Here is a 72,089-nt window from a genome sequence, read left to right on the forward strand (position 1 = left end):
GCTACGACAGAGCCTGGATTCGAACCAGGATCTCTAGTGGCACAGCTAGCACTGCGATGCAGTGCCTTAGACCACTGTGCCACTCGGGAGTATGTATTCACCCCCTTTGCTATGAAGCCCCTAAATAAGATCTGGTGCAACCAATTACCTTCAGAAGTCACATAATTTGTTAAATAAAGTCCACCTGTGTGCAATCTAAGTGTCACATGATCCGTCACATGATCTCAGTATATATACACCTGTTCTGAAAGTCCCCAGAGTCTGCAACACCACTAAGCAAGGGGCACCACCAAGCAAGCGGCACCATGAAGACCAAGGAGCTCTCCAAACAGGTCAGGGACAAAGTTGTGGAGAAGTACAGATCAGGGTTGGGTTATAAAAAAATATCAGAAACTTTGAACATCCCACGGAGCACCATTAAATCCATTATTAAAAAATTGAAAGAATATGGCACTACAACAAACCTGCCAAGTTAGGGCCGCCCACCAAAACTCACGGACCAGGCAAGGAGGACATTAATCAGAGAGGCAACAAAGAGACAAAAGATAACCCTGAAGGAGCTGCAAAGCTCCACAGCGGAGATTGGAGTATCAGTCCATAGGACCACTTTAAGCCGTACACTCCACAGAGCTGGGCTTTACAGAAGAGTGGCCAGAAAAAAGCCATTGCTTAAAGAAAAAAATAAGCAAACACATTTGGTGTTTGCCAAAAGGCATGTGGGAGACTCCACAAACATATGGAAGAAGGTACTCTGGTCAGATGAGACTAAAATTGAGCTTTTTGGCCATCAAGGAAAACACTATGTCTGGCGCAAACTCAACACCTCTCATCACCCCGAGAACACCATCCCCACAGTGAAGCATGGTGGTGGCAGCATCATGCTGTGGGGATGTTTTTTATCGGCAGGGACTGGGAAACTGGTCAGAATTAAAGGAATGATGGATGGCACTAAATACAGGGAAATTCTTGAGGGAAACCTGTTTCAGTCTTCCAGAGATTTGAGACTGGGACGGAGGTTCACCTTCCAGCAGGACAATGACCCTAAGCATACTGCTAAAGCAACACTCGAGTGGTTTAAGGGGAAACATATAAATGTCTTGGAATGGCCTAGTCAAAGCCCAGACCTCAATCCAATTGATAATCTGTGGTATGACTTAAAGATTGCTGTACACTAGCGGTGTTGCTGTAATTCCAGCTTGTAAGGCAACAAAATAGGAAAAATGCCAAGGGGTGAATACTTCCGCAAGCCACTGTATGTTATGTAAGAAAAACTCAGTTATAAATCATTTTGTCTTGGTTTAAAACAAGTTGTCATCCAGTAGGCTTTGATGTAATTTCCAATATCCTCGCCCACGTGGAAATTCCTAGAGGAAAACCTGGTTCAGTCTGCTTTCCAACAGACACTGGGAGACAAATGCACCTTTCAGCAGGAAAATTACCTAAAACAAAAGGCCAAATATACACTGGAGTTGCTTACCAAGACGCCATTGAATGTTTCTGAGTGGCCTAGTTACAGTTTTGACTTAAATTGGCTTGACAATTTATGGTAAGACTTGAAAATGCCTATCTAGCAATGATCAACAACCAACTTGACAGAGCTTGAAGAATTTAAAAAATAATAATGTTGAAATATTGTACAATCCAGGTGTGCAAAGCTCTTAGAAACTTACCCAGAAAGACTCACAGCTGTAATCACTGCCAAAGGTGATTCTAACATGTGTTTAGGGCTGTTGCGGTGACCATATTACTGCCACACCGGTGGTCACAAATCATGAAGGCAGTAAAATTCCATGTTATCGTTTAGTCACGGTAATTAGGCTTCTCTAAGCTCTGATGCTGCTGATGGTCATTAGTAGCCTACCAAACTTGCTAACTGCCTGGTACTCAGCACTCTATTGTCCCTCTAATCCCTCTGACATCCATTTAAGTGTAATCGAAAATTGAATCAAACACTTCATGAGAGCCCATGAGCTCATGTTGCGCAACATTTCTATAGGCTATGCAATTGTGCGAGAAAACAGAGTGATGGCCTCTATTAAAAAGAGGAGGATCCCATCAGCTTTCTATAGGCTAGGCCTACTATATTTATTTCTCAACTTCCCTAATATTAAGCACATTGTTTATCTTTATAACAGGAGTATAGCCTACATGGCTGGCATGAAAATGAACGACGGGAAAAGCGTCCTCCCTGCCCCTGTTTCGAGACAGGTACATGATAATGGTCCATTCTAAATTAAAACAAATTTCAAACATATATTATTTAGTATATTTAAAGACAAGATTAAATCAAGAATAGTCTGATGGGTGACAATTTTAGTCTATCACTTGTAAATTATATATTTTCACTTGTGAATGATGAACAGCGTAAGGCAATAAACAAAGGCTTTTTTTTGCGACTTTTTCGAATCATAGTCGCACACCTCATGTACAGTAGCCTAGCCCATAGGCCTCTATGTTTTGATAAGGTTTGTATCACAACTAAAGTTGTCAAATAACTTCTTAAAATTAAACACATTAATCCGCTTTACAAGGGGTGTAGAACCTAACTGGCATAAATAAGCAGCACGTGAGTTTCAAGTTTGGGGAATATAATTTGCGGTCAAATAGTGTTTTCCGCAAATGGAACATTCACGCTTATAGGCTACTGCCGTGTGCACATTGCTGCGCTTATAATGTGAAGAAATAGCCTAATAGTTTATCAACATTTTAAGCTAAACGTTCTGATCTGTTGCATCAGCCACATTGCGTAAAAACGTTTTTTTGATGCTAGTCAAAACTGTCCCAGACTATGTTTGGAATATTTATTTCTCGCACAGAATAGGTCAACTTTTGTACTATGGGGGATAGTAGACATAGGCTAGTGCTTTTTCTGTTCTGGGATGCCACCGGGAAATTCTAGGCATTATCAAGTGCTTATCAAATTGTGAATGAGAGACTGATGAACCGCCTGCGCAAAAAACAAACCAGAGCTCATGCCTTTCAAGCGACTTTAACCAAATCATCATTAGAGTCACATCATGCAGCCTTACTATGTATTACAAATCAAAACATATAGCCCAACGTTTGTAGAACAACTAAAGTTACATTAATAACTCTAAAGTAAGCATATAGGAGTACCTATTTCTTTGTTAACCGCTCAACACAGAATATATCCTTTCTATTTAATTCAGCTTTGTTCAATTGTATTCTTCATACTATAAAATAATATACAATAATTCCACGGAATTCTAGTGTAGCCCAAAGCTATTTGGCATAGCCAGATCAGGACCTAACATAAAGACAACTCAGAGTATGCTATTCTGTTTTTCTGAAATAGACTACATTTTCTTCTTGTCATGTTTCTTTAGACCTGTCTAAAATAAATAATGGATTTATTGTGAAGGTGTAGGCTATATTACATGGATTTATTAGACTTTTTAAAATATAGATGTTTCAAAGGTCTGCATCAGTGGCTTTTAGGCTATGTGTGGAAGCCAGGAGATGCTAAATGTGTTTATGTTAATTAACGGTCAATTACTGTGAGACTGACAATCACCGGCTGAGAAAATGTTGTGACCGCCACAGCCCTACATGTGTTTAATACTTATTTAATCAATATATGTTAGTGTTTGATTTTCCATAAATAAAATAAAAATGTTAGAAATGTTCTTCCACTTTGACATTGACATTTTACATTTTAGTCATTTAGCAGACGCTCTTATCCAGAGCGACTTACAGTTAGCGAGTTCATACATCCTTTTTTTATTTCTTTTATTTCTTTATTTTTCTCCATATTTTTTTATTCATTTTTCACTTTCTTGTTTGTCTACTTATTTTTTAATTTTTTTATACTGGCCCCCCGTGGGAATCGAACCCACAACCCTGGCGTTGCAAACGCCATGCTCTACCATCCATGTAATATAGCCTACCCTGCCGGCCATTCCCTCCCCTACCCTGGACGACACTGGGCCAATTGTGCGCCGCCCCATGGGTCTCCCGGTCACGGCCGGCTATGACAGAGCCTGGATTCGAACCAGGATCTCTAATGGCAAACTAGCACTGTGATGCAGTGCCTTAGACCACTGCGCCACTCAGGAGAGATAGGGTGCAGGCCAGGCATCAGAATTTACTGAGTTAAATGAGGCCTCTCCTCCAGGTTACACTAGTGTCCTGCAAAGGCGGAGGTGTTGCTAAATTTTTTTACAGCTTTTCATCTTTTGAGTTTCAAGTCATAAAATCTATGCAGCCTACCCAAGCACTTTTTATAGATACTGTTTACAGGCCTCCTGGGCCATATTCAGCATTCCTCACTGAGTTCCCGGAATTCCTATCAGGCCTTGTAGTCATGGCAGATAATATTCACATTTTTGGTGACTTCAATATTCACATGGAGAAGTCCACAGACCCACTCCAAAAGGCTTTCAGAGCCATCATCGACTTTTGTCAAACATGTCTCCGGACCTATGCATTATCACAGTCATACCCTGGATCTAGTTCTGTCCCGTGGAATAAATATTGTGGATCTAAATGTTTTTCCTCATAATCCTGGACTATCGGACCACCATTTTATTAAGTTTGCAATCGCAACAGACCCCAAACAAAGATTATCAAAAGCCACGCTATAAATTCTCGGACAACCCAAAGATTCCTAGAGGCCCTTCCAGACTCCCTCAACCTACCCAAGGATGTCGCAGTACAAAAATCAGTTAACCACCTAACCGAGGATCTAAATTTAACCTTGCGTAATACCCTAGATGCAGTCCCACCGCTAAAAACAAAAAACAATTGTCACAAGAAATTAGCTCCCTGATATACAGAAAATACCTGAGCCCTGAAGCAAGCTCCCAGAAAATTGGAACGGAAATGGCGCTCCACCAAACTGGAAGTCTTCCGACTAGCTTGGAAAGACAGAACCGTGCAATATCGATGAGCCCTCACTGCTGCTCGATCAACCTACTTTTCCAACCTGATTGAGGAGAATAAAACAATTTAAAAAACATGTTTTATACTGTCGCAAAGCTAACTAAAAAGCAGCATTCCCCAAGAGAGGATGGCCTTCACTTCAGCAGTGATGAATTCATTAACTTCTTCGACAAAAAGATCATGATCTTTAGAAAGCAAATTATGGACTCCTCTTTGAATCTGCATATTTCTCCAAAACTCAGTTGTCTTGAGTCTGCATAGAACTGCCAGGACCTAAGATCAATGGAGACACTCAAGTTTTTTAATCCTGTATCTCTCGAAACGTTCACAAAAATAGTCATGGCCTCTAAACCTTCCAGCTGCCTACTAGACCCTATTCCAATTATTTGTCTTCAGGAAGCAACTCTTCCTGAAGACAAATAATGTATAAGAAACGCTCCAGTCTGGTTTTAGACCCCATCATAGTACTAAGACTACACTCGTGAAGGTGGTAAAGTACCTTTTAATGACGTCAGACCAAGGCTCTGCATCTGTCCTCGTGCTCCTAGACCTTAGCTCTTTCTTTGACATCATCGATCACCACATTCTTTTGGAGAGATTGGAAACCCTAATTGGTCTACACGGACAAGTTCTTGCCTGGTTTAGATTTTATCTGTTGGAAAGATATCATTTTGTCTCTGTGGATGGTTTGTCCTCTGACAAATCAATTGTACGTTTCGATGTTCCTCAAGGTTCCGTTTTAGGAACACTAATGTTTTCACTATATATTCCTCCCGAGTGGCGCAGTGGTCTAAGGCACTGCATCGCAGTGCTAGCTGTGCCACTAGAGATCCTGGTTCGAATCCAGGCTCTGTCGTAGCTGGCCGCGACCGGGAGACAAGGGCGGCGCACAATTGGCCCAGGGTAGGGGAGGGAATGGCCGGCAGGGATGTAACTCAGTTGGTAGAGCATGGCGTTTGCAATGCCAGGGTCGTGGGTTCGATTCCCACAGGGGGCCAGTATATAAAAAATTAAAATGTATGCACTCACTAACTGTAATTCTGGATAAGAGTGTCTGCTAAATGACTAAAATGTAATATTCTACCTCTTGGTGATGTCCTTCGGAAACACAATGTCAACTTTCACTGCTATGCAGACGACACACAGATGTACATTTCGATTAAACATGGTGAAGCCCCAAAATTGCCTACCCTGGAAGCCTATGTTTCAGACATAAGGAAGTGGATGGTGACAACGTTTTTACTTTTAAACTCAGACAAAACAGAGATGCTAGTTCTAGGTCCCAAGAAACAAAGAGATCTGCTGTTTGATCTGAGAATGAATATTGATGGTTGTAAAGTCATCTCAAATAAAACTGTGAAGGACCTCGGCGTTACTCTGGACCCTGATCTCTCTTTTAACAAACATATCAACAATATTTCAGGATATTCTTTGGGTCACAAAATGATGCAGAAAAGCTCATCCATGCTTTTGTCACTTCTAGATTAGACTACTGCAATGCTCTAATCTCCAGCTACCCGGATAAAGCACTAAATGTACTTCAGTTAGTGCTAAATAAGGCTGCTAGAATCTTGACTAGAACCCAAAAAATAGATCATATTACTCCAGTGCTAGCCACTGGCTTCCTGTTAAGGATAGGGCTGATTTCAAGGTTTTACTGCTAACTTACAAAGCATTACATGGACTTGCGCCTACCTATCTCTTCTTTTTGGTCCTGCCGTACATCCCTACACGTACGCTACGGTCACAGGACGCAGGCCTCCTTATTGTACCTAGAATTTCTAAGCAAACAGCTGGAGGCAGGGCTTTCTCCTATAGAGACGCAGACTCGGTCTCGACATTTAAGTCTTTACTGAAGACTCATCTCTTCAGTGGGTCCTATGATTGAATGTAGTCTGGCTCAGGGGTGCGAAGGGGAACGGCAAGGCACTGGAGTGACGAATCGCCCTTGCTGTCTCTGCCTGGCCGGCTCCCCTCTCTCTACTGGGATTCTCTGCCTCTGACCCTATTACGGGAGCTGAGTCACTGGCTTACTAGTGCTCTTTCATGCCATCCCTAGGAGGGGTGCGTTACTTGAGTGGGTTGAGTCACTGACGTGATCTTCCTGTCCGGTTTTGCGACCCCTCTGGCTCGTGCGGTGGAGGAGATCTTCGTGGGCTATACTCAGCCTTGTCTCAGGGTAGTAAGTTGGTGGTCTGTTGATATCCCTCTAGTGGTGTGGGGGCTGTGCTTTGGCAAAGTGGGTGGGGTTATGTCCTGCCTGGTTGGACCTGTCCGGTTGGCCATGTCCGGGGGTATCGTCGGACGGGGCCACAGTGTCCCCGACCCCCCCTGTCTGAGCCTCCAGTATCTATGCTGCAATAGTCTATGTGCTGGGGGGCTAGGGTCAGTCTGTCCTATGTGGTGAAATTCTCCTGTCTTATCTGGTTTTTCTTTATTTTTTACAATTTTCTACATTGTAGAATAATACTGAAGACATCAAAACTATGAAATAACACATGGAATCATGTAGTAACCAAAAAAAGTGTTAAACAAATCAAAATATTGCCTTGATGACAGCTTTGCACATTCTCTCAACCAGCTTCATGACGTAGTCACCTGGAATGCATTTCAATTAACAGGTGTGCCTTCTTAAAAGTTAATTTGTGGAATTTCTTTCCTTCTTAATGTGTTTGAGCCAATCAGTTGTGTTGTGACAAGGTATACAGAAGATAGCCCTATTTGGTAAAAGACCAAGTCCATATTATGGCAAGAACAGCTCAAATAAGCAAAGAGAAACAACAGTCAGTCAATATGGAAATTTCAAGAACTTTGAAAGTTTCTTCAAGTGCAGTCGCAAAAACCATCAAGCGCTATGATGAAACTGGCTCTCTTTATTCAAATTAGTTTTTTCCCTGCTAAGAACTTTCCTTGTTTTAAAGTTTGTTTCTTAAATCCTTTGTTGTTGTAATTAATTATTTACATTCATGTTTTTTTCATCATATTTTAAATAACTTGTAGAAAATACACTTTATGACACTGTTCTGAAGCATTATGACCATCCTTTGTCACTTTACTTGGACTAAGAAAATCCACTTTATGACACTGTCAAGAAGCATTATGACCATCATAATCATATAAGCCAGATAGGCCTATCACGTACATTCCCTTATTTCAGTCATCAGTCAAAAAGAGTGTGTCTTGTCCTGCTCCTGAAACCTGCTCCTGCATTCATCCCAGTCATCAGCAACAGAGCATTGGGGTATGTGCATGTCTGACATCAATGTGTGCGCAATTACAATGAAAATGTAATATGGTCATTTTCACACAAAAAAATATAACATAAACATACTGTTGACATGTAGGCTATGGTGTAATGGAATGTTTTGCCTTGTTTGTGTGGAAGGTTTTGTGGGCTTTGACACTTATGTAGGTGTCATAACCAGCCATAATATAACGCAATATATGTCACAATAGGTATAAATATACAGTGCATTCGGAAAGTTCAGACCCCTTGACCTTTTCCACATTTTGTTACGTTACAGCCTTATTCTAAAATGGATTAAAAAATATATATCCTCATCAATCTACACACAATACCCCATAATGACAAAGCAAAAACAGTTAAAATAAATACATATGTTTGCAAATGTATAAAAAAAACACCAACTGAAATATCACATTTACATAAGTATTCAGACCCATTACTCAGTACTTTGTTGAAGTACTTTTGGCAGCGATTACAGTCTCAAGTCTTCTTGGGTATAACGCTACAAGCTTAGCACACCTGTATTTGGGGAGTTTCTCCCATTCTTCTCTGCAGATCCTCTCAAGCTTTAACAGGTTGGATGGGGAGCGTCGCTACACAGCTATTTTCAGTTCTCTCCAGAGATGTTCGATCGGGTTCAAGTCAGGGCTCTGGCTGGGCCACTCAAGGACATTTAGAAACTTGTCCCGAAGCCACTCTTGTTTTGTCTTGGCTGTTGGAAGGTAAGCCTTCGCCCCAGTCTGAGGTTCTGAGCGCTCTGGAGCAAGTTTTCATCAAGGATCTCTTTGTACTTTGCTCCGTTCATCTTTCCCTCAATCAAATCAAATCAAATCAAATGTTATTGGCCACATGCGCCAAATACAACAGGTGCAGACATTACAGTGAAATGCTTACTTACAGCCCTTAACCAACAGTGCATTTATTTTTAACAAAAAAGTAAAAATAAAACAACAACAAAAAAAGTGTTGAGAAAAAAAGAGCAGAAGTAAAATAAAATAACAGTAGGGAGGCTATATATACAGGGGGGTACCGGTGCAGAGTCAATGTGCGGGGGCACCGGCTAGTTGAGGTAGTTGAAGTAATATGTACATGTGGGCAGAGTTAAAGTGACTATGCATAAATAATTAACAGAGTAGCAGCAGCGTAAAAGGATGGGGTGGGGGGGCAGTGCAAATAGTCCGGGTAGCCATGGTTAGCTGTTCAGGAGTCTTATGGCTTGGGGGTAGAAGCTGTTGAGAAGTCTTTTGGACCTAGACTTGGCACTCCGGTACCGCTTGCCATGCGGTAGCAGAGAGAACAGTCTATGACTAGGGTGGCTGGAGTCTTTGACAATTTTGAGGGCTTTCCTCTGACACCGCCTGGTATAGAGGTCCTGGATGGCAGGAAGCTTGGCCCCAGTGATGTACTGGGCCGTACGCACTACCCTCTGTAGTGCCTTGCGGTCGGAGGCCAAGCAGTTGCCATACCAGGCGGTGATGCAACCAGTCAGGATGCTCTCGATGGTGCAGCTGTAGATTTTTTTTGAGGATCTGAGGACCCATGCCAAATCTTTTCAGTCTCCTGAGGGGGAATAGGCTTTGTCGTGCCCTCTTCACGACTGTCTTGGTGTGTTTGGACCATGATAGTTCGTTGGTGATGTGGACACCAAGGAACTTGAAGCTCTCAACCTGTTCCACTACAGCCCCGTCGATGAGAATGGGGGGCGTGCTCAGTCCTCTTTTTTTTTCCTGTAGTCCACAATCATCTCCTTTGTCTTGGTCACGTTGAGGGAGAGGTTGTTGTCCTGGCACCACACGGCCAGGTCTCTGACCTCCTCCCTATAGGCTGTCTCATCGTTTTCGGTGATCAGGCCTACCACTGTTGTGTCGTCGGCAAACTTAATGATGGTGTTGGAGTCGTGCCTGGCCATGCAGTCATGGGTGAACAGGGAGTACAGGAGGGGACTGAGCACGCACCCCTGAGGGGCCCCCGTGTTGAGGATCAGTGGGGCAGATGTGTTGTTACCTACCCTTACCACTTGGGGGCGGCCTGTCAGGAAGTCCAGGATCCAGTTGCAGAGGGAGGTGTTTAGTCCCAGGATCCTTAGCTTAGTGATGAGCTTTGAGGGCACTATGGTGTTGAATGCTGAGCTGTAGTCAATGAATAGCATTCTCACGTAGGTGTTCCTCTTGTCCAGGTGGGAAAGGGCAGTGTGGAGTGCAATAGAGATTGCATCATCTGACTAGTCTCCCAGTCCCTGCCCCTGAAAAACATCCCCACAGCATGATGCTTCCACCACCATGCTTCACCGTAGGGATGGTGCCAGGTTTCCTCCAGTCGTGACGCTTGGCATTCAGGCCAAAGAGTTCAATCTTGGTTTCATCAGATCAGAGAATCTTGTTTCTCATGGTCTCAGAGTCCTTTAGGTGCCTTTTGGCAAACTCCAAGCGGGCTGTCATGTGCCTTTTACTGAGGAGTGGCTTCTGTCTGGCCACTCTACCATAAAGGCCTGATTGGTGGAGTGCTGCAGAGATGGTTCTCCTTCTGGAAGGTTCTCCCATCTCCACAGAGGAGCTCTGGAGTTCTGTCAGAGTGACCATCGGGTTCTTGGTCACCTCCCTGACCAAGGCCCTTCTCCCCCGATTGCTCAGGTTTGGCCGGGCGGCCAGCTCTAGGAAGAGTCTTGGTGGTTCCAAACTTCTTCCATTTAAGAATGATGGAGGCCACTGTGTTCTTGGGGACCTTCAATGCTGCAGAACCTTTTTGGTACCCTTCTCCAGATCTGTGCATCGACGCAATCCTGTCTCGGAGCTCTACGGACAACTCCTTTGACCTCATGGCTTGGTTTTTGCTCTGACATGCACTGTCAACTGTGGGACCTTATATAGACAGGTGTGTGCCTTTCCAAATCATGTCCAATCAATTTAATTCACCACAGGTGGACTCCAATCAAGTTGTAGAAACATCTCAAGGATGATCAATGGAAACAGGATGCACCTGAGCTCAATTTCGAGTCTCATAGCAAAGGGTCTGAATACTTATGTAAATAAGGTATTTCTGTTTTTTATTTTTAATACATTTGCAAAGAATTTTAAAAGCCTATTTTCTCTTTGGCATTATGGGGTATTGTGTGTAGATTGATGAGGAGAAATATTAATTTAATACATTTTAGAATAAGGCTGTAACGTAACAAAATGTGAAAAAAGGGAAGGGGTCTGAATACTTTCCGAATGCACTGTATGTCTCATGACAGTGTTATGACCATATTATAGCAGGTTATGACAAGTTATGTCATCTGTATTGACATATTATGACATGGTTATGAACGTGTCATAATGTGTTATGACACTGGGTGTCAAGTGTTATGGGTGAAACTAACCCAGTAATGAATTAGCTCTTCAATTAAAATCATAACCATTGAAATATTTTACATTATCATATTTGACAATAGGTTATAATTATTATAATAATCCAATCATGGCTTTTCATCAGATCTGTGCCTTTATACGTTTAGATATTTCTTTGCTGCAAGTCTGTATTTCTGGCCTATTTCATGACATCCAAATGCAATCATAGTTACTGTATGTGGAGTCTCAATCACTGAAAAGGATCTAACCGAACTACCGCCTGGGAGGCATGTGCTTCCGCGTATGATGCGTGTTGCTACCGAACCGAAACAAGAAAAAGTGTTAATAAAGTCAATACAATGAATGACGTTACTGGGTATAAACACATCACATCATCATCACACAATTCACTGGCGACACAATCTGTTTAGAAGAGGTTCAGAGATCAGAGCTTATCTCCCCTGATACCATAATGTGCATGCGCACACGCAAATTCTACAGAGCGGATGTCTTCACCGAGGATTTTCGTTTGCGGGATAGGTTGACCGCAGTATCAGACTACAGAGTGCGCACCTAGGGGCCTGGTTTATAAAATATACAGTGGGGAGAACAAGTATTTGATACACTGCCGATTTTGCAGGTTTTCCTACTTACAAAGCATGTAGAGGTCTGTAATTTTTATCATAGGTACACTTCAACTGTGAGAGACGGAATCTAAAACAAAAATCCAGAAAATCACATTGTATAATTTTTAAGTAATTAATTTGCATTTTATTGCATGACATAAGTATTTGATACATCAGAAAAGCAGAACTTAATATTTGGTACAGAAACCTTTGTTTGCAATTACAGAGATCATACGTTTCCTGTAGGTCTTGACCAGGTTTGCACACACTGCAGCAGGGATTTTGGCCCACTCCTCCATACAGACCTTCTCCAGATCCTTCAGGTTTCAGGGCTGTCGCTGGGCAATACGGACTTTCAGCTCCCTCCAAATATTTTCTATTGGGTTCAGGTCTGGAGACTGGCTAGGCCACTCCAGGACCTTGAGATGCTTCTTACGGAGCCACTCCTTAGTTGCCCTGGCTGTGTGTTTCGGGTCGTTGTCATGCTGGAAGACCCAGCCACGACCCATCTTCAATGCTCTTACTGAGGGAAGGAGGTTGTTGGCCAAGATCTCGCGATACATGGCCCCATCCATCCTCCTCTCAATACGGTGCAGTCGTCCTGTCCCCTTTGCAGAAAAGCATCCCCAAAGAATGATGTTTCCACCTCCATGCTTCACGGTTGGGATGGTGTTCTTGGGGTTGTACTCATCCTTCTTCTTCCTCCAAACACGGCAAGTGGAGTTTAGACCAAAAAGCTCTATTTTTGTCTCATCAGACCACATGACCTTCTCCCATTCCTCCTCTGGATCATCCAGATGGTCAGTGGCAAACTTCAGACAGGCCTGGACATGCGCTGGCTTGAGCAGGGGGACCTTGCGTGCGCTGCAGGATTTCAATCCATAACGGCGTAGTGTGTTACTAATGGTTTTCTTTGAGACTGTGGTCCCAGCTCTCTTCAGGTCATTGACCAGGTCCTGCCGTGTAGTTCTGGGCTGATCCCTCACCTTCCTCATGATCATTGATGCCCCACAAGGTGAGATCTTGCATGGAGCCCCAGACCGAGGGTGATTGACCGTCATCTTGAACTTCTTCCATTTTCTAATAATTGCGCCAGCAGTTGTTGCCTTCTCACCAAGCTGCTTGCCTATTGTCCTGTAGACCATCCCAGCCTTGTGCAGGTCTACAATTGTATCCCTGATGTCCTTACACAGCTCTCTGGTCTTGGCCATTGTGGAGAGGTTGGAGTCTGTTTGATTGAGTGTGTGGACAGGTGTCTTTTATACAGGTAACGAGTTCAAACAGGTGCAGTTAATACAGGTAATGAGTGGAGAACAGGAGGGCTTCTTAAAAGAAAAACTAACAGGTCTGTGAGAGCCGGAATTCTTACTGGTTGGTAGGTGATCAAATACTTATGTCATGCAATAAAATGCAAATTAATTACTTAAAAATCATAAAATGTGATTTTCTAGATTTTTGTTTTAGATTCCGCCTCTCACAGTTGAAGTGTACCTATGATAAAATTACAGACCTCTACATGCTTTGTAAGTTGGAAAACCTGCAAAATCGGCAGTCTATCAAATACTTGTTCTCCCCACTGTATATATATTATTTTATGCACAGATTTGACTGTACTGTAGGCCCACGTTGAAATCCAGCCAACGTTGCTTGAATTTGGCCTGAAAATGTGCAATTAATTTAGATGTTTCATAAGAATGTTTGATTAAGGCTATAGAAAAAAGGAAGTATGCAAGAACAAGAGGATTTTGTAACATAGAATGTTGTAACAAAGAATAATGGTAAGGATCATTTTCCAAACATCGTCCTCAAATAAGGTTTTAGGTAGGCTATAAATCTTAGTTTTTGTTAATATTATTATTTGTGTAGGCCTACTTGACTTACATTTTACTGCATTGTTAGGAGCCAGTAACATAAGCATTTCGCTGCACCTGCTATAACATCTGCTAAACTGTGAACGCGACTAATACACTTTTATTTGATTTAGGTATAAACCAGTTCCAAGTGGCATTGTTTATCCTCTATACAAGCACACAGTACAGGTAGGCTAACTGCCAAAATAATGGAAACACTTGACTAAATGAGGGTTCTGGCGGCTCGGTTATGGTGGTTGGGTGCATTTACTTGGCATGGTTTAGGTTCACACAACCCCTTAGAGGGCAAGGTAAACGCTATTAAATACACAGCCATTCTGAGCTGTCAACTTCAGCCTACTGTATGGTGAATCTTTCTATCCTGATGGGAGTGGATGACAATACCCCCATCCACAGGGCCCGAGTGGTCACTGAATGGTTTGAATGATGAGCATGAACACGATGTAAACCATATGCCATGGCCATCTACGTCACCAGATCTCAACCCAATTGACCACGTATGGGAGATTCTGGAGCAGCGCCTGAGACAATGTTTTCCACCACCATCAACAAAACACCAAATTATGGCATTTCTCTTGGAAGAATGGTGTTGCATCCTTTCAATAGAGTTCCAGATACTTGTAGAATTTATGCCAATGCGCATTGAAGCTGTTCTGGAGGCACGTGGTGGCCCAACCACCTATTAAGACAATTTATGTTGGTGTTTCCATTATTTTTGGCAGTTAGCTGAATGGTGGTTTTATTACCATGAAATAATTATATAATTATAGCCTACTGAAATTAAAGGGGTCTGGGCCATTTACCATTCATGTTTTCATCAAGTAAATAGGCTATGCATTTTTACCATGTTATTAATTATTATAGACCCCTTTCCGCACCATTTTTGGCTGTGGGTGACTTCATCGTCTGGGACATGGATTGGTGGAACGGACCATATCACGCCCACGTGACCCCTCTTTCTTGGAATGTTCCTGGAAAGACGAGCGCTCCGTTAACAAGGAAAACTAGGAAAGGAAACATTGTAAAAAGAAAAAAACTCAGTGCCCAGACACTACACTGGTACAGAGTGCACACTGATAGACTGACAGGTCGTGCATTTAGAGGGCAACTCGTGACATATTGTGGATTGTTTGTTGAATATATTCCTGAAAATATCATAGATCATGCAGGATACAAAACAAGTACTCCAGATCTTTCGTTGCGCTGTGTCGCTCAAGACTTCAGTTTGAATTGCTGAGGACATGAGCTGTTTAACCAGTGCAGGTAAAATGAATGATCAGTTGCAGCAGCCAAATATATATGTTCTGCTTTATTTAATGTATGTTGTCCAAGACAGGAGAAGCCTAATTGTCATGCGGTTTATATGCCAAAAAGTGGTTTATGCGCCAAGAAGACGTGAGTTGAGAGATTCGGCATCATGTTTTGTTCGCAGCATTTAGCCAATGAATATTTTTTTTATACAATCACATCACACTTTACTCAACATAATCGTAAGTAGTAGGCTACTGAATTTCATTGCATGTTCTATATTGTCTATCGACGATGAAGACTGTGTTTGTCTATAGGATGTATCAAGACAACCGTTCCGCAAACTAGACCACTTTCATGTAGAATGGTGAAACATTGAAATAAACTGTGAAAAACGTGAAATATTCCTAATTAGTGTCATTTGGTTCTAGGAGTTAGGCTGCAGAAGATCTTCTGAATAGGCTATTTCAAGGGTTAGACCTCTGGGGATTCCAAGTACGCACTCAGGCTCGTTAAGGTGAGAAATAGCCCACTTTCAAATAGGCCTAGATGTGAGCATATACAACTTTAGTCTAAGACATACTGTATTTTCCAGTAAGATTTGTCCAACGACCATAATATTAGAACGCATAGGCTATTCAACACAGCAAATTATTCAAATAATGTAGTGATGCTAACACAGGTTAATATATAGGGCTAGGCGTCACAGTGTCTGGCTTTTGGAAATTCTTTATATCATTTTTATAGAACTGATTAGGCCCCTATCCATTTTTATGTGTGACATTTAGTTGATTTGTGTATCTGTTTGCGTTATTTTTAAGACTTTGGATGGGTTACACACAGCTGCGTGTCTGAAATAGTGGACAGTGACTCCTACCAGACCTCGGGTCGACAACAGATTGAGAACCATCGGATGCCCAAATCCTCCGGTGTACCATCGCCTTCAGGCCCAATGATTATTCCGACCAGTGCCCCCAACAAATCCCTCAATGCAGTCCGGCTAAAGGACACCGAGCTGGAACCACGTCGAATTGAGTCAAGAGATAATGCCTCACGGTTGCAAAGAGCCATGTCTCACCTTCAGGAGTCAGGTTAGCATATTTTCGTTATTGCAGGCCTACATTTCGATTTATGGACTATTTCAGTCAGCTGTCTGTGGACTTTGAACACATTTTCTGTCTCATTAGAATATTCAGACAACAACCATATTGCATTAGGCCTACAACCGATTTAAATGTCATGTTTATATTTTTTTCCCAGAATGTATATCTGACATGAATGTAGCCTAACATTTAAATTCAGATGACATTATGTAAAGAATGTTTGACAGCCTAAACGTATTGCATCTAATATTACCATCTGCATGTCCCTCTCCCTCTTGCTCATGCTCCCCTCTGTGTGTTTTGCAGGCTGGTACTGGGGCCCCATGACAGCTGCTCAGGCTAAGCAGGTTCTGATTGATGCTCCAGAGGGGACTTTCCTTTTGCGGGACAGCTCCTACCAGGGCTACCTCCTCACCCTGTCTGTGAAGACCAGCCTTGGCCCCACACACCTCCGCATAGAGCATGCCACTGGCATGTTTGGCTTCGACTCTGTAATTGTGGCACGGCCACGACTGCGGCAGTTTGAGGGTGCTGTAGATCTGGTGCAGCACTATGCCCTGACTTACAAGCATCTGGCAAGTCAAAAGGATGGACTCAGGGCTCAAAATGACACAGGGGGGGGTAACCCTTTGGCCCCTACAGAGAAAACTCTGCAGCTCAAGCTCACCCGGCCCCTCCATAAAGTCTCCCCTAGTCTCCAGCACCTTTGCCGCATCACTATTAACCAACATTCTCGCTGTCACCAAGACTTACCCTTGCCTAGGCGGCTACAGGACTTTTTGCTGGAATACCCTTTTGTGCTGTAGGAAATGTTAATCAGATTTTTTGATACTCCTGAATTAGACAATTTCGATCAATGTCCTAATATAGTGCTGAAAATGGGCTTTCCTTTTCCCCCCACCTCGTCAGCTGTATACACGCTGGTTCCTAGATTACAATTTAGCAGATTTCTCTACAGATATCAGAGGCAAAATGTACCTACTTGGGGTATATTATTATTTCCTGAAATATCACCATCTTAGGTTAGTTAAACTAAATCAACAATTGAGAGTACTGAAATGGAATGCTGAAAAAAAGAACATACAAAAGAAAATGCCAAAGGGGAATAGATAAGAGGTTTGTTATTGTTATATAAACAGTATTGAAGAAAGATTATTGCATTAGAAATGGACCACATTAATTAAAAACACAATACACTATTTCAGCCAATTCCCCTCATACCATGGCTGTTATTGTGGAGGATTTTTAATGAATATCAATCATGAAGATTTCCAGATTTCCTTGCTGCAAAGGTGGCTGATCTGAGTGTCCTATCCATTCCCATTTTTTCTGAATCCTGAAGTGTAACTTGGTTATTATCAAGGCTGTGTAGTTTCAGCTGATCTCACTAACTTTTCGTTTTTTTGAAGACTGTCATTGTGCTAAATCAATATCAGGTCTAAATTAGGTTTCCTTATAGATCTTTGATATGCTGAAATAACCATCTCTTGAACTGAGGAATAACACAATAACAAACAGCAAAATGCTGCTTGTGAAGCTTCCTCATATTCTCCAACACTGCCTTATTTATAAATGAGAGTGCGCTTTCTATCATGGTTTATTTGCGACCATTTTGCAGAGCCATTTCGATATGACATTGATCTGTTTTCATCTGTGACAGTAGCCAAATTAACTCCATTAATATTGTTGTTATTTTTTATGATGATCACTGGTCTATGTCTCAAGGTCGGGGGAATTGGCCAATTGAAACAATGTAAGAATGTAATGTGAGAGAGTGTTGCATGTTTTCAATTTTTTTGTGGTTATACTTTGGTTAAGTTGTTTTACAGGGAGCATTAAAATCTTGTGTTGGTTAAAAAAAATCACTGTCTCTGTTTGTTGATCATTTTGGACTTGAGGGAATATGATTAAATATATAATTGTTGTTTTTAATCATTAGACTGAATACGTTCCAGAACATTTTAGTTACTATAAGCCTCGCATGGGAGGCTACAATAAACCAAATAAACCTAGAAGATATGCAAAATGAATGGACCATTATTTGTGTTTCCATGAAATGTTCTGCTTTTTAAATGTGAAAATCAAGTATAAGCCTCATCTATTTATTTTGCCACAGAGCAATTTCATTTTTGTAGATAAGCCATTTTGTCGTAGAAATTTGATATTTTATAACTGCCTATTTTATAGCTGTCCCCGTATCTGCCTCTTGAGAATGATTGAGAATAGCAAAGGTGCATTTTAACAGTATTTTGATTAATCCCTTGACCTGGTTTGCTCAGCTTCAGCTCACCGCTCTTTCAAAGAAAGGAAAGACAGGGGAAAATGCAGTGCTCTTTGAGGAAACCATAGAAACTACAAACAATAGTGTGTGTGCATGGGGGGGGATTCTGCAATTGTAAGCCCTCTTTTACCTTCCCAGAATGATTAAGCCTGTTTCTGTTTGACCCCATGTTCACCCACAGACTCTTTGTGAAGGTTCTCTGGTGTTTCCTTTCATTTCAACGTGGACATTCATTGAATATTGTACAAAAACAATCTCCCCACTCCCAGCTTACGTCATTACAGAGAGATACTGCAAGTGTGCACAGAGAAGGTTGGGGCTTATGCTGTAGTAATATGATATCTCACTAATGCAGAGGTGTGTGTGTGTGTCTGAGTGTGTCTGTGTGTCTGTTTTTGTTGAGCCCATTGAATGACTCACCATTCCTGGAATGAAGATTCCCGAAGGCTGCTGCGCCCACAACTCACCCCCAGCTGATTCTCACTCAAAGAGAGCTGAAGAGAGAGAGAGCTGAAGAGAGACAGACAGACAATGAAAGAGAGGGCGCGGGATAAGATCATTTTGAACAATCACTTTTTCATGCCATTTTTCATAACAGTTTGCCATATTCATTCATGGCTTCTGTTTTTGTCTCATCAAACATCTTTATTACAGTTATTTTTTATCATTGTTACACATTCTTACTTCCCAGTAAGGGACTTCCTTAGAGGACCCTGACCTTGAACATATAGTGAGGGAAAAAAGTATTTGATCCCCTGCTGATTTTGTACGTTTGCCCACTGACAAAGAAATGATCAGTCTATAATTTTAATGGTAGGTTTATTTGAACAGTGAGAGACAGAATAACAACAAAACAATCCAGAAAAACGCATGTGAAAAATTTTATAAAATGATTTGCATTTTAATGAGGGAAATAAGTATTTGACCCCCTCTCAATCAAAAAGATTTCTGGCTCCCAGGTGTCTTTTATACAGGTAACGAGCTGATATTAGGAGCACACTCTTAAAGGGAGTGCTCCTAATCTCAGTTTGTTACCTGTATAAAAGACACCTGTCCACAGAAGCAATCAATCAATCAGATTCCAAACTCTCCACCATGGCCAAGACCAAAGAGCTCTCCAAGGATGTCAGGGACAAGATTGTAGACCTACACAAGGCTGGAATGGGCTACAAGACCATCGCCAAGCAGCTTGGTGAGAAGGTGACAACAGCTGGTGCGATTATTCGCAAATGGAAGAAACACAAAAGAACTGTCAATCTCCCTCGGCCTGGGGCTCCATGCAAGATCTCACCTCGTGGAGTTGCAATGATCATGAGAACGGTGAGGAATCAGCACAGAACTACACGGGAGGATCTTGTCGATGATCTCAAGGCAGCTGGGACCATAGTCACCAAGAAAACAATTGGTAACACACTACGCTGTGAAGGACTGAAATCCTGCAGCGCCCGCAAGGTCCCCCTGCTCAAGAAAGCACATATACAGGCCCGTCTGAAGTTTGCCAATGAACATCTGAATGATTCAGAGGAAAACTAGGTGAAAGTGTTGTGGTCAGATGAGACCAAAATCGAGCTCTTTGGCATCAACTCAACTCGCCGTGTTTGTAGGAGGAGGAATGCTGCCTATGACCCCAAGAACACCATCCCCACCGTCAAACATGGAGGTGGAAACATTATGCTTTGGGGGTGTTTTTCTGCTAAGGGGACAGGACAACTTCACCGCATCAAAGGGACGATGGACTGGGCCATGTACCGTCAAGTCTTGGGTGAGAACCTCCTTCCCTCAGCCAGGGCATTGAAAATGGGTCGTGGATGGGTATTCCAGCATGAATACCCATCCTGTGGACAGGTGTCTTTTATACAGGTAACAAGCTGAGATTAGGAGCACTCCCTTTAAGAGTGTGCTCCTAATCTCAGCTCGTTACCTGTATAAACTGTCACGATCGTCTAGAACAGATGATGAGGACCAAGGCGCAGCGTTGAAGGCGAACATATTTATTATATTAATGATCACACGATCAAAACAACAAAACGATGACGTGACAGTCAATGGTAAACACAAACCAAATACGAACAAGAAACCACAAATAATGAATGCCTAACGGCTACCTAAGTATGACTCCCAATCAGAGACAACGAGCTACAGCCGTCTCTGATTGGGAGCCACCCTGGCCAACATAGATATACAACAACTAGAACATAAACAAATGAAAACTCACACCCTGGCTCAACATACTAGAGTCCCCAGAGCCAGGGCGTGACAGTACCCCCCTAAAGGCGCGGACTCCGACCGCGCCAACCAAATACCACAGGGGAGGGACCGGGTGGGCACTCCGCCTTGGCGGCGGATCCGGCTCCGGGCATGATCCCCACTCGCTCTCCAACCCCCCAAGGTACCCCTGGTCCGGTCTGGCCCCGCTGGCCGGAGCTGGACTGCACACTGGTGGAGCGGATTGCTCTAGCTCCGGCGTGAAGCATCTGACCGGTGCCGGACCAGCCACCGGTGGAACAGGCACGGGCCGTGCCGGACTGACGACGCACACCACTGGCTTGGTGTGGAGAGCAGGAGCGGGCAGAGCCGGGCTGTCGAAGCGCACCCCTGACTTGGTGCGGGGAGCAGGAACGGGCCGAGCCGGGCTGACGAAGCGCACCACTGACTTGGTGCGGGGAGCAGGAACGGGCCGAGCCGGGCTGACGAAGCGCACCACTGACTTGGTGCGGGGAGCAGGAACGGGCCGAGCCGGGCTGACGAAGCGCACCACTGACTTGGTGCGGGGAGCAGGAACGGGCCGAGCCGGGCTTATGAAGCGCACCACTGACTTGGTGCGGGGAGCAGGAACGGGCCGGACCGTACTGGGGACACACACCACTGGTACTACGCAGGGATCTGGAATGGGCCGGACCGGACTGGTAACACACCCCAGTACCTCTCGCCGTGCCTCTACACCTTCCACCCCCTCTTCGACCAGTGGCCCCCGTAACCTGGCGGCCTCCTCTGCCAATCCGCTGGGCCGCTCTGCCGCGGTCTCCTGCTGGCCCGTCGTCCACGGCGTTAGCCCCCCCCTAAAAAATTTCTGGGCGTCTCTCCTACCCGTGGACCAGGTCTCCATGTCCCTCGCCAGCCTTTCGCCCTTCTGCCACAATGTCAAGCCCTTCTCTTCCTCACTCGGCTTGACCCAGTCGAGGAGGCGAAGGAGATCTGCTAGGGATCTCCCTGGCGATGGCTCCTGGACACGCTGCTTGGTCAAATCTTGGTGGTTTCTTCTGTCACGATCGTCGGGGAGAGATGATGAGGACCAAGGCGCAGCGTTGAAGGCGAACATATTTATTATATTAATGATCACACGATCAAAACAACAAAACGATGACGTGACAGTCAATGGTAAACACAAACCAAATACGAACAAGAAACCACAAATAATGAATGCCTAACGGCTACCTAAGTATGACTCCCAATCAGAGACAACGAGCTACAGCCGTCTCTGATTGGGAGCCACCCTGGCCAACATAGATATACAACAACTAGAACATAAACAAATGAAAACTCACACCCTGGCTCAACATACTAGAATCCCCAGAGCCAGGGCGTGACATAAACGACACCTGGGAGCCAGAAATCTTTCTTATTGAGAGGGGGTCAAATACTTATTTCTCTCATTAAAAAGCAAATCAATTTATAACATTTTTCACATGCGTTTTTCTGGATTGTTTTGTTGTTATTCTGTCTCTCACTGTTCAAAAAAACCTACCATTAAAATTATAGACTGATCATGTCTTTGTCAGTGGGCAAACGTACAAAATCAGCAGGGGATCAAATACTTTTTTCCCTCACTGTAATGTACTGTTCTGTAAATTATTGAAATAGTATGATTCATGAAAATACATTTCATTACATTTTTATTATAGATTGAATAAACACCAATATAACATTTTCTTCAGAGTTCATCCTCTTACTCCGGTGAAGAAGTGGTCTTTAGAACTGCCCAAATAATCACATTATTCTAGTTTCAAATCACGCACAAACAGCAGAGCAACAAGTCGATGTACAGTAAATGTCCATGCCCTGAATTAATTTAGGTTTACCTAGACCCACAAGTAAAAATATGATTTCATCTCCCCAGGACCAACATGAGTGGAGGTCTCACATTAGGACAAACTTGCTCAGTGCCAAATATGATTGCTTTTTACTTTCTCCATCCTCTCAAAATGCTTCATAAACAGGTGTAGACTAACAGGCCCTTCCCAACAATGCAGATAGAAACCTTTAGAAAAATAAATAAATAACACAAGGAATAAATACACAATGAGTAACGATAACTTGGCTATATACACGGGGTACCAGTACCGAGTTGATGTGCAGGGGTATGAGGTAGATACTGTATGTACATATAGGTAGGGATAAAGTGACAGGTAACAGGATAGATAATAAACAGTAGCAGCAGTGTATGTGATGAGTCAAAAGAGTTAGTGCAGAAAGGGTCAATGCAGATAGTCCACATAACTATTTGGTTAATCATTTCACTATTTAGCAGTCTTATGGCTTGGGGGTAGAAGCTGTTCAGGGTCATGTTGGTTCCAGACTCTGTGCATCGGTACCGCTTCCCGTGCAGTAGCAGAGAAAACAGTCTATGATTTGGTGGCTGGAGTCTGACAAGTTTTAGGGCCTTCCTCTGACACCGCCTGGTATAGAGGTCCTGGATGGCAGGGAGCTCATCCGCAGTGATGTACTGGGCCGTACGCACTACCGTCTGTAGTACCTTGTGGTCGGATGCCAAGCAGTTGCCATACCAAGCGGTGACGCAGCCAGTCAAGATGCTTTCAATTGTGCAGCTGTATAACTTTTTGAGGATCTGAGGGCCCATGTCGAATCTTTTCAGCCTCCTGAGGGGGAAGAGCCCCATATAGCTCAGTTGGTAGAGCATGGCGTTTGCAACGCCAGGGTTGTGGGTTTGATTCCCACGGGGGGCCAGTATGAAACATGTATGCATTCACTAACTGTAAGTCGCTCTGGATAAGAGCGTCTGCTAAATGACTAAAATGTGAATGTAAAATGTACGAGGCGTTGTCGTTCCTTCTTCACGACGGTGTTGGTGTGTGTGGACCATGATAATTCCTTAGTGATGTGGACACAGAGGAACTTGAAGCTCTTGAACCGCTTCACTATAGCCCTGTCGATGTGGATAGGGGCATGCATGGCCATCCGTTTCTTGTAGTCCATGATCAGTTTGAAAATGTCAGTGAAGACGCTGGTCAGCGCATGTTCTGAGTACGCGTCCTGGTAATCCATCTGGCACTGCGGCTTTGTAAACGTTAACCTGTTTACTGACATCGGCTACGGAGAGCGAGATCACACAGTTGTCCGGAACATCTGGTGCTCTCATGCATGGTTCAGTGTTGCTTGCCTCGAAGCAAGCAAGCATGGAAGGCATTTAGCTTGTCTGGTAGGCTTGCGTCACTGAGCAGCTCACAGCTGGGTTTCCCTTTCTAATCTGTAGTAGTTTGCAAGCCCTGCCACATCTGACGAGCGTCAGAGCCAGCGTAGTAGGATTCGATCTTAGTCCTGTATCAACGTTTGGACTGTTTGATTGCTCGTCGGAGGTCGTAGCGGGATTTCTTATAAGCGTCGGAATTTAATTTAAATTAGTGTCCTGCTCCTTGAAAGCGGCAGATCTAGCCTTTAGCTCAATGCAGATGTTGCCTGTAATCCATGGCTTTTGGTTGGGATACAGTGCAATCGGAAAGTATTCAGACCCCTTGACTTTTTCCAACTTTTGTTACGATACAGCCTTATTCTAAAATGGATTTAAAAAAAACACATATCCTCATCAATCTGCACACAATACCCCATAATGACAAAGCAAAAACAGTTTTTATTTTTATTTTAGCAAATGTATTTTTTTTTAAAGGAACTGAAATATTACATTTACATAAGTATTCAGACCCTTTACTTTGTTGAAGCACCTTTGGCAGCAATTACAGCCTTGAGTCTTCTTGGGTATGACGCTACAAGCTTGGCACACCTGTATTTGGGGAGTTTCTCCCATTCTTCTCTGCAGATCCTCTCAAGCTCTGTCAGGTTGGATGGGGAGCATCGCTGCACAGCTATTTTCAGGTCTCTCCAGAGATGTTCGATCAGGTTCAAGTTCGGGCTCTGGCTGGGCCACTCAAGGACATTCAGAGACTTGTGCCGAAGCCACTCCTGCGTTGTCTTGGCTGTGTGCTTACGGTCGTCCTGAGCGCTCTGTAGCAGGTTTTCATCAAGGATCTCTCTGTACTTTGTTCCGTTCATTTTTCCCTCGATCCTGACTAGTCTGGCCACTCTACCATAAAGGCCTGATTGGTGGAGTGCTGCAGAGATGGTTGTCCTTCTGGAAGGTTCTCCCATCTCCACAGAGGAACACTGGAGCTCTGTCAGAATGACCATCGGGTTTTTGGTTAACTCCCTGACCAAGGCCCTTCTCCCCCGATTGCTCAGTTTGGCCAGGCAGCAGCTCTAGGAAGAGTCTTGGTGGTTCCAAACTTCTTCCATTTAAGAATGATGGGGCCACTGTGTTCTTGAGGACCTTCAATGCTGCAGACATTATTTGGTACCCTTCCCCAGATCTGTGCCTCGACGCAATCCTGTCTCGGAGCTCTATGGACAATTCCTTCCACCTCATGGCTTGGTTTTTGCTCTGACATGCACTGTCAGCTGTGGAACCTTATATAGACAGGTGTGTGCCTTTCCAAATCATGTCCAGTCAATTGAATTTACCACAGGTGGACTCGAATCAAGTTGTAGAAACATCTCAAGGATGATCAATGGAAACAGGATGCACCTGAGATCAATTTCAAGTCTCATAGCAAAGGGTCTGAATACTTATATAAATAAAGTATTTCAGTTTTTTATTTTTAATACAGTTGTAAAAAAATCTAAAAACAGGTTTTTGCTTCGTCATTATGGGGTATTGTGTGTAGATTGATGATGATTTTTATTTATTTAATCAATTTTAGAATAAGGCTGTAACGTAACAAAATGTGGAAAAAGTCAAGGGGTCTGAATACTTTCCGAATGCACTGTATATACGTACGGTCACTGTGGGGACAACGTCGTCGATGCACTTATTAATGAAGCTTGTGACTGATGTGGTAAACTCCTCAATATTATCGGGTGAATCCCAGAACATATTCTAGTCTGTCCTAGCGAAACAGTCCTGTAGCTTTCTCCATCCCCAACCAAGAACACATCTTTTTCCTAACGTTCACCATAAGCCACCATGGTCTACCTACTCTATGGCTCACACTATACATGTTTGTTTTCCCCCAATTTTGACAAAGCATTGTCCATTATCCGCCATGTGTATTCTCTCATTGTGTCTGCCTGTATTTATTGGTATTAATTACCAAACAGGCATCACATGATCCAACTGTCATGTATCTCCATCCCTCTTTCCCCATTTGCAATATCATTTCCTCATTTTCTCTGAACTGGCTGCCTATGAAACAGACAGAGAGACATCTGTTTTCATGAGCTTGTTCTCTGTTTTCTAGGGCCTAGTGAGGGGAGGGGACTGGTGGTGCAGAGCCGGAGGGAGGGAGGGTGGGAGAGGGATGCGCAAAGGCAGCTGCTCTCTGAAAAAATTGAACTGCAATTCCGGCAGTCTTTTTTCCTGGAAGGAGGAAAAAGCTGTGAAATTCCACTCTCTCACTGCTCCCACCACCTCTTCCAGCCCCCTTCCCCCATACATTCCTAGCCCAGGCCCTCATACATGCATACGTAAACAACTCCAACTCTGCCACCAAATGCTAAACAAGGCACACAAAGGCATTTCCACCGCAATATGCCCAGTGAAAATAAATCAATATTGTTGCATTTGATTGGGCTCTGGAGTTTTTCTTGATCCTATTGATCCTAGCCAGAAAAAAAACTCTGGGCCATAGTCGATAGATGTTCAATTCCACCCTTACAACTAAATCTTAACCCACCATACAACTATCCCCCAAAAATGTAAACTAAACAATACATACTGGGTATACAAAATAGTATACTTTATGTGGCTATGACAGTACTTAAATGCTGTACAGTATGAGTTTTGCGACACCTACCGACACATCAGGTGCATAGCTATCACTCATCCTCCGTCTGTTCCAGAGACGTTTCATTGGCTGCTTCCCTCCGTTGCTCATTGCTTGCATTCGTGGGTTGGTTTGTCAATCAAAGTGCTATTTTGTTTTCTTCCTGGTTAGCTGCACAGTGACAGAGGAGCAACAACATTCGGTGAGTGTTCATTTCAACTACTTTTCTAATCAAGGTAAATTGGACACATAATTTAGAGCTAGCAATGTGGTTATCCGCAGTGATACTCTTCTAAGACACTTGCAATTATTAAGCCAAAGATCAAAATAACTTGAGCTGCGCCAGCCAAAAGCTGTGCTGCGACACCCAGGTAGCTAGAGCTGCTCGATTCAGCAAGCTAAACGCACGATGCATGACATTGTTTGCATAACAACTTTAACGAACCAAGAAATATAGAGAATAGGCTAGCTATCATCGGATTAGTAGTAGTGGCTAGTAGGTAGAAAGCCATCATACAACCCAGTGTCGTGACTCGTGGTGGTGGCCAGCAGCAGCAGCTTTTTTGCTTGTTCACGTGTGTCGCGCTGCGCAGATTCGCTCAATTCTTCTTATCTGAATATTTAAATTATTTGTTTGAGTGTTAGTTCGTTAAATCAGAGCCCAACCTGAGCGGCATTTTACCCAAGTCCACCCATATGGACATTGTGTGGCTCACTTGACTATAGAATTGTAGGGAATATCCAAATCGAGTACCACAGTATGAGTCATAATACCCATAAAACCTAGCGGTCAAACAAGGAAACGGTTCCAATCTTTATTTCCACCATTCATTTTCCCATAGGGGATTTTAAAAGTAGTTAAAATAAGGGCTGTGTTTCGTGTAGGCTTACCCTGGCATGATGTTTCAATAACCGTGTAAGTCTCTCTAGGTCAAGGAGACTTATCAATATTTTCACCTGTATTTACCCCCCAAAATGAAAGGCTAATTAGCTTCTAATGTGGCTATCATAAAGAACTACAAATGCCATGATGATCTGGACGAGACTGCCGAATCGAGGCAAAGGTAAGAATCTCTGGATTAACTATCTAATGTTAGCTAAATTTAGTAATGAATAAATTGGCTAAATTCCTTTTTAAATGGGCAATTCTGTAAACTGTCTTGTGCAAGTTTGAAATTGACACTACCTGTTAGCAAAGGTGTCAGCTAGAGATGACGTGCAGGAGCTTGCAGGGATTTGTAGACTTGCATGATGTCTACTTTGATGCTAATTAACATTTTCAAATCTAAGAGTAAATAGAGCTGAATATATTGATAAAAGTCACCTTGTCCAAGAGAGATTTACATGGTTATCAAAGCGTCACGCCAGGGTAAGCCTACACGAAACACAGCCCTTTTTTAAAAGTGTTTCTAATTCCCTATGGGAAAAATGAATGGTGGAAAAACGATTGGAACCATTTCCCTGTTTGACCGCTAGGTTTTATGGGTATTATGACACCTCCACTGAAGGGAACTATGTGACTTCTATTATTGGCCATATAAATCTCACAGAAAAGTTGTGATATAGCCTGGGATCGAACCTGGGTCTGTAGTGACGCCTCTAGCACTGCAATGCAGTGCCTTAGACCGCTGCACCACTCGGTCATCTATCTATAGATAAATGCCAACTGAAAGCTACTGGCCCAAATGAAAAGTATACTGTCCCGAATGAAAATAATACTGGCTCGGAAAAGCGGATGATTCGCGCATAATTTCTATTTTATCTTTAATCTGCGGTCATAGCCTATAAAGGAGTAGTTCACTATTTTACAACTTGAAGTTAGATGGTTCCTCACCCTGTGGGCCAAGAGAAACTGTAATCAATCCATGGTTCAGTTTTCTTTAAACAGCAACTACAAACTTCAGCTAACATTAGCCACCACAAGCTAACAATCAATGGAAGTGATGGGGGCATGTGAGCATGTTAAAGATGCCCTCAGATTAAAGATAAAATTGAAATTATGCGCGCATCATCCGCTTTCCTGGGCCAGTATTATTTTCATTCAGGCCAGTAGCTTTCAGTCGGCACTCCTTTTAAAGCTGCAATATGTCTTTTTAGGCGACCAACCCACTTTACATAGAAATGTGAGATATCGATCTGTCATTCTCATCGAAAGCTAGTCTAAGAAGCGGTATATCTGTTCTCTGTGCGCTATTTCTATGCTTCCCATTCTTAAGTTTCATTTTTGCGTCTTTTACTTTCGATTTTGTACACCAGCTTCAAACAGCTGAAAATATAATATTGGTTATGGAAAATATATTTCACAGTGGTTTAGATGGTACAATGATTCTTTATACTATACTTGCTTGTTTTGCCACACAAACTGATATTAGGCAACTATTAGAATTTTAGCAAAATAAAACATTTGTGCAATATCAAAAAGGGTGTTATTGTTTGCGATTTAGTCAGCAGTCTATAGTTGTAGGGCCCTATAAAATCTGTTTTATATTTTGCTCAATTCTGTTTCCTGGGTTTGTTTTTCCAGGTTGCTGTGTTTTCCTTGTTTTTTCAGGTTTTCACTATCAAAATCACAATTTTTTAATAGAAAAAACAAGACATTTGTTTTTATAAGTCCACAACAATGCTTTAACCACATCAGGAAACCATTTTTGAGGTCTGGGAACAATAAATATATAAAAAAGTTTCTTTGCGGATGTAGTTGCCCTTTAATTCAGCACCTAGCAAGAGACAGTTGTTTGGCTAGCTGTGTTTTTGTACTGTACAGTGTAGGCTACATGTGATGGCAGAAGTTGTAAAACGAATGTCCCGCGATTGATACAAATCATCATGATATCGTTCTGCCAGGTATGCCTACTTTGCAGTCAACATTTAATTGGGAAGGTTTTTTGGGAAAGCCTTTAGAAATGTTCATTCAAACAGGGCATGATGACTGAATTGAGCATTGCAAAGATTCAACCAAGACTTCGGACCAAACTTTTTGAATACCTAGTTTGCATACGTATTGTTGCCTAAGCATTTCCTGGTAAATATAAGTTGAAACATCTTTCCTACCTACCATACACCACTCTCGTTCTTCAGTCTGTCGGCTTGGCCCCTAAGACCCTCATGAACTTCTACAGATGCACCATTGAGAGCATCCTGTAGGGCTGTATCACCGCCTTGGGCGGTAACTGCACCGTCCGCAAACGCAGGGTTCTCCAGTGCCCAACACATCACCGGGGGCACACTGCCTGCCCTCCATGACATTTACAGCACCCGGTGTCACAGGAAGGCCAAGAAGATCATCAAGGACCTCAGCCACCCGAGCTACGGCCTGTTCACCCCGCTACCATCAAGAAGGCGGAGCTGAGAGACTGAAAAACAGCTTTTACCTCCAGGCCATCAGACTGTGGAACGGTCACCACTAGCCTTAGTCACTATTCTAGCCGGCTACCACCCGATACTCTACCCTGCACCTTAGAGACTACTGCCCTATTTACATAGTCATTGAACACTGGTCACTTGAAAAATGTTTGCATAGTGTTTTACCAACTTTATATGTATATACTGTATTCTATATAGCTACTGCTGTACACACCTTTTCTATTCATATATATACATTATATGTATATATATTTATATTCCGCTCTCTGACATTGCTCGTTCTGATATTTCTTAATTTTCTGGATTATGTGTGTATTGTTTGTTTCTTTTTATTTCTAGATATTACTGCACTGTTGGGGTGAGAAACACAAGCATTTTGCTGCACCTGCTATAACATCTGTGTACCTGTGGTCCTCTGTAGCTCAGCTGGTAGAGCACGGCGCTTGTAACGCCAAGGTAGTGGGTTCGATCCCCGGGACCACCCATACACAAAAAAAAATATGTATGCACGCATGACTGTAAGTCGCTTTGGATAAAAGCGTCTGCTAAATGGCATATTATATTATTATATTATTATTATTACCTGACCAATAAACTTTGATTTGATTTGAGCTGCTCCATGTGACAACCATTTGAGAGCTGCGCGCTCTTGCTACCCGTAAGATTATTCAGCTCAAACTAGGTTGTGTGTGGGCGCGTGTGATTTATAATCTACATAACAAACTAACAGCTTCAGGAATTCGTCTGTTTTTTCATCAATTATATACAGTAGCCTAGATTGAAAAAGAGCATTATTACAATATTTTTTACACTTGCCCAAGCGGGCCACTGACGTGGATGATTGACTGGCCCGGAGGGTTTCCAAAACATCCCCGGGCCAGCGGGCAGCCCTGTATGTTCGAATCAAATCAAATTGTATTTGCCACATGCGTCAGTGAAATGCTTACTTACAAGCCCTTAACCAACAATGCCGTTTTTATATATAAGTGTTAAGTAAAAAATAGATAAATAAAAATAATTAAAGAGCAGCAGTAAAATAAAATAACAGTAGGTAGGCTATACACAGGGGGTACCGGTACAGAGTCAATGTGCGGGGGCACAGGTTAGTTGAGGTAATATGTACATGTGGGTAGAGTTAAAGTGACTATCCACAGATAATAAACAGAGAGTAGCAGCAGCGTAAAAGAGGGGGTGGGGTGAGGGGGACAATGCAAATAGTCCGGGTAGCCATGATTAGCTGTTTAGGAGTCTTATGGCTTGGGGGTAGAAGATGTTAAGAAGCCTTTTGGACCTAGACTTGGCGCTCCGGTACCGCTTGCCGTGCGGTAGCAGAGAGAACAGTCTATGACTAGGGTGGCTGGTGTCTTAGACACATTTTAGGGCCTTCCTCTAACACCGCCTGGTATAGAGGTCCTGGATGGCAGGAAGCTTGGCCACAGTGATGTACTGGGCCGTATGCACTACCTTCTGTAGTGCCTTGCGGTCGGAGGCCATACCAGGCGGTGATGCAACCAGTCAGGATGCTCTCGATGGTGCAGCTGTATAACTTTTTGAGGATCTGAGGACCCATGCCAAATCTTTTCACTCCTGAGGGGGTAGGCTTTGTCGTGCCCTCTTCACGACTGTCTTGGTGTGTTTGGACCATGATAGTTTGTTGGTGATGTAGACACCAAGGAACTTGAAGCTCTCAAACTGTTTTAACTGCAACCCCGTCGATGAGAATGGGGGCATGCTCAGTCCTCTTTTTTCCCCCTGTAGTCCACAATCATCTCCTGTGTCTTGATCACGTTGAGAGAGAGGTTGTTATCCTGGCACCACACGGCCAGGTCTCTGACCTCCCTATAGGCTGTCTCATCGTTGTTGGTGATCAGGCCTAACACTGTTGTGTCGTCAGAAAACTTAATGATGGTGTTGGAGTCGTACCTGGCCATGCAGTCATGGGTGAACAGGGAGTAATAATAATAATAATAATAATATGCCATTTAGCAGATGCTTTTATCCAAAGCGACTTACAGTCATGCGTGCATACATTTTTGTGTATGGGTGGTCCCGGGGATCGAACCCACTACCTTGGCGTTACAAGCGCCGTGCTCTACCAGCTGAGCTACAGAGGACCACAGTACAGGAGGGGACTGCGCCACACCCCTGAGGGGCCCCCGTGTTGAGGATCAGCGTGGCAGATGTGTTGTTACCTACCCTTACCACCTGGGGGCGGCCCATCAGAAAGTCCAGGATCCAGTTGCAGAGGGAGGTGTTTAGTCCCAGGGTCCTTAGCTTAGTGATGAGCTTTGTGGGGTTGGTGTTCCTCTTGTCCAGGTGGGAAAGGGCAGTGTGGAGTGCAATAGAGATTGCATCATCTGTGGTTATTTTGGGGCGGTATGCAAATTGGAGTGGGTCTTGTGTTTCTGGGATAATGGTGTTGATGTGAGCCATGACCAGCCTTTGAAAGCACTTCATGGCTACAGACGTGAGTGCTACGGGTCGGTAGTCATTTAGGCAGGTTATCTTCGTGTTCTTGGGCACAGGGACTATGGTGGTCTGCTTGAAACATGTTGGTATTACAGACTCAGTCAGGGACATGTTGAAAATGTCAGTGAAGACACTTGCCAGTTGGTCAGCGGATGCTCGGAGTACACGTCCTGGTAATTCGTTTGGCCCTGCGGCCTTGTGAATGATGACCTGCTTAAAAGTTGTACTCACATCGGCTACGGAGAGCGTGATCACATAGTAATCTGGAACAGCTGATGCTCTCATACATGCTTCAGTGTTGCTTGCCTCGAAGCGAGCATAGAAGTGATTTAGGTTGTCTGGTAGGATCGTGTCACTGGGCAGCTCGCGGCTGTGCTTCCCTTTGTAGTCTGTAATAGTTTTCAAGCCCTGTCACATCCGACGAGCTTCGGAGCCGGTGTTGTACAATTCAATCTTAGTCCTGTATTGCCTCTTTGCCTGTTAGATGGTTCGATAGAGGGCATAGCGGGCTTTCTTATAAGCGTCCGGGTTAGAGTCCCTCTTCTTGAAAGCGGCAGCTCTACGCTTTAGCTCAGGGCGAATGTTGCCTGTAATCCATGGCTTCTGGTTGGGGTATGTACGTACGGTCACTGTGGGGAAGATGTCATCGATGCACTTATTGATGAAGCCAGTGACTGATGTGGTGTACTCCTCAATGCCATCGGAAGAATCCCGGAACATATTCCAGTCTGTGCTAGCAAAACAGTCCTGTAGTTTAGCATCTGCGTCATCTGACCACTTCCTTATTAACCGAGTCACTGGTGCTTCCTGCTTTAGTTTTCTGCTTGTAAGTAGGAATCAGGAGGATAGAATTATGGTCAGATTTGTCAAATGGTGGGCGAGGGAGAGCTTTGTACGCGTCTCTGTGTGTGGAGTAAAGGTGGTCTAGAGTTTTTTTCCTCTGGTTGCACATTTCATATGCGAGTAGAAATTAGGTAGAATGGATTTAAGTTTCCCTGCATTAAAGTCCCCGGCCACTAGGAGCGCTGCCTCTGGATGAGCGTTTTCCTGTTTGCTTATGGCCTTATGCAGCTCATTGAGTGCAGTCTTAGTGCCAGAATCAGTTTATGGTGGTAAATACAGTGGGGAAAAAAAGTATTTAGTCAGCCACCAATTGTGCAAGTTCTCCCACTTAAAAAGATGAGAGAGGCCTGTAATTTTCATCATAGGTACACGTCAACTATGACAGACAAAATGAGAAAAAAAAATCCAGAAAATCACATTGTAGGATTATTAATGAATTTATTTGCAAATTATGGTGGAAAATAAGTATTTGGTCAATAACAAAAGTTTCTTAATACTTTGTTATATCCCCTTTGTTGGCAATGACACAGGTCAAACGTTTTCTGTAAGTCTTCACAAGGTTTTCACACACTGTTAATGGCATTTTGGCCCATTCCTCCATGCAGATCTCCTCTAGAGCAGTGATGTTTTGGGGCTGTCGCTGGGCAACACGGACTTTCAACTCCCTCCAAAGATTTTCTATGGGGTTGAGATCTGGAGACTGGCTAGGCCACTCCAGGACCTTGAAATGCTTCTTACGAAGCCACTCCTTCGTTGCCCGGGCGGTGTGTTTGGGATCATTGTCATGCTGAAAGACCCAGCCACGTTTCATCTTCAATGCCCTTGCTGATGGAAGGAGGTTTTCACTCAAAATCTCACGATACATGGCCCCATTCATTCTTTCCTTTACACGGATCAGTCGTCCTGGTCCCTTTGCAGAAAAACAGCCCCAAAGCATGATGTTTCCACCCCCATGCTTCACAGTAGGTATGGTGTTCTTTGGATGCAACTCAGCATTCTTTGTCCTCCAAACACGACTGAGTTGAGTTTTTATCAAAAAGTTATATTTTGGTTTCATCTGACCATATGACATTCTCCCAATCCTCTTCTGGATCATCCAAATGCACTCTAGCAAACTTCAGACGGGCCTGGACATGTACTGGCTTAAGCAGGGGGGACACGTCTGCACTGCAGGATTTGAGTCCCTGGCGGCGTAGTGTGTTACTGATGGTAGGCTTTATTACTTTGGTACCAGCTCTCTGCAGGTCATTCACTAAGTCCCCCGTGTGGTTCTGGGATATTTGCTCACTGTTCTTGTGATCATTTTGACCCCACGGGGTGAGATCTTGCGTGGAGCCCCAGATCGAGGGAGATTATCAGTGGTCTTGTATGTCTTCCATTTCCTAATAATTGCTCCCACAGTTGATTTCTTCAAACCAAGCTGCTTACCTATTGCAGATTCAGTCTTCCCAGCCTGGTGCAGGTCTACAATTTTGTCTCTGGTGTCCTTTGACAGCTCTTTGGTCTTGGCCATAGTGGAGTTTGGAGTGTGACTGTTTGAGGTTGTGGACAGGTGTCTTTTATACTGATAACAAGTTCAAACAGGTGCCATTAATACAGGGAACGAGTGGAGGACAGAGGAGCCTCTTAAAGAAGAAGTTACAGGTCTTTGAGAGCCAGAAATCTTGCTTGTTTGTTGGTGACCAAATACTTATTTTCCACCATAATTTGCAAATAAATTCATTAAAAATCCTACAATGTGATTTTCTGGATTTTCTTTTCTCAATTTCTCTGTCATAGTTGACGTGTACCTATGATGAAAATTACAGGCCTCTCTCATCTTTTTAAGTGGGAGAACTTGCACAATTGGTGGCTGACTAAATACTTTTTTTCCCCACTGTAGACAGCCATGAAAAATATAGATTAAAACTCTTTTGGTAAATAGTGTGGTCTACAGCTTGTCTTGAGATACTCTACCTCAGGCGAGCAAAACCTTGAGACTTGATTTCGTACACCAGCTATTGTTTACAAATATACACAGACTGCCACCCCTTGTCTTACCGATGTCAGCCGTTCTATCCTGCCGATATAGCGTTTATCCCGCCAGCTGTATGTTATCCATGTCGTCGTTCAGCCACGACTCGGTGAAACATAAGATATTACAGTTTTTTATGTCCCATTGGTAGGATATCCGTGATCGTAGGTCGTCTATTTTGTCTATAATTTTTATGGTAGGTTTATTTGAACAGTGAGAGACAGAATAACAGCAAAACAATCCAGAAAAACGCATGTCAAAAATGTTATAAATTGATTTGCATTTTAATGAGGGAAATAAGTATTTGACCCCCTCTCAATCAGAAAGATTTCTGGCTCCCAGGTGTCTTTTATACAGGTAATGAGCTGAGATTAGGAGCACACTCTTAAAGGGAGTGCTCCAATATCAGCTTGTTACCTGTATAAAAGACACCTGTCCACAGAAGCAATCAATCAATCAGATTCCAAACTCTCCACCATGGCCAAGACCAAAGAGCTCTCCAAGGATGTCAGGGACAAGATTGTAGACCTACACAAGGCTGGAATGGGCTACAAGAGCATCGCCAAGCAGCTTGGTGAGAAGGTGACAACAGTTGGTGCGATTATTCGCAAATGGAAGAAACACAAAAGAACTGTCAATCTCCCTCGGACTGGGGCTCCATGCAAGATCTCACCTCGTGGAGTTGCAATGATCATGAGAACGGTGAGGAATCAGCCCAGAACTACACGGGAGGATCTTGTCAATGATCTCAAGGCAGCTGGGACCATAGTCACCAAGAAAACAATTGGTAACACACTACGCTGTGAAGGACTGAAATCCTGCAGCGCCCGCAAGGTCCCCCTGCTCAAGAAAGCACATATACATGCCCGTCTGAAGTTTGCCAATGAACATCTGAATGATTCAGAGGAGAACTGGGTGAAAGTGTTGTGGTCAGATGAGACCAAAATGGAGCTCTTTGGCATCAACTCAACTCGCCGTGTTTGGAAGAGGAGGAATGCTGCCTGTGACCCCAAGAACACCATCCCCATCGTCAAACATGGATGTGGAAACATTATGCTTTCGGGGTGTTTTTCTGCTAAGGGGACAGGACAACTTCACCGCATCAAAGGGACGATGGACGGGGCCATGTACCGTCAAATCTTGGGTGAGAACCTCCTTCCCTCAGCCAGGGCATTGAAAATGGGTCGTGGATGGGTATTCCAGCATGACAATGACCCAAAACACACGGCCAAGGCAACAAAGGAGTGGCTCAAGAAGAAGTACATTAAGGTCCTGGAGTGGCCTAGCCAATCTCCAGACCTTAATCCCATAGAAAATCTGTGGGGGGAGCTGAAGGTTTGAGTTGCCAAATGTCATTCTCGAAACCTTAATGACTTGGAGAAGATCTGCAAAGAGGAGTGGGACAAAATCTCTCCTGAGATGTGTACAAACCTGGTGGCCAACTACAAGAAACGTCTGACCTCTGTGATTGCCAACAAGGGTTTTGCCACCAAGTACTAAGACATGTTTTGCAGAGGGGTCAAATACTTATTTCCCTCATTAAAATGCAAATCAATTTATAACATTTGTGACATGCGTTTTTCTGGATTTGTTTGTTGTTATTCTGTCTCTCACTGTTCAAATAAACCTACCATTAAAATTATAGACTGATCATTTCTTTGTCAGTGGGCAAATGTACAAAATCAGCAGGGGATCAAATACTTTTTTCCCTCACTGTAAATGCCTAACCAGCATGTGAATTTTTGGTCTTTTGCCTCCCTTAGGCATATTTCACACTGATTAGTGAAGGAGGAGAGACCATGTGGAAGTCACATGAACAACAAGGATGAGGCAAAAACAACTGGGAGGAAACTTGTTGAGGAGAGGACTGCTGCCGCCCAACTTCTCCCTCCGATTGGGGATTTGCTGCTTGACAGCCTAGCATCCCCTGTCCCACCCGCCACCCAAACATATGCAATGAACAGCACTACTCAGCCCCCTGCCATCATAGACGGGGATGTCGCAGTCAGCTCCGTGTTGGTACCATTCTTCCTCATTACCTTCATCGGGATAGCTGCAGCTGTGGTGAGTGGCTAACAGGGACATCACATGTTGGCCTACAGTGATACAGTTAAGAATTTCTACTTTGACGAGCTACGGCTTTAGATTATTACTTTTTTGAACCACCTTTTTTTTATTGCAGGTGATGTATGTGCGCAGGAAGAGAAGGTAACTTGCTTTTATTAATTGCTTTTATTCTCTTCCTTATTGCTCTCAGCAGGTGTATGGTTACTTCTTAAATTGGCCAACTCCTTTTGAACAATACACAGAAATCCTGCAATAATGTCCAAAAAGTGTATTTTTACATTGGTCACCATGTCACGGTATACTCCTTTCCTATTGTGTGTTTCAGAATTGACAGGCTCCGGCACCAGTTGCTTCCAGTCTATACCTATGACCCCTCAGAAGAATTACATGAAGTTGAACAGGAAATGCTGTGGAAAGAGGAAGATACTAAGGTATGATTTCACCCTCGTCTTTGTCTATGAATCAATTGATAAGCTGCAGTAAGAACCCTCCCTATGTGGCACTTTTATCCCATACATACGACTAATAAAACCTACAACTTTTACAAACACTAGATGGCGACATTGGCCACGCAAAAAATAGGTCTTTTTATGTAACGTCGTCACAGATGAAAGAAGGAGACGGATGTCTCACAGGATGTATACATCTGAAGTATCCATTTAGAACTTCTACTCACCACCACATATGGTGATGAGAGGAAGTCCAGTGGCGGGAGGTGTGAGAAGATGGAGCTAGATAGAATTTGGCCGACATAGTGCAAATGTTCTCATCGATGAAACATTCGATATCAATACAGTTGTCTGTTCCCAAAATTACAATATTTTATGAACAGTTTTGTAGACTTGACCCTTTGCCAATGTTTCAAGAACTTGCATTGTTTAGAAGGAGTGCAAAGGCAAATTGAGATATTGCACATTCACACTTCACAGAGAAGGCATTCACTACATGCTAAAACGCGCCAATAGGATCTCGCTAGCCCGTGCTTGACTCTGTCCACCCACCTCCTTGCTTGTTCTACATTTACATTATAGTCATTTAGCAGGCGCTCTTATCCAGAGCGACTTACAGTTAGTGCATACATTATTTAAATAAATACAAATTCATACTGGCCCCCCGTGGCGTTGCAAACGCCATGCTCTACCAACTGAGCTACATCCCTGCCGGCCATTCCCTCCCCTACCCTGGATGACGCTGGGCCAATTGTGCGCCGCCACATGGGTCTCCCGGTCGCGGCCGGCTATGACAGAGCCTGGATATGAACCAGGATCTCTAGTGGCACAGCACAGCCTTAGACCACTGCGCCACTCGGGAGGTCTGCCCACTATGCTTCATTTGCTCCTATTGGAAATGACGGTAATGAGATATCTTGGGTTAGTTGCCAGTATCTTTGATGTAGTAGTATCAAATGGAGCAGCTTGTGGCTCATCTTTGTAAAAAAATAAAGATCAGGCAAGAAAGTGGAGCTGTAGGATAATCTTTGCTCCCTTTTAGGAAGATTTTATGAATGACGATATTAACGAATGTAGACATTTATTTGAGAACTTGGTCAAATATAAAGGTAGGTTTATTTTGCGGAGATCCGGTACAACTAAGTACCCTCGCTTATATGTGAATTAGAGTTCGGAGCAGTCTGACCGCACGTTGGATGCCTTTCTATCTGATTCTCCCAGAGAATTGTCACCTGACGTGCTATCGCTTTACATTTGAGCGCGGTATAAATTGCGTGTCGTCCACGTAGGGGAAAACTCTCAGAGTTGGATCTGTTGGCGCTTGAGCTGTCGTTTCCGACATGGGTGTAAGTCAATTAAGCGTTAGGCACACTTTGTGGGTCACTTAAGATATTTGCACAAGGTGTTGACTTCAAATGCATGCCATATACAACAGTAATGAGGAAGATCCGACTGTCTGAGTTTATCTCAAATCTAGTATGTCTTCAGGTGGTGAAGGGTTGGGCACGGTCCTACCAGCAGCAACGTCCCCTGTTGATGAAAGATGCCCATGCATGAGTGTGTTGGAGCAGGACATCGATCTGTGCCATTCTACAGATCAGTGGAGTTAACCCTTGAGATGCCAGATTTCTCAATCATTCAACGCAAAGGGGTTTTAAGAAAGCATGATACTTGAGAACAGCCTGTCATGCCTTCGCATCATCATCTTTGTCATTACCATCATCATCATCCATCCATCAGTCATCAACATCTCTGTTGGAGCATTTACTTTGTACAGCGTCAACCTCTAAGCTAAGGGGTGGTTGGTTATTATGTGAACCTCTGATGCCCTGCCCGTGTTCCCGAAAGCTGCGCCATACACTAAACCACGACACGTTGGCTAACTACTGGTGGACATTATTTATTTGAGATTATTTATTTGTTTTTAAAAACTGTGTTTGTGTGTATGATGATGTGGGTGTTACTGAAACATTTGCCTTAATGTCTATTGTTGCTGTTTTAAGTAGTACTATACCAGTGAGATTAGCAAAGCCTTGACCTTGGGTGGGATGCTTCCCATTGTACTACTAGTTTTAGTGGTGTAAAATTAGGTTACTATGTCCCTCACTATTCAATGTCATAAGTTACACAGATGTGCAGTGAATCAATTTGAGTCCTTAAGTTACTTTATTTTTCCTGTTTGTTGCACTGTGGTAATGAATACCATTATCAAAGCAACCAAACTAATTCCTCCTCCTCGTCATCATCCAGATATGTGATGATGAAACGGTGGTGAAAAGAGAAAGCAAGATTAATTCCTGTTCTTTCTCTATTTTGTTTCACTTAAGTTGAGTTTCAAACATTACATTCAGAAAGAGGATGTGCAGAGAGAGAACCCTCTGGCTGTATCGGGGATGTCACATGATGGCCAATGAATGTAGCTAGTCAATCAGCCTCCCCTACCCTACCCCACCCACTCCTCTCCACTATTTAGCTGTGACTACTGCCCTAAACATGTCCTGTTGGGAAGACAGGGCAACAGGATGATTGTTCTTCTAGCAGAAGAATCCATTTAGAAGAATGTCATAGGCCTGACTGTATGCAGTACTCAGGAAATCTCATGTCTTTAAAGGAATGAGTGAACAGTGATTCATCCTTGAATAATGTGCTCTAGTCTAAGTTACCCACCTTTCCTCCTTGCATTTGTGAATGTCATATATTCAGGATGCAAGATGAAGGCTCCCATTGAAATCAATAATCTTATCAGCGCATGTATATGTATGTAGGAATCCACTCTAAGAATGTAAACAGGGAAATATATATCATGTATTTCAATATATTTGAATGTGAAATTGAGAATTTTGACTTGAATAATGGACCTTTCCCTGAATGCTAACTGCTACGTGTTACGCTCCACTATTTATGATTCCCATGCACATTAAACATATAATAATGCATTTGATTGAAATGCAGAGTTTGTTCTGAAAAGAAAATACAGGATAGACTACTGATGAAAATACAAACTTTAAATGTAATTTTGATATCACTGTTATCAAGGGTTTGCACACTATTGTTCAAGACTGTGATTATTTTTGTTGCTTTTCAATTGAAGCGCTGATTTCACTGTCCATGAAGTAAACTTGTATGTATGTATGTATGTTAGTGAGAATATGGACTTTTTATAGATGGTCTGGATGTAAAGCAAAAATAAAATGGAAAGAGGAGTTAATAAATGTGTGTATTTATTGATCCTTTCTGGATACAAGTTGTTGCAATAAAAATATAGACATTGTACATTTAAAGACAGTGTACATTAAAAAGAATGATCCCTTCTCATTAACTTGAATGAATTACATAACATGGATGATGTTGGTACATAAGGGCATTGTACATAGTCAAAATAGTTGCAGCTGTGAATGGATATTTAATTACCGGAGTTCCACATGAACATGATACATCCCAAATGGCACCCTATTAACTATATAGTGCACTACTTTTGGCGAAGACTGTGGTCAAAAGTAGTGCACTATAAAGGGAATAGGGTGGCATTAGGAACACATACATGGAAAAGCACCCGGTGCCAAAGCCGCACCGAGGCCTACAACGGAATAACCTGGAGAGAACACCCACAGTCTTTGTCACTAAACACACGACAATCTGAATCAAGCAAACATTTCAGTGCACCAGAAGTAGGATTTATTAAAAAGATAAAACACACCGGCTAATCTACCACAGTCAGCGAACACAATTTGCAAAGCTGACAGATCTCCATGACTTTACACATCATGTGACCTGTCTCTGTACGCTCACTTTAAAAACAAAGAGGAGCAGAGGGGTGTGTGTGTGAGCACACCTTCACTAGTAGCTAGGCTAGGCAGTCGTTTTTAAAATACCAAATAACAGTCAGATTAAAAAAGACAAAAAATACACAGACTATGTAATACAAACATTTCTCGCACACATGCCAGAGTTTACATTGTACATTTGAAACCAGTTGAAGAATGCAATATGGGAAAGTTTAAAGTAAGCTGTAGTCAAGTGAGGTATGAGATTTTGGGCCTTGTCAGGCCCGTTGCAGTTTTCCGGGTTTTTATAACTGAGATTGTAGCAGCTTATAGGTTTGAGGAGAGGCCCAGTAACTGGACTGTGATCAAGAGATACCTGACACTGAGAAACACAAATAAAACAACATTGTTTTTCTGGAGTAGACAGCAGACACTGACTGTATCCTCAAAGAAAGAACAGAATATTTCAACATCCTGTACAAAGTGATGACGACACACAAAAGGCCTTGTAAAGCAGTGAGAGGGGAAATGGAATGATCAGCTATTATACAGAACCATTGGATAAAACAGTGCCACAACAGTAACAATCCAGCTCCTAGTTTGGCCAACCAGTTTGTTACACAGTTCACCTAGAACTGACCAAGTGGCCACAGGTCGCAACAAATACTGTACACTGGAGGACCACATTAAGAGGAACAGCAGATGCCACAGAGTTCAATAAAAGCTTCCTGGAGTGATGAGAGAATGTAGCTCCCCAATCAATTAATCCCTACACATCCTTAAGCCATTACGACATTATTATGATGAGTTTTCGTAGACGTCAAAGCAGCACAATTACTCAGGTATTTGAGGCATGTTATGACCCAGAGGAACACGATAAAACACAATCAGTCTGATCAAATCTTTGATTAGTAACAGTACACTTTAGTTTACACAAACCTTTTCCAGTGGAGCCCCAAAGAGGCTATAGGAAGACAAGCACAAGCCACATCAGAGGCTAGTTAGGGACAGCTTATTTTGGATGGGAGGGAGGAGGAACAATTCTGCACAATCAAAGGAGTAACAGGGAGAGGTCTACTACAGAGTTTATACATGGATAAAATGTCTATAATAATATATTTAATGCTCATACTGTATTTTCTCCATATCAGCTTCTCCGCTGGTAAATAGATGTAAGGGATAGATTAACCACTTCACACTTAAAAACAGCAAGTAGAAGCAAAATTCACCTTTTGTCCAATAGAAAACAAGTGTATATGCCCCACCAGCTCAAGATACTGGTGTTAGGGAAAAAATGAGTAACACTAAGCCGAGAGAATGTCCTATACACTCTTTTGAAAGAAGCGTATCCAAAAACTCATCATCAGTATACAATACTTGCAATACCACGACATACACATAGAGAAACGGTTGTCTGTCACCTGTACTGTTATTCTTTGATATATATGCTTGTTAAGAAACATCCATTGGTTTTCCAGTGCAGTTGCTTATAGAGGTTGGATGAACGGTATTGTTGACCCTCCTTTAGCTAGAAGGCAAGAAAGTGGACCGTAGAAAAGAGGTTGGGGTGGCACCGGTATTGGAGATTCAGTCTAGCTCTGGTTGACAGGAAGTCAGTATGTTGACTGAGGTAGCATGGGTTGCAAGTTTACTAGTCTTTCTCATCCTCCTCCTCTTCAGATGATTCCTGGGCTGCTTGTTCCTCCTTTTCCTGAAAAGACACCAAACACAGACAACCCATCTTTCTACTGGTTCACACCAAAAACATAACACACTAAGAAAAGGGGATCTGATCAAATATAAGTCACCAGAAGTGTATCAATCTTTCAACTACAATAACTGCCTTGCAATATAAACAACTATCTATTGGGAGTCTTTAGGATTTGGGAGGGACTTGTACAGTGGCCTTGCTAGAGAAAAATCTGAGTATTGAAGTGGAAGTAGGAGTGTGCATATTGACCACATCTCACTGATAAACAAAACCAGCGTGAAAGTCCCTAGAGCCCCCAGGGGAGGACTTGGTCATCTGTAGTGACTCATCTGAGTGGTGAGTCACTCACAGTGAGGCATCCTTCGCTCCCTCCCACCTTAGCTCCCCTCTACCTCAAACTCCCACCAACTCCTCCCACTCTGGCGCAGGAGAGTTCATTCATAAAAAGAGAGGCCAGTTAGGTGGGTAACTATGGGTCATTCCCCGCTGTGACTAATGCAACACAGGCTTTTGGGAGTAGGCTACACTAACCACTCGCTCTTATTTTATTTATTTAAGGCATGAGTATGCTTACAGTGGAGGCAAAGTTCGGTTGGTTTGTGCTGGATTAAACTGTACAGTTTTTTTATGATTCTGCAACAATTCCTTTATCCTAGACCATTTTTTGAAGAATGGAGTGAAATATGTGATTTATGAAATTGTAGTGAAGTCCATTAAAAAATGTAATAGACATGTATTTTCAACTATACCTAGTCGGTGTCAAAGACTCACTCAAGACAACATTTTAAGTACAAGTTTTATTCTCAATGAATTCAACATGCACTTGTGCAGAAAACAATAGTAATAAAAAAAACTAAAAGGTTGGATGTGTAAATATGTAGAAAATACTATGTACATCATACAAAGCAGATACAATACAATATAAATGAAGTAAAGATGAAGGACCAGCTGATCTGTGTTTCAGATCAGTAACAGTGGTTCACTTCAGTGCAATATCGGCTCAATAACAGCAAGACAGTTTCTTTCATTTTAAAAAATGGCCGATAAAGTTTAGAACTTGACAGCTCCTCAATAGCTCTACAATATAGCATAAATAGTGATATGTCTCTCAGTCCAGTGCAGGCTTGCCAAGAGTTCCTTGAGCTCTTTCTGCTGGCTCTCAATCAGGCCCGGGAGATATACAGACTTAAAACATTTGTATAGATCTGGCCTCAAATGTAACCATAGCTTCCAGCATACGGCTTGCATGCAAACTATTCCCTAGCCTCCCTCTCGCCTGCTCAATCTTTTCACCCTGTTGTAAATACAATGAAAGCATTTTGACGACGGAAAGACAGTGCTCATAAGGGTCCTCAGAGTCTGAGGTCTCCTCTTGGGTTTGTTCTCCCTTAAAGATAAATAAATAGAAAGACATGAGTCATCATGAAAGTATAGTTACCTACAGTTAGGTACAGCTAAAGGTTATTGTTTACAACAAATTCAATACCACAAAACACCTAATGAACACATTCCCCTTAATGCAAAGCACAACTACTTCAAAACAAGCAAAACTATATTATTCAACAATCATTGCTTACCTCGTCCCAGCTGTCTTCAGAATCGCTTGAAGACGAGTCCCAAAGGTCAGGTTTTAGACCAAAATTAGCCAATTCCTCATTCAGAGCTATCAGTGCCATCTGGAATGTTTGTTGTTTCAAAGAGGACGCGACAGACTCCAGGTGTAGTTGACTTCACACCTGGTAGCTGGTTGTTGCAAACAGAAAAGGTTTAGTTGAATGTTTAATTTGCACACAATGGTTGCCATGGTTTTTGTTGATGGTGGAAGATCAGTGGAAGATAAGCAGAAGCCACTGGAAACCCTCCCACAACTTTATTCAACCAATCACAGGGGGTGGTGGAGTTGAAGTTCGCCTGGGACGATGAGTTTGATTGTTCGTTTACGTCCTTTTGTTTCTACGAACTAGCCAAATTTCTCTGTAAACATGTTAACTTAAGACCTTCATAATTTCTGACAGCAGTGAGCATGTGGAGGGGAACCAAACAGTGACGACTTAAGAGTGACTCAGAGTCAAGGGACGTGAATGAAGGAGGCATTAGTTAAAGATAATATTAACACCTATGATAATAAGAGCTACTCTTACCTCTTTCTTAGGTCTTCCCCTGCGTTTCATCCCTGCAGTTGAGGCTGCTGGTGCCTTCTGTAGAAATAGAGGGAAGAAAAACAAAGAATTGATCTAACTGCACAGAAACCTGCTAATCTACTCTCACTAGAGGGCACTAATACTCATATTAGGAAGCAGATGGTTTTAGGGCATTGGGTTCATTGGCTATTATCTCGGAATCTGACAGGAACTGCACACAGGGCACTCCAGTTCGCTGGCCACCTGGTCTGGGGCTCAGAGACAGCTGGTGAAATTGGGCAAGAAGAGAGGAGCCCAATTCAGATCTATCCTTGCACACAGGGTTGGGTAGGTTAGTTTCTAAATGTAATCTGTTAGTTACTAGTTACCTGTCCATCATTGTAATCAGTAATGTAAACCCATACTTTCAGTTACTTTTAGATTACTTTCACCTTAAGAAGCATTAGAAGAAGACAAAAAGGATCCATCAAATGCATTTGGTGTGTCATCATAGTGGTCTCTGACTTGTGGTCAGACTCGCTCAGGTGGGAAAAATGTAAACCTTTTTTCAATGCTGAATTGAATGTCATTGAGAAAACAGAAAGGTGATATAATGTATTTTTTTGCAAACATCCTTTCTGAATTGAAAAGTAATCCAATAATTAATGTAGTTTTTCAAAAGCATCTGTAATCTGAATACAATATTTTACAGTGGGGGAAAAAAGTATTTAGTCAGCCACCAATTGTGCAAGTTCTCCCACTTAAAAGGATGAGAGAGGCCTGTAATTTTCATCATAGGTACACGTCAACTATGACAGACAAAATGAGAAAAATAAATCCAGAATATCACATTGTAGGATTTTTTATGAATTTATTTGCAAATTATGGTGGAAAATAAGTATTTGGTCAATAACAAAAGTTTCTCAATACTTTGTTATATACCCTTTGTTGGCAATGACACAGGTCAAATGTTTTCTGTAAGTCTTCACAAGGTTTTCACACACTGTTGCTGGTATTTTTGGCCCATTCCCCCATGCAGATCTCCTCTAGAGCAGTGATGTTTTGGGGCTGTCGCTGGGCAACACAGACTTTCAACTCCCTCCAAAGATTTTCTATGGGGGTTGAGATCTGGAGACTGGCTAGGCCACTCCAGGACCTTGAAATGCTTCTTACGAAGCCACTCCTTCGTTGCCGGGCGGTGTGTTTGGGATCATTGTCATGCTGAAAGACCCAGCCACGTTTCATCTTCAATGCCCTTGCTGATGGAAGGAGGTTTTCACTCAAAATCTCACGATACATGGCCCCATTCATTCTTTCCTTTACACGGATCAGTCGTCCTGGTCCCTTTGCAGAAAAACAGCCCCAAAGCATGATGTCTCCACCCCCATGCTTCACAGTAGGTATGGTGTTCTTTGGATGCAACTCAGCATTCTTTGTCCTCCAAACACGACGAGTTGAGTTTTTACCAAAAAGTTATATTTTGGTTTCATCTGACCATATGACATTCTCCCAATCCTCTTCTGGATCATCCAAATGCACTCTAGCAAACTTCAGACGGGCCTGGACATGTACTGGCTTAAGCAGGGGGACACGTCTGGCACTGCAGGATTTGAGTCCCTGGCGGCGTAGTGTGTTACTGATGGTAGGCTTTGTTACTTTCGTCCCAGCTCTCTGCAGGTCATTCACTAGGTCCCCCCGTGTGGTTCTGGGATTTTTGCTCACCGTTATAATAATAATAATAATATGCCATTTAGCAGACGCTTTTATCCAAAGCGACTTACAGTCATGCGTGCATAATTTTTTTTTGTGTATGGGTGGTCCCGGGGATCGAACCCACTACCTTGACGTTACAAGCGCCGTGCTCTACCAGCTGAGCTACAGAGGACCGTTCTTGTGATCATTTTGACCCCACGGGGTGAGATCTTGCGTGGAGCCCCAGATCGAGGGAGATTATCAGTGGTCTTGTATGTCTTCCATTTCCTAATAATTGCTCCCACAGTTGATTTCTTCAAACCAAGCTGCTTACCTATTGCAGATTCAGTCTTCCCAGCCTGGTGCAGGTCTACAATTTTGTTTCTGGTGTCCTTTGACAGCTCTTTGGTCTTGGCCATAGTGGAGTTTGGAGTGTGACTGTTTGAGGTTGTGGACAGGTGTCTTTTATACTGATAACAACTTCAAACAGGTGCCATTAATACAGGTAACGAGTGGAGGACAGAGGAGCCTCTTAAAGAAGAAGTTACAGGTCTGTGAGAGCCAAAAATCTTGCTTGTTTGTAGGTGACCAAATACTCATTTTCCACCATAATTTGCAAATAAATTCATTAAAAATCCTACAATGTGATTTTCTGGATTTTCTTTTCTCAATTTGTCTGTCATAGTTGACGTGTACCTATGATGAAAATTACAGGCCTCTCTCATCTTTTTAAGTGGGAGAACTTGCACAATTGGTGGCTGACTAAATACGTTTTCCCCCCACTGTATAACTGTATACTCTTTGAATAAACTGTAATAAACTGAATAAAACCTTGTGACATTGAAAAGCTAACTAAATCACACCTAACCTTCAGCAGCATTACCATTATTGTGAAATAACAAGGGGAAAACAGAACTCATACCATTTCAAAATCCTCTTGTGAGAAAAGCTACATGGAAGGTCAGTCTTTTCATGCATTGCAACCTCTCAAACTATTATAGTGTCAAGGGCGTATTGATAGATTGGGCACTGGCACAATGTTTGTTGATACTAAAGGACAATGTGGACACAAAGGTCCTCAGGCTCAGATGATCACTAGGCCACACTACAGAATGAGAATAAATCATCCTCTGGTACTCAGGGTTGTGGAGAGGCATGTGTCACAAACAAAAGTAATCATCACTTGAGGGGAAGTGTGGGGGGTCAGGAGACATGCTGCTTAGTTATTTGGGTCAATTCCGCCAGCAGGTTGCCTTCCTTCACAATGGATGGTGAGGAGTAGACGGGAATAAGAAAGGAAGAGGGAGAGAATAATTGATTGATTCATCAATTGATGTTAAGTATGACAGGTGTCATATCTAAACATGACAATATCTATATCAAGGCTTCAATATATTGCACATCATTTTCGTGTTGCTTGTGGCTTCAAGGCCGGTAATTGTGCCAATCCAAACAGATGAATACCCATTCTACTTCCTTTTTAGGACAAGACTCAGAAGGTTCTTTTCACTTATTGTATCTGAACTGATTCAGTAAGCTGATCTAAGTAATTCACTACAGAAAAGTATTCAGTATCTCAGAGAAACCCCCACAAATCTTTCAAACCATAAGTCTATATCAAACCACGTCTACTATAAACTAGGTGTCCATATAAGAAAAACTACCAGAACACAGTCTCCCTCAATAACTAGACATAAATACAAGAGGACAGACCATTTAACCAACTGAAGGCAATTCAAATGACTTGGATAAGAGATATACATCCGAATGTTATATAATGTTAAAGTTTTGATCCAATCCTTGGGCAATAAATTAATCAATGACTGCTCTTGAAGACAAAGCTTGCAGGATATTGCACTGTACAATAAACATACTACCATCTGTCTAACAGTACAACAACAAGGAAATAAACTAAGGCAAAAGGCAAAGCCATTATGGCTCATAAATGAGCAACAATATTCATTGTTTTCGCTTACCCTATTTGCACCCATGAAAACAGATTGAAGGACACTATCACTACAATGTGATTTTCTGGGGGGGAAATTCTCAATTTGTCTGTCATAGTTGACTTGTACCTATGATGAAAATTACAGGCCTCTCTCATCTTTTTAAGTGGGAGAACTTGCACAATTGGTGGCTGACTAAATACTTTTTTCCCCCACTGTAGCTGGTAACGTAACAGTATTTTTGTAATCCGATTACATGTAATCAGTTACTCCCCAACCCTGCTTGCACATAAACACACATGCATATATACACATAAATCCTTTTCCTGCAAATACACAGTGCTTAGAGGAGCGTGGGGGTTGGGGCGAGGGATAGACCTTGTCTGTTGCTATGGTTACGCGAGGGAGAAAATAACTAGGGCTGTGTGTTGTGGGGTAATGTCAGCATGCGGCCTCTGCACCTGCACCACACTGTGCATGACAAGCTACAGGAAGCTGGAGGACAGGAAGTCAGGGGGAATTAACCGAAAAATGAGCATCTCTTTAAGCAGTCAGTAAACCAAGATCTTAAACCAAGACCGGTAGCTTAGTGGTTAAGAGCGTTGTGCCAGTAACCGAAAGGTCGCTGGTTCTAATTCCTGAGTTGACTAGGTGAAAAATCTGTCGATGTGCCCTTGAGCAAGGCACTTAACCCTGATTGCTCCTGTAAGTCGCTCTGGATAAGAGCATCGACTAAAATGTAAAATCTTACAAACGGAAGCTCTGGCCCTGCTATTTTTTAGACTTGAGGTGGGAAGGGCCAAAACAATTACAGTTAACCTATAAATCATACTTAACAACAGGATATCCTTTGACCAGTACCCAATTGTCATACTTGAGTAAAAGTAAAGATGCCTTAATAGAAAATGACTCAAGTAAAAGTCAACCAGTAAAATACTACTTGAGTAAAGTCTAAAAGCATTTGGTTTATAATATACTTAAATATCAAAAGTAAATGTAATTGCTCAAATATACTTACGTATCAAAAGTAAAAGTATAAATCATTTAAGCAATCCAGACGGCACAATTATTATATACAGTGAGGGAATAAAAATGTATTTGTACGTTTGCCCACTGACAAAGACATGATCAGTCTATAATTTTAATGGTAGGTTTATTTGAACAGTGAGGAGAGACAGAATAACAACAAAGAAATCCAGAAAAACGCATTTCAAAAATGTAAATAAGTATTTGACCCCCTCTCAATAAGAAACATTTCTGGCTCCCAGGTGTCTTTTATACAGGTAACGGACTGAGATTAGGAGCACACTCTTAAAGGGAGTGCTCCTAATCTCAGTTTGTTACCTGTATAAAAGACACCTGTCCACAGAAGCAATCAATCAATCAGATTCCAAACTCTCCACCATGGTCAAGACCAAAGAGCTCTCCAAGGATGTCAGGGACAAGATTGTAGACCTACACAAGGCTGGAATGGGCTACAAGACCATCGCCAAGCAGCTTGGTGAGAAGGTGACAACAGTTGGTGCGATTATTCGCAAATGGAAGAAACACAAAAGAACTGTCAATCTCCCTCGGCCTGGGGCTCCATGCAAGATCTCACCTCGTGGAGTTGCAATGATCATGAGAACGGTGAGGAATCAGCCCAGAACTACACGGGAGGATCTTGTCAATGATCTCAAGGCAGCTGGGACCATAGTCACCAAGAAAACAATTGGTAACACACTGCGCCCGCAAGGTCCCCCTTCTCAAGAAAGCACATCTACAGGCCCGTCTGAAGTTTGCCAATGAACATCTGAATGATTCAGAGGAAAACTAGGTGAAAGTGTTGTGGTCAGATGAGACCAAAATCGAGCGCTTTGGCATCAACTCAACTCGCCGTGTTTGTAGGAGGAGGAATGCTGCCTATGACCCCAAGAACACCATCCCCAAGGGGACAGGACAACTTCACCGCATCAAAGGGACGATAGATGGGGCCATGTATTGTCAAATCTTGGGTGAGAACCTCCTTCCCTCAGCCAGGGCATTGAAAATGGGTCGTGGATGGGTATTCCAGCATGACAATGACCCAAAACACACGGCCAAGGAAACTATGGAGTGGCTCAAGAAGAAGCACATTAAGGTCCTGGAGTGGCCTAGCCAGTCTCCAGACCTTAATCCCATAGAAAATCTGTGGAGGGAGCTGAAGGTTCGAGTTGCCAAACGTCAGCCTCGAAACCTCAATGACTTGAGAAGATCTGCAAAGAGGAGTGGGACAAAATCCCTCCTGAGATGTGTGCAAACCTGGTGGCCAACTACAAGAAACGTCTGACCTCTGTGATTGCCCAACAAGGGTTTTGCCACAGCAGTACTAAGTCATGTTTTGCAGAGGGTCAAATACTTACTTTCCTCATTCAAATGCAAATCAATTTATAACATTTTTTACGTGCGTTTTCTGGATTTTTTTGTTGTTATTCTGTCTCTCACGTTCAAAAAAACCTACCATTAAAATTATATACTGATCATGTCTTTGTCAGTGGGCAAACGTACAAAATCAGCAGAGGGTCAAATACTTTTTTATTTGGGCAGTTCTAAAGACCACTTCTTCACCGGAGTAAGAGGATGAACTCTGAAGAAAATGTCAGTCTATAATTTTAATGGTAGGTTTATTTGAACGTGAGAGACAGAATAACAACAACAAAATCCAGAAAAACGCATGTCAAAAATGTTATAAATTGATTTGCATTTTAATTAGGAAATAAGTATTTGACCCCTCTGTAAAACATGACTTAGTACTTGGTGTCAAAACCCTTGTTGGCAATCACAGAGGTCAGACATTTCTTGTAGTTGGCCACCAGGTTTGCACACATCTCAGGAGGGATTTTGTCCCACTCCTCTTTGCAGATCTTTTCCAAGTCATTAAGGTTTCGAGCCTGACGTTTGTGTTAATTCATAGTTGTGATGTATTCACTATTATTCTACAATGTAATAAAAAAAAAACCTTGAATGAGTAGGTGTGTCCAAACTTTAGACTGGTAGTGTATATATATTTTTGCTGATAGCCAGGGGCACTCTCCAACACTCAGACATAATTTACAAACAAAGTATTTGTATTTAGTGAGTCCACCAGATCAGATGCAGTAGGGATGACCAGGGATGTTCTCTTGATAAGTGTGTGAATTGGACCATTTTCCTGTCCTGCTAAGCATTCAAAATGTAACGAGTACTTTTGGGTGTCAGGGAAAATGTATGGAGTAAAAAGTACATTATTTTCTTTAGGAACATCGCGGAGGAAAAGTTGTCAAAAAATATAAATAGTAAAGGACATATACCCCAAAAAAACTACTTAAGTAGTACTTTAAAGTATTTTTACATAAGTACTTTACACCTATGAGGTTAGCTACCACTGTGATAGCTAAAGATCATCAACCGTCATGGGTACATGACAATTTCATAGTACTTGACTATGAGGATGGGGTTGAAAACTCTGGTAATATAAAGCTAAAACCATAGGGACAACTAAAACTATAGGAGCTGGTGATAGCTGCTCCATCTGACCCTAATGGTAATCTATGGTCAACCAAGTGGCCTGCAGGATCCAATGTCTAATGTGGTTTTTGCAGGATGACTGAAAGGTGGCTGCTAAGCCTAGTTGAAAGTCTAGCAGGTTACATTCATTCGGTTGAGTAAAATAAGGTTACCGTATTGCCTTACCTTGCCTTTGGTGACAGTCTTGTTCTTGCTACCCTTTGGCCTTCCCCTGGGCCTCTTTGGAGTAGGGGACCCACTGGGCTCCTGAAAGAAAAAGATGGGAAATGGTCAGGTGGACAGCACAACGTTACATTTGAACAGTCAAAGATGCCAACACGTAAAATGGTGGTTCTATAGTTGTTGCATCCCAAGGTTTGACACTATGGATGAAATGATGAATTAAGCTGCTTTTTACGGAGGGCAAACAACTTGGTCTACATCCATGTATGATGTGATACGACACGCAGCTTCTTACATGGAATACTTTGTTATTCATGACACTAAGAGTGCACTGTTCAAGGTCAGTGCAACTGACACCCGTTGCTACTTTAAGACAACAGGTGGTCACAGCCACATTTTCAAATTCCATTAACTGTAAAAAGCTCTAGAGAAATTACAGTGGATTAGATCAGACCAAAAATATGGTAGTTGTAAATAAGAGGTATGTAGGGAGTAGAGGTATAGTATAACACAAAGATAATATAGCTCTGCGCAGACCTGTGTTCAGAACTAGACTTCTGGGGCAGATTTAACTGTTGCATCAATTGCAAAACTCATTAGTACAAAACAATACATTCAAATGTATTGTGTGGTAAATTGGCATGACAAAAATGCTAACATGATCACTACACTCAACAGGGATGGTGGCGGTTTACCAGCAAACACTAATAAACATGATTAATGCATTTGGCTGTATATTATGGAGGTGCAGGTTTTTATTACCTCCTCCTAAGTCTGTTTACAGCAGCAGCTACTAGCAACCAAGCAATCCAATACCAACAACACCCTCAGGAGAGTGACAGCAACATGGACCAATCATTGCTTCTACTTCACTTACATAAACCAATCAGTTAGAAGCAGAGGTGGGGTATGTGGGTTACCACTGGTTTAAGGGGTTCAGGTTACATATCAATGACAGCCTGCCAGACCACTGGATGATCATCATTACATATGTACACAGCCAGGGCTGGTGAGGAGGGGGTGGGGGAAAGGTAAAAAAGAGACATATCCAATTACTCTTTACACTAAGTCAAGAGAAATGACACAATGGAGTCTGGCATTCTCCATGGTGAAACTACATAGGAATAAGACACCTCTGATGGGCTACGCTACTGCTTTGTGGTGGGTTCTGAGACCTGCTGTAGGAACCGGGTTTGGTTGACCAGTTAACTTAACCAGGAAAACTCTGGGCCCTAGTTGGGTGGGCAAGTTAACTTAACCAGGAAAACTCTGGGCCCTAGTTGGGTGGGCAAGTTAACTTAACCAGGAAAACTCTGGGCCCTAGTTGGGTGGGCATAACCAGGCCCTGGAGCCATAACCAAGTAGGGCCCATAGTGTTTCCTGGTCACACATGATCTATCATACAGAAAGGTAGTGTTGTTTTATAAAGCTACTTACATCAGAACCGCTTTTCACCTCTGGCTGTTTCCTTGGTCTTCCACGTCCCCTCTTCTCTGCTCCCTCCTCTTTTGGTGAGACAGTACCCTTGTCACTCATGTTGACTTGTAATCCTGAGATTAAAAAAGAAAATAACGTTTTAATAATAGGGTCAATTTTGACAATGCATGTAAATAACAAATACCACAATATCAGACTAAGAAATCTCCAAAACAACAATACTGACTCTTATTTTTTGTTATTACATTAGTGTTCATATTACAGTGTAATTACATAGTAAGTACAGAGCCATAATAATAGTGTATCGCATTTGACTTATCCCAATGTATTTGCTGCACTATCTTTGTGTCTCATCTGTGCTCCATTAATGGACTAGGCCACTGATAAATAAACGGGGGATAACAATCAACCAGCTTGTGTGAACCGATTATATAGCCCAGGGTTTCCCAAACTAGGTCCTGGGGCACGTTTTTGATTTTGTCATAGCACTACACAGCTGATTAAAATAATCAAAACTTGATAACGAGTTGGTTATTTGAATCAGCTGTGTAGTGCTAAGGCAAAAACCAGGGCCCCAGGACCGAGTTTGGGAAACACTGTATAGCCTACATACAGCATGATGCCGCGCACAACCGAGATAGTGTATACCAAGCAAGTAGTGAAATGTCCTGGCTTGGTGTAGGCTGCAACAGCTCAGCAATGTTTAAAGCCCAGTCGCTACGGATGTCCAGTAGCTCCAGCGCAGAATAGGCAATTTCAAACAAAAAGAGGATAAACGAGGTATGCCGTCTCTCGAAATTCAGTCAGAATAGACTGCATGCAATTTCGTTGTTTGAGTACAAAAATAAGCACAACGACGTTTTCAAAGCACATTTACAACATTAACGCTATCAGCCTATCGAATTATATGTCAAAATAACATGCAGACGTGACCGTATGCAAGGTCAGTTTTGTGTTCACTGAAATGGTTTGGATTGCTCCTACCTTGATCCCTTGAAGATTATGGCCCTCGAACGAATTATAACGAAACGTTCCCGCACAAACCAGTCGCTTGTCTTACCGGTTAAATCCTTTAACTAAAGCTCTTGTTTTATATTCGACAGAGACTACACAACGCCCGCCCCTTAAATTCCAGTCTGTGCAGCACAGCAACTAGAGAAGCAGACTATAGAATAGAGCCCCTAGACTAGAGGAAGTAAAACATATTGTAGAATTGTTTTATTTACTTGATTTAAAAATAAGTAAGTTGAGCTGCAGATCCAAAGCGTGCTAAAAATAGCTGTCCATCTCTCCTCAAGATAAAGAAATAATGCGCCAGCCTCAAGGAGTTTAGGACAATTTAAAGATTTAAAGCTTTGGATAAAAGCGTCTGCTAAATGGTATATTATTATATTAAAGAGGCGTCCTCACAGTAGCTATAACATTGAGGGCGGAGATATGATAAGTGGGCCACCCCAACACCCGTCATCCATCTCCAACAACGTGGGCCCTGGAATCGAACCCACTACCCTGGCGTTACAAGCGCCATGCTCTACCAACTGAGCTACAAAATACCACCCCAGCAATATCAAATAATTAAAATGTTCCCTTGGTTTATGTACCTTCAACTCATGTTTTTAAAAAGTGATGTTGCTTTCATAGAAAGTAATTCCTGGATGACTACATATACTGGAAATCAAGTAAACTTCAACTCATGTTTTTAAAAAGTGATGTTGCTTTCATAGAAAGTAATTACTGGATGACTACATATACTGGAAATCAAGTACATTAAGTTGTATTGTATTGTTAGTAGTCTAGTATCACATTTTGCATGTCATTTTCTCGTTCTTAATTTTTTTTTAGAGGCCCACTCTTCGAGTGTATCTACAAATGAAGGTGTAAATTAAGGTGTGTGGCTTAAAGAGTGTGTTTGAGTGTTTTAATTCATTCAGCACCATGTGCCATTAAATAGTATTGTTTTTTTTATTCATGTCATTTTTAAGCTTGGCTTAAGGTGCAATCTCTGAACTATAACAATATATTTAAATCTACCAGATAAATAAGCTACACTGAACAAAAATATAAACGCAACATGCTGGTCGCATGTTTCATGAGCTGAAATAATAAATCCCAGATATTTTCCATACGCACAAAAAGCTTATTTCTCTAAAATGTTGAGGAGTATTTTTGTCTGTAATAAAGCCCTTTTGTGCAGCCATGGGTGGGCCTGGCTGCCAAGTGGGTGGGCCTATGCCCTCCCAGGCCCACCCATGGCTGCACCCCTGCCCAGTCATGTGAAATCCATAGATTAGGGCCTCATTTATTTATTTAAATTGACTGATTTCCTTATTTGAACTGTAACTCAGTAAAATCTTTGAAATTGTTGCATGTTGTGTTTATATTTCTGTTCAGTATAGATAACAAAACATGAAATTAAAAGAAACAATGGGAATCTCTGTCTGTTATCAGATATATCCTGTATACTGCATGATTTTTTATTTTTTTTTCATCTTTATTTAACCAGGTAAGCCAGTTGAGAACAAGTTCTCATTTACAACTGCGACCTGGCCAAGATAAAGCAAAGCAGTGCGATAAAAACAACCACACAGAGTTACGTATGGGGTAAAACAAAACATAAAGTCAAAAATACAACAGACAAAAAACAGGCTATTTACATGGACATACAAGAAAATACGACCGACTTAACTACCAACGTACTGTATGCATAGTCGTCCTCCTCCATAGGTAGACCCCTAGACTAGACCTATATACTGTTCTTGAATGTAAATCTACCCCATCTGGAGTTGATGGGTTCACTATGCATGTGAAAAAGATAGGTGTCACACCGTTAACTGCTGTCCCATTGGGACACACTGGGACACACTCTTAGCAGCAAATGGTTCCATATCCCCCACTCTGCCAAAACATAGGATAAGGGACAGACGACAATGGGCCATCTATGAAATGGAGAAGTGTACTATACCTTGCCACCTCCCCCTCAGACACACACCTCCCATCCTCCATAATAAGACGGAACAGGAACACTTCCCAATCCCTACCCCCACCCCCCCTGGCTCAGCATATGCTTTCCATGTGCCTGCTAGGTAGCTATATGGTTATCTGTAGATTCCATCTGTCTGTCCAGGGCTCAGTTTCACACCAATAAACCCACAAACACAAATAAAACAACAAATTAATTAATGTAAGTTGCCCTACATAAATAAAAGAACAAATTCTTGCTGTACCTTTGCATAAATGTTCTATGTTGATAAAGTATGGATTCTAAAGAAACATTGAACAGTGAAGTAAAATGTAATAATACTGTAATTACAACCAGCAGTGTGATATGTTTATTTAGAAATTGGCACATTTTTGAATAATTCCAATAATAGTTGGTACTACTAAAATACTTTAAAAAGCAGTTTAATAGCTAGGATACTTTTGACACACTTTCTGACCCAGTTTCAGTTTGTTTTTAAAAGTATCTCATTTTAATGAAATTGTGATGGTGTCAGAGGTAATTGGTTAGGTAAAGGAACTTTTAGGTAAATATGAAAATGTATGCACTCACTAACTGTAAGTCGCTCTGGATAAGAGCGTTTGCTAAATGACTAAAATGTAAATGTAAATAGAGATTTGAGCATGTGTGTACAGAATCTGGTGAGATATACAGTGTATGTATGCTACTGTACATGGTGGTCAGATAGGATGAGTGGGTAAAAGGGGGGATTGGATGGGGAATGAATGGAGAGAAGTGCTCTTTTTCTGAATGAATCCAATGTTCTGCTCAGCATGTGCTTGCCTGGCACGCCAGCTCTCCATCTCACTCTATTCACTTCCTTCCTCTCTTTCTTCCCTCAGTCCCCCTAACTCATCCACCCCCAACTTCCCCCCATGTCTCTGCTATGCTCAGGCTGAGCCCCTCTATACTAGGATGAACGCAGGGCAACCAGCCCAGAGAGTGTGTTTGCCTAAGGAATGTCCTCCTCCCAAATATGGGATGAGCCCTGCTGCTGAACCATGCAGCATCAGCCTGGAGCAGGACAGGGGGGTGATGGACTGTAGCTGATATACCTTTTAATGTTTTTTTATTAGACATGGCAGAACTGTGTAAGAAATAACAGACCTGTGTTCAAATACATGTGTTCTCACATGGGGGAAAAGTATTTTCTAATACCTTTTTCAAAAACATTCCTCCATTAAAGTATTGGAAATATACACTGAGTATACCAAACATTAGGACCACTTTCCCAATATTGAGTTAAAATTCAGCAACAACACACAATGAAATACACCATAAAGCAAATCACTTCCAATCTAGACTCAAAACACTCCTTGAAGCTCCTGGCTTGTGGAGACCACAGGCAGCTCTAGGGGGAATCCTAATAAACTCTGGGGGGTCTTGGCCCACTTTGTCATACTAACCCCCCTTCTCCTGTATTTCTTCCTCCTCCTATATGCTCAGCCACCACCCCACTCCCCCTCCAACACATTCTACACATTCAGCTCATTCTAGCAATCCATTTTTAGGCCCTGTGCAAACCGCAGAGCTCTGCAGCCAAACCGGCTAACAGATGTGGACAAAAACATCCTATTCCTGCCTGTGCCTGGGTTTCCCCCTGCGTGTGTGCCTAGAATTGGCCCAGGCTGGATCTGGAAATGACTCATACTACACACACACACTCATCCTGCAAGATGGAGATACGGAAGGAGAAGGGAGAGTGAGAGATTGGAGGGATAGAGAGAGAGAGAGAGAGAGAGAGAGGAGAGAAGAGAAGGAGGGAGACGTATACACATACACTTAGCACAGTTCTCCAGACAGGACCTCAGAAGGGGTGCATGAGGGAACAGGGCAGGCGGGGATGGGAGAGGGTGTCATTTTTCTTAGCGGACGGGGCGGATGGAGGTGAGGGGGCGGGGTATGGGGGCAGGCTGATTCACTGAAGTTCATGATGAGTAGTGTCTGACTCACACAAACACAGGAAGGGGCACGTGCTGCTCATTTAATGAATAAAGTGCTGGTATTTATTTGAAACTGAAATAACAGATCACACTACCAAATTTCACTGTGATGCATCATTTGGAAAAAATGACTTCCTGCACGAGTCAGAGCTCTACTCTAACTTTCACATTCTAAACCCTCTGGGTAAGGACTCAGTGATATCTGTGCCATTGGGTGACATGCCAGGGTCAGACTTTGATGCCAAATAGGCATACATCTAATGCTCTCCATGATCAAAAAGCAATAATTTCCTAAATTTTTCCATTAAGTGAGCTGACAATAAAATGGGGGTTGACAAGAAAAGTGAAGTTATCTATTTCTTTTTCACACAATTACTCTGACTGATATGAAAAAAAAAAAAAATGTATGCACTCACTAACTGTAAGTCGCTCTGGATAAGAGCGTCTGCTAAATGACAAAAAATGTAAAAAATGATATGTACATTTTCTGATTTAAGTAATAACAGCAATAACATGCATCCTTGGATCTAAAATTGCATTTTAATTGTCCATACCAAATCAGTTCCTGCCTATCCTCTACCCACATATGTACTTGGGTAGATCTGAAAGGATTGGATAAGTGTAAGTAATATGTCCGAACTTTTACCGAGCCTATCAGTGGGCATGGTGGAGCTATTACCATATCTTTAACATATACAATCCTTTCAGAATCAGATCTACAGAAGTACATAGCTGAGTAAGGGCTGGATACAGTACGGTGTATAGCACCATCTTGTGGACATTAGGAAGCAAGAAAGCTGCATCTCAATATAGGCCTCCTGTAAGTCTATGATCCATCATCACAGTCCAACATCACAGTGTGTTATTATTTTTCATATAACTACTTTTCATAGAACTCCCATCCAGCTGTCTCTCAGTGGAGTGTTCTTTCTCTAAATTAAACACAGCTAATGAAACACCTGTCTTTTGATGAACAATGTCTGTCTGTTCTTGAGTAGACTTGTCCCTCGACATAGTATACCCTCATGGGATGGGAAAGACAAAAAAATAAAAATAATGAGCAGCTCATCTCTGTTGCCAGAGAAACCTACTTCTCCTTAGAGTAGTCACTGCCATTATAGAGATACTAGTGACTGGAGACAGACATACTAGAGTGCTATTTATATGAACTCCAGCAGAGTGTAGTCTTGCCTTGATAAAGAGCAGAGTATTATCAGTTTTAGCCTCAGGACTAAAGTGTGAATTGGGAAGCCTTTAGGCCTAAATCATTTTTACATTAAAAATAGAAAAACAATAGAGATACAAAAAGTGTATGCTGTCAAGTTATCACTACTTAACCTGCTTTTAAATTGTCACCTGCGCTATTCCAATACTTTAATGTACTCCAGTCTTGTGAAAGCATGAATACGTTGTCACTACAATCAAGGGCCTAAATTAAGTAATCAGTTTATCTAGGCTAAATGACTTTGAGCCCGTCTGCACCAACCAGTGGAGGGATATGGAACTCAAACGACGTCAATGACTGACTGATGAGCGTATGTTCAGCTCTGTTTGTTACTGTAATGCATCTCTCTCTGTCTCTCACCTGATTGATCAAAAGCGAGAGGGTGCCCGCCTGCCCATTTTGGGCCTGTCGCCTCCCTCTGTGGTAGCTGTATCGTAGACCCAGGAGAGGGAGGGTGTGGCGGTGCTGTGCTGCATCTGTGCTGCGGTTACTTACTGAGGCAGTCCGTGCTCAGATTTATCATGGCCTTTATATTCTACCAGAACAGACAGCAGCAGGTTATCTCTACAGAAGGCTGTGATAAGAGACATTTGAGCCAGACTCAACAGAGATAGAGATACATGGAATACAAATAGGTTTTACAAAAAAGGTGCTTGACTGAGTTGCAGGTGCAACTTTTAAAATGTGTTCCTCTGCATTGAAATCCCTGCAAACAAAGTAGAAGAGGGTTGAATATCTAAACAGCTAGTTTAATACCGTAGTTCCTCTGAACTCAGATAGGGAAAGGGGGCAGACACTTACTCCTTTTTCTTGGTCTGAAGAGGCACTCTGTCTGGGAGAGAGAAGAACCTCAATCACAAGCTGAAGTCGATACACTTTTCCTGTACTGGCATCAATCGTGAGGACATTGCCAAGTCTAGTATGGACCCTCCCAAGAAATCAGGCGGTTTTAGTCAGGTACAGTGCCTTCAGAAAGTATTTATACCCCTGGATTTATTCCACATTTTGTTGTGTTACAGCCTGAATTCAAAATGGATTAAAAACAAATCTCACCCATCTACACACAATACCCCATAATGACAAAGTGAAAACATGCTTTTAGAAAATGTTGCTAATTTATTGAAAATGAAATACAGAAATATCTAATTGACATAAGTATACACACCCCTGAGTTAATACATGTTAGAAATACCGTTGGCAGTGTTTAGAGCTGTGAGTCTTTCTGAGTAAGTCTCTAAGAGCTTTGCACACCTGGATTGTACAATATTTCCACATTATTATTTTTCAAATTCATTAAGTTCTCTCAAGTTGGTTGATGATCATTGCTAGACAGCCATTTTCAAGTCTTACCATAGATGTTCAAGCCAATTTAAGTCAAAACTGTAACGAGGCCACTCAGGAACATTCAATGTTGTGTTGGTAAGCAACTCCAGTGTAAACTGAGTATACGAAACATTAGGAACACCTTCCTAATGTCCACACTCCCCCTTTTGTCCTCAGAACAGCCTCAATTCATTGGGGCATGGACTCTTCAAGGTGTCGAAAGCGTTCAATAGGGATGCTGGCCCATGTTGATTCCAATGCTTCCCACAGTTGGCTGGATGTCCTTTGGGTGGTGGACCATTCTTGATACACATGGGAACATGAAAAACCCAGCAGTGTTGCAGTTCTTGACACAAACCAGTGCACCTGGCACCTACTACCATACCCTGTTCAAAGGCACTTAAATATTTTGTCTTGCCCATTCACCCTCTGAATGGCACACATACCAAATCCATATCTCAAAATCCTTATTTAACCTGTCTCCTCCCCTTCATCTACATTGATTGAAGTGGATTTAACAAGTGACCAATAAAGGATCATAGCTTTCACCTGGATTCACCTGATCAATCTATGTCATGGAAAGAGCAGGTTAAAGAAGTCCTGCTGAAAGGTGAATTTGTCTCCCAGTGTCTGTTGGAAAGCAGAGTGAACCAGGTTTTCCTCTAGGATTTTGCCCATGCTTAGCTCTATTCTGTTTATTTTTATCCCAAAACATCCCTAGTCCTTGCCGATGACAAGCATACCCATAACATTTGGTATTTTATTAGGATCCCCATTAGCTGGATAAGAGCGTCTGCTAAATGACGTAAATGTAATGTAAAGCTGTTGCGAAAGCATGATGCAGCCACCACCATGCTTAAAAATATGGAGAATTGTGTTGTGTGTTGGATTTGCCCCAAACCTAACACTATGTATGGTCCTCTGTAGCTCAATTGGTAGAGCATGGCGCTTGTAACGCCAGGGTAGTGGGTTCGATCCCAGGGACCACCCATATGTAAAAATGTATGCGCACATGACTGTAAGTCGCTTTGGATAAAAGCGTCTGCTAAATGGCATATTATTATGTATTCAGGACATAAAGTTAATTTCTTTGCCACATTTTTTGCAGTTTTACTTTAGTGTCTTATTGCAAACAGGATGCATATTTTGGAATATTTTTTTTATCTGTTCAGGCTTCCTTCTTTTCACACTGTCAATTAGGTTAGTATTGTGGAGTAACTACAATGTTGTTGATCCATCCTCAGTTTTCTCTCATCACAGCCATTAAACTCTGTAATTGTTTTAAAGTCACCATTGGTCTCATGGTGAAATCCCTGAGGGGTTTCCTTCCTCGCCGGTAACTGAGTTAGGAAGGATGCCTGTATCTCTGTAGTGACTGATCCAAAGTGTAATTAATAACTTCACCAGTGGAGGCTCCTCAGAGGTGTCACGCCCTGGCTCTGGGGACTCTTATATGTTGAGCCAGGGTGTGTAGGGTCTATGTTTTGTGTTCTATGTTCAGTTTCTAGTTCATGTGTTTTCTATGTTGGCCGGGGTGGTTCTCAATCAGAGGCAACGAGAATCAGCTGTTGCTTGTTGTCTCTGATTGGGAACCATACTTAGGCAGCCTGTTGTGCACTTGTGTTTTGTGGGATCTTGTTCCGTGTAGGTTTGTGTTTGTTAACCGAGGACTTCACGTTTCGTTTTGTTGTTTTGTATTTTGTATCGTGTTGCCAGTACTCTATTAAAGAAGATGTACGCATATCACGCTGCGCCTTGGTCCACTCATTATGACGATCGTGACAAGGGGAGGACCATCCTCCTCAGTGAATTTCATAAAAATAAAAATTGTAAAACATAAAAAAAGTTATCCTTTTTAGATAAAACTATACTAAATATAATCATGTCACCAAATAGTTGATTAAAACACACTATTTTGCAATGAAGGTCTACAGTAGCCTCAACAGCACTCTTTAGGGTAGCACCATGGTGTAGCCAGAGGACAGCTAGCTTCTGTCCTCCTCTGGGTACATTGACTTCAGTACAAAACCTAGGAGGCTCATGGTTCTCACCTCCTTCCATAGACCTACACAGTCATTATGACAACTTCTGGAGGACATCCTCCACCCTATCAGAGCTCTTGCAGCATGAACTGACATGTTGTCCACCCAATCAAAGGATCAGATAATTAATCTAGTACTGAAAGCATAAGCTAGAGCTAGCTAGCACTGCAGTGCATAAAATGTGGCAAGAAGTTGACTCAAAGAGAGAGAAAGACAATAGTTTAACAGTTTTGAACAAATTAGTTTCTTCCAAAATGAAGAAGCAAGAGAGAGATTTACATTTTGTTTTTCACTTTCAGTTTCACTTACTTAGCTAGCAAATGCAGCTAGCTAGTTTAGCCTACTCAAACACCCTGCTCAAACAGAGGGATGCTATGTTAGCTAGCAGGCTATGACTACCCAACACAACACTGGAACTCTTCCAAGTCAAGGTAAGCTTTTGGTTTAAGTGCTAAACTGCTTACTGACTGTACACTGTAACGTTACTGCATGATTGTTGCGGGTTTACTAACGCGTTAGTTCTATTAGCTATGTTGTCTATGAAGTTACTTTAGCTAATATGGTGACAAAGATGTAGGCTGTGTGTAGCGGTTATGATATGGTTTGGCTTAGAAAGTGTTTTTCGCTTGGTCACATTCAGCTGATGTGTTGTGCAGTGAAGTCCACAAGCGAAGGGAAAAGGTGAGAGGAAAAGAGCGCATAGATGCGAGAAGGACTACAACGGGCTGCTATGAAAGTGAACTGTGTTTACATGTGATCAGGGGTGTATTCATTCCGCTAATTCTGTTGAAAAACATTTCTTAAATGGAAGCAAACGGACAAAGCGGGGATAAATATACCTGAATTTGTCCAATAGAAACTCTGGTTTGCAACTGTTGGACTAATGATTACACTCTGTATCATCTAGATGCAGGCAAGAGTGTGCAAGGCGGTATTGAATGTGTGTGACTGTCTGTCCATGTGTCACTGTCTGTCACCTCATATTTCTCTCGACCTGTGCACCTACGTTGTAAACTTTCATTCATAGGCTAGGTTGTAGCGACCTCATGATGGGTATAGGGAAAGTGTGAGTATCATGTAGTAGCCTAAACCTATCACTGTTGCATTGAACTGGGTGAATTAAATATGAATGACAGATCCAATATGCTGTAATAGAAATTAGGACATTCTCATGGAAAACATAATAATCCTCCCTCATCTTAAATAGCACTGACCGCCACTTAACTTCACCATGCTAAAAGGGATATTCAAAGTCTGCTTTAAAAAAAAAAATGTTTATCTACCAATAGGTGCCCTTCTTTGCGAGGCATTGGAAAACCTCCCTAGTCTTTGTGGTTGAATCTGTGTTTGAAATTCACTGCTCGACTGAGGGACCTTACAGATAATTACACTATTTTTGCACACAGAGTGAGTCCATGCAACTTATTATGTGAATTGTTAAGCAAACTTTTACTCTTGAATTTATTTAGGCTTGCCAAAGGGGTTGAATACTTATTGACACAAGACATTTCAGCTTTTCATTTTGTATTAATTTGTAAAAAATGTTTTTTTTAAACATAATTCCACTTTGACATTATGGGGTATTGTGTGTAGGCCAGTGACACAAAATCTCAGGCTGTAACACAACAAAATGTGGAAAAAGTTGTGTGAATACTTTCTGAAGGCACTGTAAGTGCCTGGAGTGATGTCAGTTGTCAGATCAGATCCCCTTGTCTCTGTCTCTCTCTCACTCTTTGACACCAGGCAGCCGGTCTCTCTAGCCTTGACCACATCACAGTGCTCAATTTCTCCTGGTCTGCATCCCAAATGGTGCTCTGTTCCCTTGTTCCCTATATAGTACACTATATAGGAAATAGATTGCCATTTGGGATGTACCCCCAGACGCTGGTGTCAGATGGCTGTCTATTGATGAATGTTTAGTGTTTCTGTCTGAAAACCGACTGTGGTCGCTACTGCCTGCCCTGCAGGGCTCTGGGCGAGACGGATGGCTACATTTGTAATTCAGATGGTGGCCCCACAGCTGCATTAACTATTTAAGTGTGGTTATCTCTGGGTAATGGGACCCCAGTAACAGAGAAAAAAAACCCTGCCAGAGATGGAGTAGCCTGAGCTTTGATATATGGGCCATGCCACTCTACATTATAAGATCCTCTCTGTGCCATACTCTGACTGACTGTAAGTAATCATGATATGTGTGGTGTCATTGTGATTAAATAAAATAGGCACTCATATCATAGCACTCTAGGCGAAAAAGTACATTTATGGGCGACATATAACATGTCAGGTGATACAGGCTCTTGAAAAAATCATTCCGGATACAGGCACCCTTATTAAGGAACTAACCATAATAACTATCCAATTTGTGACGTTTTCATAAATAAATAAATAAATATGCCATTTAGCAGACGCTTTTATCCAAAGCGACTTACAGTCATGCGTGCATACATTTTTGTGTATGGGTGGTCCCGGGGATCGAACCCACTACCTTGTCGTTACAAGCGCCGTGCTCTACCAGCTGAGCTACAGAGGACCACCTTCATCAAATCAAGACCAGCTTTTGCCCTTTTAACCCTTCATACAAAAAATAGCAACTTTCTCAATGCTTTGTATTGCTACAGTACGTGTCATGACTTAGCATAGCTGTAGCCATCTGAAATTCAAAGCATTTTAGACAGAGTACTAATTAGACAAACCCTACCAGGCCTGTACCCAATAATATGATCACACCATCATTAGTAAACACCACTGGCTCGAACCCTCAACTATCGTGTGCAGGCCAGGTCCATGCACAGTAATCATACCTTCACTGACTCTCCCTTACATTCCCTTACGCTTCTACTCTCCTTTGGTCCCTCTTGAGTAGAGCGTATCTGGGGAGTGTAACCTTTAAGTGGATGGGCCGTAGGGGATGCAGGAGTAGCCGGGGTAGTGAGTAGCTGGGAGTACCTGGGGTACAGGAGTGAACCTTCCATCCAGCCAGCTAGCCAGGCAGGCGGTTGGGTACCTGGGGGCAGGGTGGCATTCCACCTGGCTGGCTAGATTAATAAATCATGCCATTAGGCCATTCTGTAGCTGCAGTCCAATTAACCAACAGGGACCCTGTGAATGCAGTTACCTCCTGTGATTAATTACACTGCAATGACATCAGACCAGAGCTCACACACTCCCAAAGGGCAGCCACATGGTTTCATGGCTTCATTCTGCAATTTTTAGTTTCTCAATGAAGTGCTGTGTTGTTGTTATAATGTGCTGTTGTGTTTTGGGGGAAGGGTTCTCTGCTTTCCCTGTCTTAAAGTAACTGTCCAGTGTTTCCAGATTTCTATGAAATATGACCTATAATTTCTTACAATATGAGTGAAAAAGTTTTCTTTCCAAAAATGGTAATTAAGTATGTTAAAAAGCAGCTTTCCTGTGTTGGAATGGTGTGGGCGTACCCCAACAACAGGATGGTGTAGGTGTATACCGGTCATTAAAAATATTAATGCGAGTAGACAGCTGTTTTGACTGTTTTTGAAGTGTTTTTTCTCCAATTTATGCTTTGGCCACAAATATGAGTATAGGACGAGTCAACAACATTATTTGGATATGAGTTAACAGAATTAGATTTTAAATGTTAGATTTTCAATGGACAGTTACTTTAACATGTCATTGATTTGTACCAGAGGAGAGGAAATGGTGAGTAGTGAGATGACACAATATACTGTACACAGCCACACAGGCAGGTAGGAAGGCAGGCACTCATACTCACTCACACCACTAAGCATACACAATCAATAGTACTTAAAGCAGTTTTCAATCAAAACATCATCCTCTGCGACTTATCCAAAACTATACATACAAATTACCTCCACCTCTTGAATAGCATACTCATCAGGATACAGTTAGATGCAATTATTTCCTTAAACACGATCTACGACAAAGCCTCTGTCCTCCCCAATCCGTACTCATTTAATTTGTTGCCTTAATTGAACATAAAAAGGTAGGGAATGAGATGGAAGAGAAAGGTTAATGGGACTGACACAAAGGGCAGTACAGACATCAGAGAAGGACTAGCCTTAACTGTCACATCCAGACCGTGTCACAGACTGTGCCGTGTCACAGTCACCAGGAGCCAATTAGAGCTGGGGCTGCATCCAAAATGGCACTCTATTCCTTATATACTGTATATATATAGCACAGTACTTTTGACCAGGGCCCAACCTATATAGGGGAATAGGGTGCCATTTGAGATGCAACCCTGGTCAGTAATTAAGCCACCTCCAGTAGAGTCAGTAGTGCCAGAGTCAGGCATTTGATTTCTCTGAAAGTACAGACCCTCTCTGAGAGCAGAGCTTCTAAAGTCCTCTATCTTTCTATCAATGTGCTCACTCAGGGTGAAGTCTGCCTGCCGCCATATCCAATAGAAAGGTCACGGATGATGTAACAGATGGGAGGGGTGGAGGGAAGAGACAAGTTCTTGGGATTTAATGGCAAGGGGGCAGGGACAGTGGAGTGGGGACCCACTTTCACACGTCTATTCTTTCGTTTGTGGCTTGCTCTATAAGCACTGAATTAATGTGTTTTTGTTTTAAAAGACTGAAAATGTGGGTCTTTGCAAGTGCAAAATCAAAGAAGAGGAGCAGGCGCCCTGATTGGTGTTCGTCAAACAATGTTTATGTTAGTGTGTGTGACTGTGAGTATGTTTTGTTTTCATCGTGATAGTGTACGCATTTGGCTTCATCTTACATTCCATGTTTCCATTTTTTAATGTTTGTTTTTATGTGGGTTCATCTTAGGTTACAGTTTTTACCCCTTCACTTCTTAGAGGCTCATCCAACTGAAATTAAATATATTGTTATTGTTTTTTGAGTAGCACTGCTTGAATTGATATTAAAACCACATATGACTCATGCCTGATCCTGCTTCAATAGCAGAGTTGCCTATGTGTACTAGATAGATAGGATTGTGCAACACATAACAATGACATTGAGCTGCTGCAGAACACATTTTTGGTAAATTGGACTAAGTTCACGCAATGTAGTAATACATTGGTACTGTATACGTACACCCCTCTCTAAGATAAGCTGCAGAGACTGATAAAGGAGAAGCACTGAAGAAGCCCAATGGATATCACATAAACTACAATCAATTTTCAGCAGAATAGCTTACAGAAGGTATGAGAGCCCATGTCACTTTGCTGCTTTCAGCCCATGGTATTGTATGAGTTTCTAGAGCTACAGGGGGAAATATTTGAAATGCAATGCATACCCAATGTGGTAACACTTTACATGAAGTTCCTCTTATACCTCTGTAATAACAATGCAATTACCCATCCTCCCAAAATCAAATTAGTGAATTGTCTTCAATAGGTGTAATGGGCACTCACGTAAACATGATGACTCTATGTAATGAGATGTCCTCAGTGGTTTCCAATCATTCTCTTTGGAACTTGCTCTTATCCTTTGCATTAAGAGCTTTCTATTTAAAACAATAAAGTCATTAGCATTGAACTCCTTTATGCCTGATTCCTCAAACTATTATTTTCAGCTACTTTGAATGGCATGCCCACCATACATCAATCAATATGCTTTATATGCTTTCAACTAGCCGGTGCCCCCACACATTGACTCTGCACCGGTACCCCCCTGTATATATAGCCTCCCTACTGTTATTTTATTTTACTTCTGCTCTTTTTTTTCTCAACACTTTTTTTGTTGTTGTTTTATTTTTACTTTTTTGTTAAAAATAAATGCACTGTTGGTTAAGGGCTGTAAGTAAGCATTTCACTGTAATGTCTGCACCTGTTGTATTCGGCGCATGTGGCCAATAAAATTTGATTTGATTTGATTTGATTTACAAATGTGAACTTTACTTGTTTTGCTAGTTGTCAGGAGCATCTTATGTGGATCCCAGCTAGCACATAACGTTCTGAAAACCATACTTTTCTTAGAGCGTGGTTGTCCTATGGTTATTTTGAATAAAACCTTCCCACAACGTTCTGGGAATGGTGCAGGATAGTTGCTTGGCTTTGGAACATTCTCAGCACATTTAAGGAACTTAAAAAATTATGTTATTTTCTTGGTATTTCATTATTTTAACAGAACATTTCCTAAAAGTTCAAACATGGTTATATTCAATAAATTTTTTGTTTATGTTCTAGGAACGTTCTCCAACTGGTTTGACATTGGGAATGTTCGCAAATAGTTTAGAGAACGTTAAGAAACAACATTCTTCTGTGGGAATTTCAATACTTCAGCATAACGTTTCCTACAGGTTTCCTCATTAAAAGTCGTACTCAAACATTCAGTGAAAGTTTTAAGGAAGTTATTTAAAAAACTACAATTTTCTGGGAATCATAGTAAAACGTTCTCAGAACCTCCCTGCCACCTAAAAATGTACGTTCCCAGAACAGAGGTAATGTTTGCTTCCGTTCTCAGAACATTTAAAAAACGTTCAGTTTTACCGGTCAGGAAACTTATGGCTTCGTTCCGAGCACCAAGCTCAAGAGAGTTTTACTTACTCAAACAGTTTCTCAGAGCAGAAAGGATTAAGATTGTTTGCGTCAGGAAACCAATGAAAATGGAGACGATAAGCTCCTTTGTCTTGCCCACATTGAGGGAGAGGTTATTGTCCTGGCACGACACTGCCAGGTCTCTGACCTCCTCACTATAGGCTGTCTCATTATCGTCAGTGATCAGGCCAACCACTGTCGTGTCGTCGGCAAACGTAATAATGGTGTTGGAGTTGTGCGTGGCCACGCAGTCGTGGGTGAACAGGGAGTACAGGAGGGGACTAAGCACGCACCCCAAAGGGGCCCCCGTGTTGAGGGTCAGTTTGGCGGATGTGTTGTTGCCTACCCTCACCACCTTGGGCGGCCCGTTATGAAGTACAGGATCCAGTTTCAGAGGGAGGTGCTCAGTTCCAGGGTCCTTAGCTGAGCTGTAGTCAATGAACAGCATTGTCACATAGGTGTTCCTTTTGTCCAGGTGGGAAAGGGAAGTGTGGAGTGCAATAGAGATTGCGTCATCTGTGGATCTGTTGGGACAGTATGCGAATTGGAGTGGGTCCAGGGTTTCTGGGATGATGGTGTTGATGTGAGCCATGACCAAGCCGGTGACTCATGTGGTAAACAATGCAATCAGATGAATCCCGGAACATATTCCAGTTTGTGCTAGCAAAACAGTCCTGGAGCTTAGAATCTGCTTCATCGGACCACGTCCGTATTGAGCGTGTCACTGGTAGTTCCTGTTTTGAGTTATGGTCAGATTTGCCAAATGTAGGGTGAGGGAGAGCTTTGGATGCATCTCTGTGTGTGGAGTAAAGGTGATCTAGAGTTTGTTTTCTCTAGTTGCACAGGCTGGTAGAAATGAGGTAAAACGGATTTCAGTTTTCCTGCATTAAAGTCACTGGGCACCTGGAGCGCCGCCTCTGGGTGAGCATTTTCTTGTTTGCTTATGACCTTATACATTTTGTTGAGGGCAGTCTTTGTGCCAGCTTCGTATTTGTGGTGGTAAATAGTATGGTCTACAGCTTATCATGAGGTATTCTAAAACAGGCTAGCAGAACCTCGAGACTTCCTTATTATTATTAGCGCACCAGCTGTTGTTAACAAAGAAACACACACCACACCCCCTGATCAAACCGGACGCTGACACAGATGCATAGAAATCCCAGCTAATGACTCCGAGAAGCATAGTAGATTACAGTTCTTAATATCCCGTTGATAGGATAGTCTCGAATGTAGCTCGTCCAGTTTATTCTCCAGCAATTTCATATTCGGCAATAGAACAGAGGGTAGAGGCAGTTCACAACACACACTTACTCTATAAGCAATTGTTTTCTATTTAATCTAAATAAATGTCCCTCATAATACAAGATTTGGTGGCCTGTGTGGTTAGTCCCGCGGACCCTGGCACACATGTATGGCCTAGTCTAATAGAGCTGGGATCAGTTCGAATCCGACCCACTGCCCTTCTCTGGCAACCTGTCCTACCTTTCATGTCTGCTTTTCCCTCTCCTATACCCTCATCTCAATAAAATAAATAAACCCCCACAAATATACACTACCGTCCAAAAGTTTGGGGTCACTTAGAAATGTCCTTGTTTTCCATGAAAACATACATGAAATGAGTTTGAATATGAAATATAGCAAAATGAATAGGAAATGTAATAATAATAATAATAATATGCCATTTAGCAGACGCTTTTATCCAAAGCGACTTACAGTCATGCGTGCATACATTTTTGTGTATGGGTGGTCCCGGGGATCGAACCCACTACCTTGGCGTTACAAGCGCCGTGCTCTACCAGCTGAGCTACAGAGGACCACAAATGTAGTCATTGACAAGGATATAAATAATTA

The 72,089-nt window shown here is 42.3% G+C and overlaps 3 protein-coding genes across 7 annotated transcripts; 2 read left to right on the forward strand and 1 right to left on the reverse strand.

Annotated features, from left to right (window-relative positions):
• Nucleotides 1–14,505: 14,505 nt before the first annotated feature.
• On the forward strand, nt 14,506–18,248 carry LOC121546684 (suppressor of cytokine signaling 2-like). Of its 5 annotated transcripts, none has more exons than XM_041857911.2 (4): nt 14,506–15,462; nt 15,652–15,737; nt 16,042–16,311; nt 16,630–18,248. In XM_041857911.2, exons 3-4 carry the CDS (start codon nt 16,134–16,136, stop codon nt 17,127–17,129), a joined length of 678 nt encoding a protein of 225 aa, XP_041713845.1. In that variant the 5' UTR covers nt 14,506–15,462; nt 15,652–15,737; nt 16,042–16,133; the 3' UTR covers nt 17,130–18,248. The 5 variants fall into 5 exon arrangements, with proteins under 5 accessions (XP_041713845.1, XP_041713844.1, XP_041713846.1 ...); XM_041857910.2 differs by having other exon boundaries at nt 14,506–15,235; XM_041857912.2 differs by having other exon boundaries at nt 14,506–15,235; nt 16,064–16,311.
• An 8,513-nt stretch (nt 18,249–26,761) lies between these two features.
• On the forward strand, nt 26,762–41,192 carry LOC121545619 (small integral membrane protein 29). The gene is made up of 5 exons (XM_041856298.2): nt 26,762–26,857; nt 37,108–37,408; nt 37,527–37,552; nt 37,737–37,842; nt 39,349–41,192. The coding sequence occupies exons 2-5, from the start codon at nt 37,157–37,159 to the stop codon at nt 39,415–39,417; spliced, it is 453 nt and encodes a 150-aa protein (XP_041712232.1). The 5' UTR covers nt 26,762–26,857; nt 37,108–37,156; the 3' UTR covers nt 39,418–41,192.
• Nucleotides 41,065–55,363, reverse strand: LOC121545620 (high mobility group protein HMG-I/HMG-Y). The gene is made up of 5 exons (XM_041856299.2): nt 55,202–55,363; nt 54,218–54,330; nt 52,784–52,864; nt 45,477–45,533; nt 41,065–43,335 (listed from the first exon to the last, which is right to left on the reverse strand). The coding sequence occupies exons 2-5, from the start codon at nt 54,314–54,316 to the stop codon at nt 43,276–43,278; spliced, it is 297 nt and encodes a 98-aa protein (XP_041712233.1). The 5' UTR covers nt 54,317–54,330; nt 55,202–55,363; the 3' UTR covers nt 41,065–43,275.
• Between the last annotated feature and the right edge of the window lie 16,726 nt (nt 55,364–72,089).

This window comes from Coregonus clupeaformis, chromosome 30, assembly GCF_020615455.1.
Source record: "Coregonus clupeaformis isolate EN_2021a chromosome 30, ASM2061545v1, whole genome shotgun sequence".
Taxonomy (NCBI): domain Eukaryota; kingdom Metazoa; phylum Chordata; class Actinopteri; order Salmoniformes; family Salmonidae; genus Coregonus; species Coregonus clupeaformis.

Excerpts from the sequence above, each read along its gene's own strand:
- LOC121545619 (XM_041856298.2), top strand. The coding sequence starts at position 37,157 with ATGAACAACAAGGATGAGGCAAAAACAACTGGGAGGAAACTTGTTGAG. Across the intron at positions 37,409-37,526 it reads TCGGGATAGCTGCAGCTGTG|GTGATGTATGTGCGCAGGAA; the intron begins GTGAGTGGCTAA and ends TTTTTATTGCAG. Across the intron at positions 37,843-39,348 it reads GGAAAGAGGAAGATACTAAG|GTGGTGAAGGGTTGGGCACG; the intron begins GTATGATTTCAC and ends GTATGTCTTCAG.
- LOC121546684 (XM_041857908.2), top strand. The coding sequence starts at position 15,390 with ATGTTTTGTTCGCAGCATTTAGCCAATGAATATTTTTTTTATACAATC. Across the intron at positions 15,463-16,041 it reads ACACTTTACTCAACATAATC|ACTTTGGATGGGTTACACAC; the intron begins GTAAGTAGTAGG and ends GTTATTTTTAAG. Across the intron at positions 16,312-16,629 it reads GTCTCACCTTCAGGAGTCAG|GCTGGTACTGGGGCCCCATG; the intron begins GTTAGCATATTT and ends TGTGTTTTGCAG.
- LOC121545620 (XM_041856299.2), bottom strand. The coding sequence starts at position 54,316 with ATGAGTGACAAGGGTACTGTCTCACCAAAAGAGGAGGGAGCAGAGAAG. Across the intron at positions 52,865-54,217 it reads AGGTGAAAAGCGGTTCTGAT|GAGCCCAGTGGGTCCCCTAC; the intron begins GTAAGTAGCTTT and ends TTTTTCTTTCAG. Across the intron at positions 43,336-45,476 it reads GGGGAAGACCTAAGAAAGAG|GAAAAGGAGGAACAAGCAGC; the intron begins GTAAGAGTAGCT and ends GTGTCTTTTCAG.